At 32.4% G+C, this 72,089-nt stretch overlaps 7 protein-coding genes and 1 long non-coding RNA gene across 8 annotated transcripts in view; 4 read left to right on the top strand and 4 right to left on the bottom strand.

Moving 5' to 3' along the window:
• Nucleotides 1-1,484, bottom strand: part of LOC134695039 (uncharacterized) — a 2,610-nt gene extending 1,126 nt beyond the window's left edge. Inside the window, exon 1 of the long non-coding RNA XR_010102676.1 lies at nt 1,243-1,484. This is a non-coding gene — a long non-coding RNA (uncharacterized LOC134695039). The remainder of the gene's footprint in view (nt 1-1,242) is intronic.
• A 7,215-nt stretch (nt 1,485-8,699) lies between these two features.
• LOC134694241 (tripartite motif-containing protein 2-like) lies at nt 8,700-9,797 on the top strand. The gene has a single exon (XM_063555242.1). It carries the CDS (start codon nt 8,700-8,702, stop codon nt 9,795-9,797), a length of 1,098 nt encoding a protein of 365 aa, XP_063411312.1.
• Nucleotides 9,798-17,119: 7,322 nt separating this feature from the next.
• On the top strand, nt 17,120-18,212 carry LOC134694240 (tripartite motif-containing protein 2-like). The gene has a single exon (XM_063555241.1). It carries the CDS (start codon nt 17,121-17,123, stop codon nt 18,210-18,212), a length of 1,092 nt encoding a protein of 363 aa, XP_063411311.1. The 5' UTR covers nt 17,120.
• A 10,200-nt stretch (nt 18,213-28,412) lies between these two features.
• On the top strand, nt 28,413-29,525 carry LOC134694239 (tripartite motif-containing protein 2-like). Its single transcript, XM_063555240.1, has one exon. The coding sequence runs from the start codon at nt 28,413-28,415 to the stop codon at nt 29,523-29,525; it is 1,113 nt and encodes a 370-aa protein (XP_063411310.1).
• Nucleotides 29,526-34,712: 5,187 nt separating this feature from the next.
• On the top strand, nt 34,713-35,810 carry LOC134694238 (uncharacterized). The gene has a single exon (XM_063555238.1). It carries the CDS (start codon nt 34,713-34,715, stop codon nt 35,808-35,810), a length of 1,098 nt encoding a protein of 365 aa, XP_063411308.1.
• Nucleotides 35,811-37,540: 1,730 nt separating this feature from the next.
• Nucleotides 37,541-43,805, bottom strand: LOC134694237 (lectin ADEL-like). Its single transcript, XM_063555237.1, has 4 exons — nt 43,794-43,805; nt 41,128-41,218; nt 38,312-38,341; nt 37,541-37,890 (listed from the first exon to the last, which is right to left on the bottom strand). The coding sequence occupies exons 1-4, from the start codon at nt 43,803-43,805 to the stop codon at nt 37,673-37,675; spliced, it is 351 nt and encodes a 116-aa protein (XP_063411307.1). The 3' UTR covers nt 37,541-37,672.
• A 2,466-nt stretch (nt 43,806-46,271) lies between these two features.
• Nucleotides 46,272-48,494, bottom strand: LOC134694236 (uncharacterized). The gene has a single exon (XM_063555236.1). It carries the CDS (start codon nt 48,492-48,494, stop codon nt 46,272-46,274), a length of 2,223 nt encoding a protein of 740 aa, XP_063411306.1.
• Nucleotides 48,495-50,738: 2,244 nt separating this feature from the next.
• LOC134693992 (CD63 antigen-like) lies at nt 50,739-66,176 on the bottom strand. Its single transcript, XM_063554974.1, has 7 exons — nt 65,855-66,176; nt 61,889-62,077; nt 60,106-60,180; nt 56,856-56,939; nt 54,787-54,906; nt 54,263-54,346; nt 50,739-53,301 (listed from the first exon to the last, which is right to left on the bottom strand). The coding sequence occupies exons 1-7, from the start codon at nt 65,915-65,917 to the stop codon at nt 53,236-53,238; spliced, it is 681 nt and encodes a 226-aa protein (XP_063411044.1). The 5' UTR covers nt 65,918-66,176; the 3' UTR covers nt 50,739-53,235.
• Nucleotides 66,177-72,089: the final 5,913 nt, after the last annotated feature.

The raw sequence follows: 72,089 nt of genomic DNA, 5'->3' as shown, positions 1-72,089 counted from the left end.
TTAGTAGTGTCAACCCTGTGATTATGACCGTGTATATAGCATATTAATCCTGAATACACCGTTTGGTGGTGAGCCTGTCAGATGCGGAACATACAGATAAGGTAATAGGTAACAGGTGAATATACTATTGGTATCTGTATTGGACTCGAACCGGAACTTCTTAATTATTGGCAATATTAATTACGTCAAAAACAAAAGGGCCTGGAGTGGTGTAATTTTTAATCTACACTTTTGTACTATATAAGTTAAATATAAAGTTGAATTATTTGATTCGTCGTTTTTACGTGATGACGGCTGACAAATTGGACCTCGTAATTTTAGTAGTATAGATTTTACATGCCCATATGCAATATTGAGCAAAAATAATAGTACTGTTGTTCACATAGACAAGGGTCTGGATGGGGTCTTCTGCATTTCTTTATCATTTAATCTTTTAGTTCATTGGTCTCTATTTTTTTTTATATTTTTTGTCCATAATTTTTCTTTCCTCAATATATAAATTAGCACATCAAAAGTTCAAAATGATTATGACCAGACCTTTGGCTTGCTGCTAGGAATATTTTGATTTTTTTCTGGGATGCATAGGAAGGTGTCCCAGAAAAAAAGTAGTCTATGGTCCGCAAATAGTCAAAAAATAACAAGGACCTAAGAGCTACGGTTCCGCAGCTAGCATGTCATTTGCTCTTTTTTTTTTAACTTATTTTATGGTAAATTTTCTCTATTCTTGTTCCTTTAGTAACAATTCTCTAATTCTTTATACGTTTTAATAGTCATAGTTCCCAGTGGCAGATCCAGGGATAGGGTTCCAGGGATTGGAATCTCCCTTTTTTGGGGACGATCAATGCATTTGAATGGGGACATATAGTTGGAAACCCCCTTTATCCTGGGGATAGTTATTTTTTTCCTATATTTTTATTTTGTTTGTTTTTTGTGTTTTTTGTCACACTTTTTGGGTTCAAAAATAAAAACATTAACCTTTTTACTATTCGAGACAACCAAACAAATCAACACATATGCATTACACAACTGTAAAACTTTAATTAAAATTTAAATGCTAACATTGACCTGCCAAAATTGAAGTTTTATTCAAATTGAAGTCTCACGCTGGAAAAGGGGCGTTTATTTACATGTGGTCTACGGAAATTTACTGGATTTAAGAATCGAAAAGATGCAAACATGTAGCCATAACCCGATCAGATCAATAAATCATGTTATGGATAGTATTAATATCTTTCTACTAACCATTAAAAGTAATAATACTAGGATTTCGTGAGCTCAGAAACCTTAATCTGTTGAAAAATGGCGTAGATTTGTGTGCTTCCTTTTCGCAGCCTCAGTTACAATTTGACACGGAGTGATGGGTATTTATGCAAATATTTAGGGACTCCTATCATCATAGATACTATTTTTGGTCATTTTATATTTAAATAGCCAATAGGATGCAAATGTGTCAGTTATTTTCAGAAGGGGAAAACACCCGCCATATTTTTATCCTCAAATTAACAACGTCACTTGCCATTTTCAGATGTTCGTTTCTTGTAAAATAAAATCTTCTAAGAAGAAAAAATAGCATGGTCACCTGTAAAACTTACCTATATAACTAATTGATGATGAAATGACACAAGTTTAATTGTCTTTAATGATAAATTTCTCGAAAAATCACACGTACACGATGTAAACAAATTGCCGCGATGGCGCGATAGTGTCGCCCTCTATGAAAAATCGCGATTGTCGCCCTTGATTTTCTGGCCGTTACGTCATATGGAAGGAGGCGCAGAATCGATCCGTGGCTTTCCCACTGTCATGTGAACAAGATACTTTAGCATTTCATGTGAACACGAACATAGAGCATGTAATGTAAACATGATAATTATAACAGACTTAAAGTCCCAACTATAACAATTAAATGTGCAATTAGAAGTCTTTCCATTAAATACTATTTTTGTGTATCTTTATATGGAACTTTGAATTAAAAATAATTAGTGTGGGAACGTTTCAAAGAATTAAGTATGATTTTTTTTATGTTTACTGTTTTGACAACGACTGTATTTTAAACAATTATCTTTTTAACAATTCATTACAAAAAATACCAGCGAGATAACTTTGAAAAATATACATTTCTTTTGTATTTATTTTAGCTTTATGATTGTATAATTAAAGAAGCAAATTACCACAAGAAATATTTACACAAGAAACGCCAGCGAAATTAGCAATTTTGCTTACCGAGAAGAGTATTCTATACCAATTGACTCCGATATTGGGTGTAGTGTCACGAAGCGCCAGAGATAGAAATTTAACCGATTTTTTAGTTTTTAAAGATAATTAAGTAATCAAATACTAAGTACCGATCTTAGAGTACTCGAAAATACTATAAAAAAAATCAACAGTTTAAGGCAAATTTCAACATTGTTTTTAAACGCGTAAGCACTCAGAAATGGCAGATAACTCAACAATCTGGTGACGGCAAGATCAAAAAGTTCACTATTAGAGTTGTAAACAAAGAAATAAAATAAGCTTATTACATGGTTAAGTGAGCATTAGGATAAAATATGGAATACTAGAGATTTCCAATAAAATGACGTACGTACCTAACTCGACGTACGTACGTAACAGGACCGGTTATTCTGACCAACTAATTTTGTTAAATGCGTCTCTCAAATTTTTCAAAGTATTCCTTAACCATTAAACCCATTCATAATTGATTTTTTTCATATCAAGTGTTTCTAAGATGATTAAACGAAAAAAATCAGGATTTTTATATATCACGTGATTATTGAGATTCCCGCCTAATTTTCACTGTCATAAGACCACGTATATATACGTATCTTTACCTATCATTCGATTCATTTGAGTTGTCCTTCATGCTATTGACCATGACTTTGTTTTTCCGATATATTTTGTAAAAGTTAATGAACCTATAATTATTTAATATTTTTATTGCAGCTGTTTGTCGTTATCTGATTAGTGTCCCTTTCCTTTTTTCGTTTTTTTCAATGTTTTATAATATTTTATTTCTGTGGGTATATATAATAAAATATATGTTTTTTTTTAACCATTTCCAAAAATTTGAACTCAAAGTGCTAAGCATCATTTCAAACGTTCTATTTTTCTGCAGATAATCTCCTTAATTTACAATCTCGGAAAAACACACGACAACGGGATGTGTATATTTAAAAGAACTATTCAACAGGTTTTGTACTTCTAAGAGTTGACATACACTTTTCTTTCATAAGAAAGTCAACGATTATTAAAAGAAAGAATATTGTAATTGATAATAATGTATGTAAATAAATGTGTACACCAATTAATTACTTATATATAGATTGTAATTTGGAAAGTGTACTTGAAGCAACTTATGAATACTATTATGACTAAAACATTGGCCATTGTGGATAGTAAACTATCAGTTTAAAGTACATAGTAATTGTCTTCAATATCCTGTCCTCAAGTATATCTGATTAAATGTGGATTAGAATGCCAATTTACATACTTGTAACATTTTTGAGACACATATAATGTCACTTCAGTCTTTACGGGAATTTTCTTTCACTCTTCCTTAAGCTCTAAGAAGTGGATTCTAAAGCTTCCACATATTGACACTCAGGTCTCTGATAAAACGTCGCATTCATAAGTTGAAAAACTGTGTGAATGATCGACCTAAGTCCATTTTCATGTACAAAGACGCTGTAAAATGTCTATCATCTCTTCAAGATAAGTATGTTGGTGTTCCAGCGGACAAAGCTTCAAATAATATTGTCTTTATATGTAAATCGTATTTATGTTCTGGACCATATGAGTATTTGGACCATACGCGTATGGTCATGACCATATGCGTATAATACTCGTTTAGTTATTAACGGGTTGGACCATATGAGTATTTGGACCATATAGATATTTTTTTTGTAAATTACATTATAAAAGTTTCAATAATAAAAAAACTTTATTTAAAAAAATGATGGAAACATGACAATGTATTATTTTTATAATACAAATACTACGTAAAAATAAAATATTGATTCCATAGTTTGTTTTCATCGTTAATTACATTTTTACATGTAGGCTTGGGTGACATTTACTTCCATACGGTATCATAGTTTTTTATTTTCATTTGCAAGTCTTGGTTGTGCACGATCCATCTGATTTACATCTTTTGTTTGCGAGTGAAAAGCTAGCCTTTTTGTTTCTCTGCGTACAGTGACACCGAGGTCTAGGGCCATTCCGATATGTTTACGTTTTTTTTTAAAGAAGCTCTAGATCTAAAATATCGTACCATGACTGCAATACATCATTTTCACAAACCACTTAAATAAACTATGTTACTTTCCAGTTACTCCTTAATTGTGTAATGTTGTTCAGTTCATTAAAATTTTTTGGAAGTTTTTTTTTTTAATCGAAATACAATGTATTGCCATTCATTCTTAATAACAAATCGATATTGACCATCGGTAATGCTCATCGGTAATGGCCATAAGTATAAAATGTGTTTATCATAGTTTTGACAAGTAAGTAAAATTAACTAGGTGAAACTTCTAATTTTTATTTAGTTTATCTTTTTATTATAATATCAAAATAAAATTACTTAATAGGCTTTATGATAGCGTCTTTTTGTTTAACGGTCATACCATATGAAGAGTTTAGAAGTATGTAAAGTAAACTGTAACAGAGTGTTAATTACCCCGACCATATGAGTATATACCCATATGGTCATGACCATACGCGTATGGTCCAAATACTCATATGGTCCGGAACATTACTACGAGTGTCTTATAAAAGAATTAGGAATAAATGAGCACTCAGGTAATTCCACATACAAAAACATATCATTTGACAAGGATGATATTTTGGCGAATCATAAGTCCTTCATGGCTTCTATGAACATTGCATTGAACAACAAATCGTAGGACTTACCTTGTTTGTATTGGATACCTAAACTTCACAAAATTCCGTACAAACAACGGTACATTGCCGGCTCATCTGCTTGTTCTACTAAAGAATTGTCCATTAGATTGACTAAAATTCTGTCCGCAGTTAAAGAGGGTCTTCAGATATACTGTGAAACTGTTGACTCACGTAGTGGTATTAACCATATGTGGATTCTTAAAAACTCTAAAGAACTTCTGGATCATTCTAAATCTCGGTCTTTTTCTGAAATTAGTTTTATTTAAAGTTTTGATTTTTCAACCTTGTATACAACCATTCCCCATGTGAAATTGAAAAACCGTCTAAAAGAAATAATCCACAATGCTTTTCATCATAAAAATGGTAGCATACGCTATAAATTTATCAGTTTGGGAAATTACTAGTGTAAAACCATTCAAACGGGAAAACCAACCGTCTAATCTATATAAAAAAAACAAGAAACAAGAAAAACGTATAAATTACATAAACAAACGACAACTACTGTACATCAGATTCCTGACTTAGGACAGGTGCAAACATTTGCAGCGGAATTAAACGTTTTAATGGATTTAAACCGTCTCCCTTTTTCTGAAACAATAGCATCACAACATAGAAAAATACACGATAAAATATCAATTGGCAGGCTTAACTCAATAAAAAAACGTATATTAATACACTATGAACGAATAAATTTGATCTGCGATATCTGAATGCAAATGCACAGTTAATAAAATATTAGGGACAAACATTCAAGGCCAAAAAGCAAAGAAACAAGTCCAAACAAAGCCATGGCAAAACACCACTGCGAAATATTTAACCCTTCGAAAATATTCACTACAAATATTCAAAACTGGTATATAGACAAGATCCATATAGGTATAAAATAACAAAAAAGCATTATAAACAGTATCAACAGGTCGAATTAACGAGAAAATACGATTTCAGAGTACTCGCAGTTACTGACAGCTCGTTTTTTATAAAGATTAGACCGTTAGTTTTCCCGTTTGAATGGTTCAACACTAGTAGTTTTGGGGCCCTTTATAGCTTGTTGTTCGGTGTGGGCCAAGGCTCCGTGTTGAAGGCCGTACATTGACCTATATTGGTTAACTTTTTTAAAATTGTTATTTGAATGAACAGTTGTCTCATTGGCACTCACACCACATCTTCCTATATCTATTAATTTGAGAAAATGTTTACTATAAAAGGTGTGTATGTTCAACTACAAAACAATTATCGACGTCATGTCAATTTCATCATCTAAAACATCTCTTGTTTATTAAATTTAGTAGCATGTTTGTTAAAATTTTAAATTAATTGTGTTAAATGTCTGTGATTTAGGTTTCTACAGTTTTAGCTGATGTAACCAAATCATTACCTCATTAACCTATTATGTCTGTTGGTTTATCTCAGTCACTAAATCTTGTCAATATAACGTAACTTTTAACAGGTTACTCTAGAGCTAGCTCAAAGTACGTTGATTTTGTTGAACGAGGAATACTGCTTTTTCAAAATTTGCTAAGACAGGGCGATGAATCAATAAAATTAAGGTCATCACTCAAAAATTTTACGGTCGCCATCATGAGCTGATTGGCCATTATGACAAAAGTGGGTCAGAAATCATATCTGATATTCTTCCTCGGTCATCATAACCTTCCATCATTACTGAACTAAACAAAGAAATACCACGACGGGTGCCGTATACAGTGCAGAAAATGCTTACCCTTCCGAAGCACATATTTTCACTCCCGGTTTTTAGTGGAGTTCGTGTTGTTTCAAACTTTTACGGACGCCATCAAGAGTTGGTTAACAAGAAAACCACGAATTAAAATTTTCAACAAATAACAAAGTATCTGAAGGAATGAATGAAGAGTTTGCCAATATCACGAAATAAAATATCCACGAAATTGCAAGTTTTTCTCAAACCACCAAAATTGGTACCAAGGAAAATAAATGAATTCAAAGTCATAAAATTGAGGATGGAAATCGGAAATGTGTCTGAGGGACAACAACCAGGGAAAAGAGCAGAAAACAGCCAAAGGCCATCAATGGGTCTTCAACTAATCGAAAAAAATAAGCGCCAGATTGGATGCAGCAGCATGAGCAGCAAGAGCAGCATGAGCAGCATGAGCAGCATGACGGATTTTACTAGTGGAGCAGTCTACTTACCCGTCGTGATCACCTGCAACCGACTTAACATATTGGTAGAGTTCGTGTTTTTCAGTCTTTTGTTTTCTATGTTTTGTTTGATGAACTTGTTTGCCTTTCGTCAATTTTTGTTGTTGCATTTTTTTTCTGTTTCGTTGAATATTTCTCATCAAATAATGAGCTTTCTTGCTGTATTGAAAGCCCATTAGTGACACTCTGTTGATTTCTGCTCTTTGGTCGGTTTGTTACATGTATCTCTATGACACATTCCTCAAGTTTGTTGTCAATATTTGATTTTTGTAATAATATATCAGTAAATAAATACTAATTAAAAAAAGCTGGTGACTTTTATAATTACATATACTAACGTAAATCAAATATTCTGATTTGCAAATGTTCAGTGATTATACTTTGATTGACCTTTAATTGACCTTCAAACATTCACATTCTACTTGAAAAAATATCATTGATGGGAAATATTATTAACCGAATAAAACCACTGTTGTTAAATTTCATGTCTATTAATGAAAGAGATATACCCTATTGTGTCTATCGACATAATTAGTATTGTGGGGCCCACAATAAAATAACGGAAATAAAAAAACATCACAATTATGTGTGAACAAAAAATGCATTTCTACATACATTAATATGTTTGAAGGACATCATAAATACTCTATCGAATACTTTATTTTTATTTTGTTATGGTAGTTGTTGTGTGCTTCGTATCGATCTTTAAGAGTTAAGAAAATTGCTACTGATTTTTATAGAATTTTATTTTGTTGTACACTGTTCCTATTTATTTTTGTTATAACTACGAGGTGCAGAATTAGTTAATATAAAATATAGAACATTGATTAAATTGTCTATCTCTAGATTATTGCCAATAATGTACTGTTTAATTGAGAAACATGATGGGAAACGCTTGATGAGCAGAAAATTATTTTCCTTTTGTAGCGCATGGGTTTCACTTCTGTTTTTGGCATATATCGTGTTGCAGAACTATATGTATAGTGTATATGGACATATAGTTCTGCAACACGATATTAGACCGTTGGTTTTCCCGTTTGAATGGTTTTACACTAGTTATTTTGGGGCCCTTTATAGCTTGTTGTTCGGTGTGAGCCAAGGCTCCGTGTTGAAGGCCGTACTTTAACCTATAATGGTTTAATTTTTGAATTGTTGTTTGGATGGAGAGTTGTCTCATTGGCACTCACACCACATCTTCCTATATCTATATGTTGATCAATGTTTTTTCTTATGACCAAAGTATTGTTTGTTTTCCCTCAAAGATTGATTTTATTTATACTCTGTGTCGTCTATCTCTTATTTATTTATCAAAAATACACCCATGACAAAAAAAGTGTTCAGAAAAATAAACATTAACTTTTCTACCGTCACATACAAGCTCTAGCAAACAATGTATAACTTGTTTTTTATTATTAAAAAATCAATATTCACATTAAATGTAATTAAACAGTTTTTGTAAATTGTTTACCGGATATACACACTTTTGACAAATTCCCTCTCTAGAATTCTATCATATTGTTTCGATCTGACTAATTGTGAATTATCTAATTAATATAGGAAGTAAAACATATGATCATCCATTTTGATAAATTGCATATCTAAAATGGCGGCAACTTTTTGTTAACATGGAAAAAGCTCTGAAAATTCAAATTCTTTGTCAATTTTGTGATGGACAAGCAATTCAATGGAAATGTGATGAGTGCGAAAAGTTCATGTGTTTACCATGTAAAGAATTGGTCCATGACAACTTGAAATCTTTACAGCATCATGGAATTTCCAATGTTGTTGATATTGTGAAAGACAATCCTGATAGTGGGAAGGACAATCCTGCTGAAAGGGAGGTTGCATCGGAGGTAATTTCTTCAGTTTTAAATTCATACACAACTACAATACCGGTCATCAATTCCTTAGTTAGCTCTGAAGACGGCTCTGTTTACTTCATGCATCAAAAGACACAAGATAAAAGTATTCTAGTGAAGGGGGAGCTAAAGGAATCGTCCATTAAATTATCGAAATCTTTAAAGAAACGAATATTCGACATTGCAATAAATAGAGATGACGAATTACTGTTTAACGAGATGGTTGACAATAACAATATATGTATGTTGTCTAAGTCCGGGGAGATAAATACTGTCATCGATACCTCACCAATGAGACCATTATCCTTGCACGTTAACAGGGACAATGAACTGATAGTTGGAATAAAAGAACAAGGACCAATCTTTCCTGTACAAAAAGATTCAGTCAGACAAGTCATCATGTTCGGTAGCGACAATCAGAAAAAAGTTACATTGGATACTGACACAAAAGGAAGAAAACTTTTCAATTATCCCGCTCGTATCGAAACAGATTCTGCAAATGTATTGTACGTTGCTGATTGGATGAATAACGATTTGAGCGGGAGAATAGTTGCCGTTGACACGAATGGGAATCTGAAGTTTTCGTACGAAGGTCATCGAGATTTACAACCATTCTTTCCACATGGTATCGCCATTACACCAAGTGATAATATTATACTTTCGGATCAAAGTAACAATGCATTACACGTTTTGGATTGTAAAGGAGAACTCCTTGGACTACATTTATTAGATAGCATATTATATATTAAAGCACCTTTATCGCTGTGTTTTGACCATGAAGGACATTTGCTTATCGGAAGTGGGAAGTTGGACAATAGTAACTCAAAGATATATGTGACAAAAGTTGGGAAAAAATTCATTTAAATAGGACAAGTATAGATTAGGAGGTGGTCATTCAATTTGTCATAATCAAGCTATACTGAAATCTTTACAAATGCCAACGCATTGTAGTTTCAAATATTCCTTTTAAAAACAAAGCTTGTGGAAAAAATATCTATTTTATGGACAGCAAGTGCTTACAAATTATATTCATTATCTTGGATGATCGTGAGTTACGTATCTGACATAAGTCAATAAGTATTGTACTATTTGTAATTCTATATTAACAAAATGTTATTGTAAAGATAGACAGAACGAATATACATTCCAAATATGGTGTGATAAATTCTAACCTTTTTTTCGTCTTTGATAAACGGATTATCTGAAGTATTTTTGCGTGATTCAATTTTCTTTTTATTGTTCAATCCATTGACAATCCCAGGATTTTGTGTTCTCCTTACCTTACCTATCTTATTCATGCCGGTAAATATTTTAGGCCCTTGTACATTTTGTTTCCATTGCACACGGTCTTTTTTTTGCTGGTCTTGCTGTAGCTCGGCTGTTCTATCCGAGTGATGTTCGTTCGGTCTCTACTGTTTGTCCCCATGTGGTTTTTGCACGCCCAACATTCCCTTTACCCTCTTTTTTCATTTCTATAAGCTCATCGTTTAGTTTCAAGATTTTATGTGGAGGTTTTCATTTAATTTAGTATTGATCCTTATATTTTCTGTATCTGTCTCAGACATTTATTTCAGAAGATGTTCAATTTATTTTTGTCTTGTTCAGTTGTTTCTTGGTTTCACAACCATACAGTAGGACTGAAATGACCAAGCTATTATTCAACCTGGCTTTAAATGACAGAACTGAGATCTCTTTATTTTTCTTAACCTGCTTAATTAGCTTTAAGATTTCTTGAACATGTTGTCCATGTCATTGTCGCAGCCACATTTTCTTCTTACTATTCCTCCTTTGTCAGTTAAATTATCGAAATCCTCTATGTTTTACTTGTTTAACTTTCATTTATACATGGTGTTCATCTGCATTACTTTTGTTTTAGATGTGTGATCTTTAGTCGTATTTTGCTGACATTTTCTTGAATATAAAAAGTTTACTTGTGTTCAGCTGTATATGTTAGAATTGCAATGAAGGTAGTGCTAGGTCGTCAGCAAAATCAAGGTCTTCTAGTTTGGTGGTAAATTTTCATCTGATTTATGATTTTTGATCGTTTGCTTCATGACATGGTCAATGGCAAACTGAAATAGAAGCCAGACATCATGCATCCTTGTTTTACTTCTGTTTTTACTTTAAACCATTCCACTTATATTCCTTCGTCAATGACTGTGCACTGAAAGGAATCGTAAAAGAGTTTTATAAATTTGATGAGTTTGTTTGCGATGTGGACCATAACCATGTGGGTGGAATCAAACGCCTTTTCAAAGTCTATAAAGTTGATGTTTTAAGAATCGTTTCATTCAGAAAATTGTTCTATAATGTTTATTTAAAAGAGTGAGGAGTTGTTCGGTAGTGCTTTTCCTCCTTCTGAAGCCAGCTTGTTCTTGTCTTAGCTGTTCGTCTATTCCTTTCTGACTTCTTTGGGTGATGATATTTGTGAATACCTTACTTTGCACATAAAGTTGTGTTTTGCCTCTTAGTCTTCTAGTTTGGAAATATATCTTTTCTGAAGAGGATCTATTACCGGTGTTTGCCTTATTTCTAATTAAAGACCAATAAGATGTAAATCTTAAATGATAAGCATATCTTCAAATACTTAAATGTGATGGGTTCTTATTTCGAATCAAAGGCCAATGAGGTGTAAATCTTATTTATGATTAGTATATCTACAAATACTAGAATGTGATTGGTTCTTTTCCAAATTTTCTCCTTGGTTTTCACTTCGATATACTATGTTGTCGATTCTACTTTCTTCACCTAGGTAATATCTGAGGGTCCGGCTGGGGTTTACAGAAAATAGAATAAAATGCAAAATGGCAAGAAGAGTAAACAAATTACAGAATAGTTAAACATACCAAAAATATTTGGGCGATATAAAGATCGATTTAGATACTTCACACTCGAGAACATTGTACTTACCTGTTTACAACAAAAATGAATTGATAGTTCGGATGCACATAATTTGTAAAATGCTATCATTTACAAAATCTGGTTAACTGCTAGTACCCGAGGATATCATCAGTTTGGAAGTCAGTGCTTCGATACTGACATGATATATACTGTAAACCAACTTATGTTCGCGAGCGATTTATTTTCGCGACTTTCACGAATAGAAAAAAAATGCGAACACAAATCGCCGCAAATTTGAAAAAACTTAGATCTTTCCTTACATCAAGTTTATTAGAAAAACGCGAAATTAAAAAGCCGCGAAGTGGACTACAAAGAATAATACGCGGATAAAGTATCCGCGAAAATAAATTGGTTTACAGTAATCTAACCTACCTCTGCTTACCGAGATATCATATATTTTTGTTTTTGTTTTGATTCGAAAACGGTTTATTCTCTTTTTTCGTTAAGGTTTTTTTCATGATTTTGACGATTTCTTACCGTGTTCTGAGTTTTCATTTGGCATTTTAGAATTTTTCGCATGTTTTCGTTCCCCTAAGATCACACTTCTATAGATTTTAAATATTATTTCGAACCTATCATGCCTTTGGTAACAAAATTCCTAGGAGAAGACAACCGTTGATGGATTTGGTTAGGGAGCTTCCATTTGATTTTTATGGTTGCTAGGATGCAGTTTTGCCTTAAGCTTGCTGTCCTCCCTTTTGTATTTTCACTTTATTCGGTCCATTTGGTGTTATTCATTAGTTTAGTCTGCCTTTTTTTAACATAAATTGTCATCCTGTCTTTATTGTACTCAAATTTTCTGCTTTATCTTTTTTTCAAATTTCTAGTCTCCCCTTTTCAAAATCAAATGGTAACTCCCTGATTGTAATTACTATTCCTTTTGGTTATAAGCTACACCCGTATTCTTTAAGTTATCCAGGTGGTTAGACACCTTGACTTTCACAATTTTGAGTTTGAGCGTCATTTCACATGTAAATAATGTATTTGGTTTCTTCCCGCTGCAGCATATTCGGACAAGAAGTTGAATCGTAGAACAATTCCAACTAGTATCCATAGTGCAATTATTTCAATTACAAAAATTGAAACGTGTATGACTAAGTTCAATTTCAATCTACAATTCTATTTCCTACATTTCTAATGTCAACACTTCAATCTACAAATACATAAAACATAAAAAAGAAATTATATACTATTGTACAATAATTTAATTTTGGATGCAACGCGTCATCTGATTGGCTGACGTTATTTTGTTATGAGCCCATTGACATAATTTAGTCATGTGACCGTGACGTCATCAACGATTTTCATGGTTTTCTACGGTTTAAAATGGAATTTAGTATTGAATTATAAAAATGATTGTAATATTTTTTTCTGTCTCTTCGAAATAACATAAAAAATGTGGTGCACACTGTTAAATAACACTGTTAAAGTCATTTGAATGAATATGGAAAATAAACACGTTACAAGAGATCTGACAAAACTTATATGTCAGTTTGAGAAAACCTCAAGTCTCACTTCTCTGTCGTGTTAACGTAAAGAAGGGGAATAATGGAAATGAGCAGAACAACTTGATATTTGGTTTATTTTGCTTCTTTTTTTTTTTAAATATTTTACGATTTTCCTTATTCACTGAGACTACATGTTTTAAAGTGAAATTATCAGAAAAAGTATGTTGTCTTCCTCAGATGCGTTCGCCGTTTTCACATTAGGTAAAATGTTGGCCGGAATACTATTTTGTAATTTAAGAAGCCCGTAAACAAATAACAAGTGAGACGGACAAACAGGTGTAAAGATGGTAGAAACTATCCCATCTCAAACGGATGTCCGTTGGAAAATAAATTTATAATGTTCTAGTAAATGATTTGTCTTTATTTTTCAACAGTGGACGCCTTTAATTAGAGAAATTAATGATAGATACTATCTTAATCAATTCATTTTAAAACAGCAAATTATGATCGCATATTATTCGATTTTATACCAAAGGTTTCCATCTGGAAATCTATCAAAAAGATTCATGAGTAGAGTACTAAAATAAAAAAAATGAGGTTACAGTCCAACTATAGATAACTTTAAAGATATGTGTCCCATTAAATAAACTATGTTTATTGAATAATGCACATTTTTACCCCAATGGGGTTGAAGGCATATATAAATGAACACACATAAATGAACGCCTCCGGGTGCGGGAATTTCTCGCTACATTGAAGACCTGTTGGTGACCTTCTGCTGTTGTATTTTTTTATTTTGGTCGGGTTGTTGTCTCTTTGACACATTCCCCATTTCCATTCTCAATTTTACAATACATCATACAAAAATAACAACAAAAGAACAAACATTATATACATATAAGAATCTATGATGCAGTTGTTGAGTCCACTCTCCTCAGTGACCATGACTTTTTATACGACCGCAAATTTTGAAAAAATTTTCGTCGTATATTGCTATCACGTTGGCGTCGTCGTCGTCGTCGTCGTCGTCGGCGTCGTCGTCGTCGTCGTCGTCGTCGTCCGAATACTTTTAGTTTTCGCACTCTAACTAGTAAAAGTTAATAGAAATCTATGAAATTTTAACACAAGGTTTATGACCATAAAAGGAAGGCTGGTATTGATTTTGGTAGTTTTGGTCCCAATATTTTAGGAATTAGGGGCCAAAAAGGGCCCAAATAAGCATTTTCTTGGTTTTCGCACTATAACTTTAGTTTAAGTTAATAGAAATCTATGAAATGTTGACACAAGGTTTATGACCACAAAAGAAAGGTTGGGATTGATTTTGGGAGTTTTGGTTTCAACAGTTTAGGAATTAGGGGCCAAAAAAGGGCCCAAATAAGCATTATTCTTGGTTTTCGCACAATAACTTTAGTTAAAGTAAATAGAAATCAATGAAATTTAAACACAATGTTTATGACCACAAAAGGAAGGTTGGTATTGATTTTGGGAGTTTAGGTCCCAACAGTTTAAGAATTAGGGGCCAAAAAGGGACCCAAATAAGCATTTTTCTTGGTTTTCGCACCATAGCGTTAGTATAAGTGAATAGAAGTCTATGAAATTTAAACACACGGTTTATGACTATAAAAGGAAGGTTGGTATTGATTTTGGGAGTTTTGGTCCCAACAGTTAAGGAAAAAGGGGCCCAAAGGGTCCAAAATTAAACTTTGTTTGATTTCATCAAAATTGAATAATTGGGGTTCTTTAATATGCCGAATCTAACTGTGTATGTAGATTCTTAATTTTTGGTCCATTTTCAAATTGGTCTACATTAAGGTCCAAAGGGTCCAAAATTAAACTTAGTTTGATTTTGACAAAAAATTAATCGGTTGGGTTCTTTGATATGCTGAATCTAAAAATGTATTTAGATTCTTGATTATTGGCCCAGTTTTCAAGTTGGTCCAAATCGGGGTCCAAAATTAAACTTTGTTTGATTTCATTAAAAATTGAATAAATGGGGTTCTTTGATATGCCAATTCTAACTGTGTATGTAGATTCTTCATTTTTGGTCCTGTTTTCAAATTGGTCTACATTAAAGTCCAAAGGGTCCAAAATGAAACTTAGTTTGATTTTAACAAAAATTGAAATCTTGGGGTTCTTTGATATGCTGAATCCAAACATGTACTTAGATTATTTATTATGGGCCCAGTTTTCAAGTTGGTCCAAATCAGGATCTAAAATATTATATTAAGTATTGTGCAATAGCAAGTCTTTTCAATTGCACAGTATTGTGCAATGGCAAGAAATATCTAATTGCACAATATTGTGAAATAGCAATATTTTTTTTTTAATAAGAGTTATCTTTCTTTGTCCAGAATAGTAAGCAAGAAATATCTAATTGCACAATATTGTGAAATAGCAATATATTTTTTTAATTGGAGTTATCTTTCTTTGTCCAGAATCAACTCAAATCTTTGTTATATACAATGTATATTCACTTTTACCTACCAACTGATAAATTAAAATAATCTTTACCATTCAGTGATAACAAGCAGTTTTTTTTACATCTTAATATTTTATCATGTATTTAAATGAGTAGTAATTGTTGCAAACTCCATTAGAAATTTAATTGAGATTAATTTGGAATAAGGGAAAGGGGGATGTGATTAAAAAAATGGGTTAAATTTTCTCATTTGAAATGAAATTTCATAAATAAAATGAAAATTTCTTCAAACAATTTTTTGAGAGGATTAATATTCAACAGCATAGTGAATTGCTCTAAGAGAAAACAAAAATTTTAAGTTCATTAGAACACATTCATTCTGTGTCAGAAACCTATGCTGTGTCAACTATTTAATCACAATCCAAATTTAGAGCTGAATCCAGCTTGAATGTTGTGTCCATACTTGCCCCAACCGTTCAGGGTTCAACCTCTGCGGTCGTATAAAGCTACGCCCTGCGGAGCATCTGGTTAACAAATGGAGCCGTATACTGCATAATTGACGGACACGAAAGACATAAAACCAATTTATCCACATTATCCATATTATCTATATCAGAATAGGTATTTCTAACTTTCTGCAAAAATTTAAGTCTCAAATCTTTATTTTTAATACATGTAAATAAAAAATGTTCTTCATCATCTATTTTATTTAGACAACAATGTTGACATAAACGTTCTTCCCTTTTTATATTTTTGTATCTACCCCTTTCAATTTCCAAAATATGGTCGCTTACCCTTAATTTAGTAAATTTTTTCCTTATTTCAAAGTTATTCTCTTTAAGTAAATAAGGCTCAGTTTCGTATTTCTTTTTGATTTGACTATAGATAAATAATTTATTATTTTCTGTTAAAGAATTTAATTTTTTAAAGAACAGCTTTTTATAGTTTTCTTGCATAATATCTTTCATGTGTTTATTCATTTTATATTTTTCTTTTATGAAGTCAATATTTTGTATATCAGATATATTTAAATTATTTTCATGAGTTATATTTTTTACAAAAGTATACCAAGAATAGGTTAAGAACAAGGAAACTCGTGACTCATCTCCGTAAACTAGAAAATGCGACCTACGTGATGCTCTATCTGTACCCATCTTCATAATATCATTGTACTATATAGTTTATGAATTATGCATTAAGTAATTCAATCAAAGTTGAAACAACTTCTTTAGTATCTTAAACATTTCATAAGTTGCAGTAAATGTAGTTAAATGTGAGCAAAAAAAGAAAAATCAATACTTAAAAAGATCAATACATAGAATGTCGTTTACTTTTAAAATTTAAACAAATAACACTCCAACTATAAATAACTTTAAAGATATGTTTAACACGTAACCATAAAACTGTAGGAACTTAAAAATGGCGTCGAAGTCAGCCAGTTTGAGGAAAGCTCAAGCGCCACTGTCTTGTCATTTTTGTAATGAGCAAGCAGTACACTGGAAATGTGAAGAATGTGATGTATTCATGTGTACGTCGTGTAAGGGGAAAATTCATCAGCGACTTAAATCTATTCAGGATCACGAAATTGTCTCCGTGTCCGATATCTGGAAGGACAATCCTCCTCGAAGGGATGTTGCATCGGAAGTAATTTCTTCTGTTTTTAATACATACACAACAACCATACCTGCTATTAACTCTTTGTTGTGCTCTGGCGATGATGTCATATATTATATTTATTCAAGTAAACAAGAAAAATCTCGATTAGTTAAGGGAAAGATGCTTAAATCATCAATAAGGATCTTACAAACATTAGAAAAACGAATATTTGACATAGCTGTAAATAAAGAAGGTGAAATTCTATTCAATGAGATGGCTAATAACGAAGTGAAAATTCTTACTGATACAGGCGAAATAAAGACCGTTTTGGACACGTCTCCGTTGACACTACTGTCCCTGCATGTTAATAAAGATAACGAATTGATAGCTGGACTTAGAGACCAAGGACCATCTATTCCAATAACAGATTTTTCTGTCCGACAAGTGATAATATTGGACGGTGAATACAAAAGAAAAGTAGTATTGGAAACAGACAAAAAAGGACGAAAATTGTTTAGCTATCCCGCCCGTATCAAAACAGATTCCAAAAATGTATTGTATATAGCCGACATTATGGATGAGAATAAAGCCGGAAGAATAGTCGCAGTAAACACTAACGGTCGTCTAAAGTTTACATACAACGGTAGTACGGATGGACAATCATTCTTTCCGCATGGCATCGCCATTACACCGAGTGATAATATTATTATCTCAGACTGGAATAAAAACTCACTGCATATTTTGAACTCAAGAGGAGAACTTCTTGGACTACACTTTGTTGATAAGGAATATAACATTGAATTTCCGAATTCGTTGTGCATAGACAACGAAGGGTATCTATTAATTGGAAGTGGTTTGTTAATAGACAGTGACGCAAGAATTTATGTGACCAAAATAGCAGAGCGTTTCATGTAAGCAATATCAATAAACAAAGAACAACCACATTGAATGTACTTATCAAATTATTTGATTATAAAACATTTCTGTTAACATTGTAATTTGTATCTTCATACTAAGTCTCATCCAAAATATGAGAATACTAGTATTGCTCTGGTAGAGCGAGTCCATGGGTTTCCCGACTTTTTTATATTCAATTACAAAGTAGGATGTCTGGATACGAATTAAATGCATAAATGAAAGGTACGCATGTACTGGAAACTGACTGTTAGTAAAGTATTTTTCGTTTTACAGTTTTATAGCTCAACGCATACACGTGACTTTCAATAGTAAAGTTAATTATAACTATAGATACTAATATTATGAATAAGTTATATCTTACCAAATAGTGTTTCCCTAAACTATTAGGTAAACTAACAAGAGGGATACTAAGTTACAAGCTGTAAACTTGGTAAATTGTAACAGCAAATTTGAAATAAAGATATTTATTACGTTTAAAAAAAAAAAAAGTAAAGTTATTTAAGTTTAACACACTTGCATGACACTTATGCCCTGATCATCCTACTACACATCTGTGGTACAGCCATTGTTATTTTATAGTCAATATCTCATTGTATCGTATGCTTTTAAAGTATAGATACAAACATTGATACAAACCAGAATTAATCCACACATTCCTCGGAGTTACTCCTCTATTCATAACACAAACAGAACACCAAATGGAACATTATTACAACGCAACTAACATTCTCTCTATTTTGAAAATTATATAATCAGAGAAAGTGTTTCTCATTTTTTTTCCATTCCTTGGACACGATTGGTCTAAATAATATCTCAAAATAAGTTTATAAGAATACTAACGTCGACTTGAGAAGTACTAGAATGAACATCTTATGATTTGTTACTACAATACCATGAATAAAGACAACATCTTTACGATCGAGAGTAGTCATAGTGTCAATAACTATGATGAAGATGATGAGCTAGTGTCAAATGCAGAGGAACAACCTGATCTTTCTGCGTTAGGATACAAATAGAAAATGGTATGCGTTCCACCAAATAGTAAAGATAATGAGTCTTTTCTGTGAAGAATGAGTTTTCCTTCTTCATGGAATCGCCATTACTAAACTTGAAACTTTTTATTCCCAATGCATTAGGTTATTTTCGATCTGTGAGTTCGTCCGTCTCGTATCTACGAAACGTTTTTGTTTAAGATAGGTAAACATAGTTATGATTTTGTTAATGCCAATTAGGGGGTTTCAAACAGATGTCACAAGGAAATAAGAAAAGTTAGTTTTTGTTTAAGGTAGTTCATGGTCATGTCAGCTTAAAATTAAGTACACATTTTAACATATTGTTTTAATATATATGCCAAATACGGATTTTGACCCAGGTTAAACAAAGCATGGAAAGTGAAAAGTTCGAATAAACATATGTTTGTCATGTTTTTTTATACGCCCCTCTTCTCATCGAGTTAAGTGTTCCATTTTGTTCGTTAGTTCGTCCGTCCATACCGATTTACGCTTTGATTTAACATGTTTAATGTCCATCAACTTTTCAGAATATATTCCAAATGAGGGTTTTGAACCAGATTTTATGGTTCACTGATATATTTGAATGTGTATTTAAAGCAACAAAGAGCGTTGGTTAAGGGTGCTTTTTGTACAATTTTCCTTTTACAAATTATAATTTGATAACACAATGCTTGTACAATTTAAAATTTGAAATATTTGACTAAGTTCACTTATGATTGTTCAAAGGATATATGATAATTTAAAGTGATAAACATAGTCAATGCATGTTCAACCATTTCAATATCATATATAGTAAATCATTGTACAATATATAAGTGAATTTAGTCTAATTTTGTACATATTGTAATTTTACGAGCCTATTTTTGGACAAATTAAAATTTGTTCTAAGTCAAATTACAAATTATGATTTACGCAAAATGATAACTTGTACACAAAATATACATATCAAATGAGATTTTGAACAGGATTTCACGGCTCATTGGATATGGAAATATGATATGGCGAAAGGGATATGATGTAAAAGAGGATCGAAAGATACCAAAGGGACAGTCAAACTCATAGATTGAAAATTAAGGGACAACGTCATGGCTAAAAAATAAAAGACAACACGAACCCCTCAAACAAGTGGGATTTTGTTTTATCCCTTATTTGTATTTGTTCAATTATGTTCTTTTGGTTTCTTTGATTTCGGATTTTAATGGATATGTAGGGTGTTCAGGTCGGGTATACTATTACCATTTTCATTTAAGAAAATATCAATATATCGAGACGATTGTTGGATATAAAGATTGAAATTCAGACTTTTATAGAAATTCCCGACGACTGTCAGATAAAATTAAGTGTATAGCTATACAATGAGGAAACCAGTACGCATTGCCAGGAAAAAAAATGGATTTTACTAATTTGCAGTTCTAATTTTACAAGTCTGGGTCCTAGTTTTCGAAAGTTTCCCAAGATGTATCTTCGGACAAACCGTATGACTATCTTATGACTATCATATAATAAATCATTTGTCGTAAAAAGCTGTCCTAAGGTTATCATACCTTGATGCCCTTATGACTGTCATAAGTGAACATAATTTATTTTATTTGAAGATAATGATTTAAACAATGTTTTAAACAATGATCAAAATAAGGATGAAAATAAATACCAATTACGATTATCTTTTTTATTGCTTTTTTACGAAATTTTCCTATGATCTAACTGACTGATAATTTCCTTTCTCAACACAGTAAAGCGATATAAAAAATATACAGCTAGTCAATGAAATTAACAACGTCGTCATAGGTAAAAAAGCGATAAACAAATTATCATTTGCCATCTCAACTCAATTGCTTTTCTCACTTCGCCGTACCGGCTCAAGCGAGAAAAATAATCTCGTTGTCATGATCAGCGATTATCTTTAATTTTCCATTAAATGAACATAAAAATGAGTTTTGATAATGTGTTTTAATGTAGTTTCGTTATATTTAATCCAATTCTACAGTTTATCGTTCATGTATTATTTTACATGAAATGTTAATATAATTATGAAAACACTTTTAAGATTGGGTAATTCGAATACCTGCTTAACGAGCAATTCGTGTTAATACGTTAACAAACTACTATGTAAGAAATAGTATGTACATTAACCATCCATAATCATGAGAAAAACGAGTCAATATTTGAAATCTCAATAAGTTCTAATTTAAGTTGAGGCAGCGGAGGAAAATAATTCTTTACTTTGTAGCAGACTGAGCTACAAAAAAAGACAGTAACAACTCAATGGGAGGCTGCATGCCCATCTGCAATGATACATACATTAAGTGAAAGCGATATCCTAACTTTTGTCAAAGGTCAAATTATAGGCTTGTGCGGCATATTATCACCATTTATATACCCTAATCGTCTACCAATTTAAACTTAATCTAAAGTTCTGACTTACGCTTCCCTTCACTTTGGATCGTCCTTAGAATTTAAGGCAGCCCATGTATGTTTATTTATACTTTTTACATTCCCAAGTTACGTCTCTATGAAATGAAACATGAAGATCATACCAGTACCTGAGTACGTAAACAAAACAAAATTCTTCGAATATTACATATCTCCCAAAATGAGGCGCGGTTTGGGAAACAGTTGCATTTAATCCCCTGCTTAATTGATACCTGCCGAATAGGTTTTTGATTTTCTCATTGTTTATGTTGTCTCGTTGCCAATTCTTGCCACACGTCGTTCTATTATTTTATAAATGAATAAATGATGAATTTCAAGCGAATTTTAAAGCTTTGAATTGAGCATGTTTAGATAAATGTAGAAAAAAAAATAAGAAAAGAAATACTGAAACAGATCAATACAAAGAATGTCGGGTACTTTGTAAATAAGCAGATAAGACTCCTTTTATAAATAACTTTATAAACCCGGTACTATAGTTCCACATAAGCAATATATAAATGGCGTCGGCTAATGTTAGTTTGACAAAAGCTCACGTGCCACTGTCTTGTCATTTTTGTAATGAACAAGCAGTAAAATGGAAATGTGAATAATGTGATGTATTTATGTGTACCTCGTGCAAGGAGAAAGTCCATGAGCGACTGAAATCTGCACATGATCATGAAGTCTTCGCAATCTCCGATATTATTAAGGATAATCCTACTCGAAGAAAAGTTGCTTCGTAGGTAATTTCTTCAGTTTTTAAAACATACCTAACCACAGTCCCTGCAATTAATTCTTTGTTGTGCTCTGATGATGATTTGATTTACTTTATCCAGACTAAGTAAGAAGAAAAAGCTAGATTAGTGAAAGGAAAAATGCAAAATTCTTCAATCAGGATATTGCAAACATTTGAAAAACGAATATTTGACATAGCAATAAATAAAGAAGGTGAAATTCTTTAGAGAGATGAATAACAAAACCGATGTGTGTATGTTAATCAGCTCGGGCGAGACAAAAATCGTTTTAGATAATTTTCCATTGATACCGTTGTCTCAACATGTTCACATGGTTAATAAAGACAATGAATTAATTGTAGGATTAAGGGATTAGGGACCACCATTTCCAGTTACAGACTTCTCAATCCGACAAGTTGTCATTTTTGACAACGGATATAAAAGAAAAGTGGCATTGGAAACTGACAAGAAAGGAGGAAAACTGTTGAGTTATCCCAACCGTATCAAAACCGATTCTAAAAATGTCTTGTATATAACCGACCATACATCCCATGATAGCGGGAGAATAGTGGTAGTAGATGTACACGGTCGCCTGGGGTTTACATACGATGGTTCTTCAGATCTAAAAGCATTCTCTCCGAATTGAATCGCTATTACAACTAGTGATAATATCATACCGTCAGACATCAAAAACAACGCTTTACATCTTTTGAATAACAGAGGAGAACTTCTCGCACTGCATTTTTTGATAAAGATCAAAACATTGAGCGATCGTGTTCGTTTTTATAGACAATGACAGCTATTTGTTAATAGGAAATGCTCCGTTCGTAGACAATGATGATAGTAATACAAACATTTATTTAACCAAGATAATTGAGCATTTAATGTGAAGATAATCAATTAACATGATTAAATAAGACTGATTTAAATATCAAATCAGAAGACCCACACTTTTAAATGTAATATTTATTTACCATCGTAGGGAAGTATGCCTTCTTTTTTATCATCTGTTTTTACCATGATTTTTATGTACAAATTTATTAGGCCTATATAACTTATATTTTCGTCATTTTAACTGCGTCTGACAGTTGTCTAATTGGCAATTTTAAGCATGTTAACAAAATCCTTATGGTTATAAAAAAAATATTTAATGAATAAAATTCTGGTTTGAAAATATATAATGCAGTTAGTAATTTAATCAGAGTTGTAAAAGTCCTTTGTATTGAAAACTTTTAATAAGTTGCATTTAATATGGTTAAATGAGGAAAAAAAATAGAAAACATTTACTTTAACAGATCAATACAAAGAATGTCGTTGAATTCAAACAGATAACAGTCAAACTATCAATAACTTTAAAGACAGAAAACCATAAAACTCGATAAATTTAACTTTGGCGTCGAAGTCGTTCAATTTGAACAAAAAAAAAGTTTCTAATAAATACACAACCACAATACCTATTATAAACTATTTTTTGTGCTCGGTGGATGGTGTCATATATCATACTTATTCAAGTAAACTAGAAAATCTCTATTAGTTATAGGAAAGATGCTAATGACTACTGGGCTGGTAATACCCTCGAGGACGGAACGTCCAACAGTCAAGGCAACGACCTAGTGGTGTTTATAGTTATAAAAGGTACCAGGCTTATAATTTAGTACGCCAGCGAGCGTTTCATCTATATGAGACTCATCAGTGACGCTCAGATCAAAATAGTTATAAAGCCAAACAAGTTCAAAGTTGAAGAGCATTGAGGACACAAAATTCCAAAACGTTGTGCCAAATACGGCTAAGATAATCTATGCCTGGGATAAGAATATCCTTAGTATTTTGAAACTTTATTCTTTTGTGAACAGAAAATTTATAAAAATTTCCATATAATTGTTATTCATGTCCACACCGAAGTGTTGACTACTGGGCTGGTAATACCCTCGGGGACGACACGTCCATCAGCAGTTGCATCGACCCAGTGGGGTAAATAGTTATCGTTGGTTAAATGCTTATAATTTATTACACCAGACGCGCGTTTCGTCTACATGAGACTCATCAGTGACTCTCATATCAAAATAGTTATAAATCCAAACAAGTTCAAAGTTGAAGAGCATTACGGACCCAAAATTCCAAATCGTTGTGCTAAATACGGCTAAGGGAATCTATGACTGGGATAGGAATATCCTTAGTATTTTAAAAACTTTATACTTTTGTAAACAGGAAATTTATAAAAATGACCATATAATTGATATTCATGTCAACACCGAAGTGTTGACTACTGGGCTGGTAATACCCTCGAGGACGCCACGTCCACCAGCAGTTGCTTCGACCCAGTGGTGTTAATAGTTATCAAAGGTACCAGGCTTATAATTTAATACGCGTCTACATGAGACTCATCAGTGACGCTCATATCAAAATAGTTATAAAGCCAAACAAGTTCAAAGTTGAAGAGCATTGAAGACTCAAAATTCCAAAACGTTGTGCCAAATACGGCTAAGGTAATCTATGCCTGAGATGAGAATATCTTAAGTATTTTGAAAAATTCCTACTTTTGTAAACAGGAATATAAAAATTACCAAATAACTGATATCCATTTCAACACCGAAGTCCTGACTACTGGGCTAGTGACACCCTCGGGGATTAAACATACAACAGCAGTTGCATCGACCCAGTGGTGTTAATAGTTATCAAAGGAACCAGGCGTTTAATTTAGTACGCCAGAAGCGCGTTTTGTCTACATGAGACTCATCAATGATGCTCAGATAAAAATAGTCATAAATTCAAACAAGTTCAAATTTGAAGAGCACTGAGGACCCAAAATTCCTAAAAGTTGTGCTAGATATGGCTAAGGTAATTAATGTCTGGGATGAGAATAGCCTTAATATTTTGAAAAATTTATACTTTTGTAAACAGAAAAATGACCATATAATTGATATTCATGTCAACACCCAAGTGCTTGTTTTCGGGGCTGGTGATATCCTCGGGGACGAAACATCCACTAGCAGTGACATCGACCCAGTAGTGTAAATAGTTATCATAGGTTCCTTGCTAATAATTTAGTACGCCAGACACGTGTTTCGTCTACATAAGACTCATCAGTGACGCTCAGATCAAAATAGTTATAAAGCCAAAAAAGTTCAAAGTTGAAGAGCATTCATTGAGGACCCAAAATCGAAAATGTTGTGCCAATTACGACTTAGGAAATCTATGCCTGGGATAAGAATATCCTTAGTATTTTGAAAACTTTATACTTTTATGAACAGGAAATTTATGCAAAAAAAGGACATATAATTGATATACATGTCATCACCGAAGTGCTGACGACTGGGATTGTAATACCCTCCGGGACGACATGTCCACAAGCAGTTGCATCGACCCAGTGGTGTTAGTAGTTATCAAAGGTACCAGGCTTATAATCTAGTACGCCAGACGATCGTTTCGTCTATATAAGACTCGAAATTGAGATAAAAATAGTTATAAGTCCAAACAAGTTCAAAGTCGAAGAGTATTGAGGACCCAGCTTAAATGTGAAAAATCTTTTCACATACATTTTGTCAAAAATGAAAGTGGCCGCATCCGTGTTCATCCTCAATCTATATATATATATGTTATGTATTACGATCAAATACAACTTACGTTTCAATATTAAGAATGAACACAAATGCGGCCACTTTCATTTAAGACGGAAACCGTCTAAAATTTAACAAAAATGTTAAAATTGTGAAGATTTCAGTAATTTAGCATGACTTAATGATGATAGTACCCGATATATGTGCATTGTATTGTCAAAAACAGCCCATATGTATGTAGCTGTGGCATTCTACTTTCCAATCAATAACTAAAAGTTTACATTTTTACAATTTTGTAAAACTGCAATATTTTGGGGCCAAAAAGGGGTCTTACTGGACATACTCCTTTATTTAATTTTTACAAATTTGACTGAAAAATGGACTTTATTTATTTTTGACAGTTAACATTTTATATTAAACAGTTTGTGTACCAGGATACATATTTTAATGGGTACACTTAAAGTAAATCACTGTTAAACTTAGATTGATAGAAGATAATTTGAAGTGTTATCCTGTGTTTCATATATACCTGATCTTTCTACACAAACTTTTGTTATAATCACGTTATTAGAAACTAAAAAAAAATTGAGTTAAGCGCTCTCTCTGTTGGCATGCTCATCCACGACCTTTCACATTGTCCAGTTGATTTTCAACAGAGATAATACATATGACAGATGATGTATTATATGATAATTTTAACGTTCAAAACTGGAGTGTTATCCTTGACTGTTCGTCTTCCGTCTGTCCCATTTTCGCTCTGCACTCTTATCTTGAGTTTGCCTCATGCAAGTTTTATGAAACGTATACACATACTCGAGACAGATTTCTATGTTTAGCAGCTAGTATCTTACCATTTTCGAGTTATGCCCTTTACAACTTTGAACATTAAACATATTTTTCGTTTCTACACTCTAAATTAAGTTTTCCGCACAATGCTAAATAAAACCTCAAGAATTTGGACAGTGAGTCATTTACCGTTCAAGAGTTGCCCCTTTATAAGTTAAAAAATTGAAACGCTTTTGAAAGTGTTGCACGATGGACGTCAAAAGGTATTTATGATATTTCCAGTGGCAGTCAATTAACCGACCTTAAACTGTGTCTCCATACTTTGCAGAAAATATTTGCCAGGTCCAAAAAGACAATAAGGATTTATTATAAATACTATCGAAGACGGAAAAAATTCTATCAGTTACAACAGTGATGGTGCAATACTAATAAATTCTAAAAGGTTATTCTTTTCAAATTTTCATGAGAAAGAATGGTGTATGCAAGGGTTTTTTTGGTTTTTTTTTTTTTTTTTATAGTTTTTCATCTTGATTTTGGTCGCGATTTCCTTCTCTTATTTTTTTTTTAATAGACATGTCATAATATATGTTTTGTTTTTGTTTGATATTTTAGTATTAGACATTATCATCTACCTTGATAACAAGCTTGAAGTAAATCCTCCAAAAAACTAATTTGTTTTATTATTTTTACATGTCCATCAGGTAATTCGTCATGTCATTAGTGTAGCACTTCCATAGAGGCTTTTGAAATACCTTTAGATCAGAAGTCGATATTTACGTTTTGCAGGTTAACAATTTTGTCCTTGATAGATTTGAAATTTGGCTCACATTATATATTGCAGGTAAACGACCCTGAAAGCCCCTTCAAAATATAAACCCGATCTGCTGTCCATTTAACAGCTCGTGTCATTTAATTACTTGTCTGAGCCAAACCTAAGACACCGATCTCAACATATTACGATAATTAACAGCAACAGTGGATGACATAAAATATTTCAAGCCAATCTAAATCAACAATTAGAAAACAACTAATTGTTCCATTAAAAAAAACAATCTTCATCAATGAAATAACAAAGTCTATTTTGTCAATCAAAATGATATATTAATTCCTTTACCAAAGCCAATAGGTTCCTATGAAGACTTATTGAACACTCATGAAACAAAACGACTGAAGTCGCCTTTGTGATATACGTTAAGGTTATTGTGACTAAAATAAGGACATAAAGGTAAAATTACAGGACATAGCATTTAAATTGGAACAATTTTGAAGTTTAGCCTTCATAATATGATGCCACTTGAATTCCTGAGAAAAATGGCATTGTGACCTAAGGGATATCCTACTTGAACACATCTTCATAATATCATAGTACTCTAATTTTATATATCATTTGGTTTTTTTTAATTATTAAAAGCTGTACTGTTACCTATAGATAAATAGTAGCTTTAATTATATCTTCGTCATTTGAACTGTGTCGGAAGTTGTAACAACTTCTTAAGTATCTAAAAACTTTTAATTAGTTGCGTTTATTTTATAGTTAAATGTGAGCAAAAAATAGAAAATTATAACTTAACCAGATCTATACAAAGAATGTGTTTACTTTTAAATTCAAACAGATAACAATCAAATTATAGATAACTTTCAGTATGCGTCACATTAAATGAACGAGGAAGTAATATACACCCTTAAACTAAACAAATGGCGTCGAAGTCGGCCAGTTTAAGAAAAGCACAAGTGCCTCTGTCTTGTCATTTTTGTAATGAACAAGCAGTACAATGGAAATGTGAAGAATGTGATGTATTCATGTGTACGTCGTGTAAGGAGAAAATCCACCAACGACTAAAATCTGCTCAGGATCATGAAATCGTCTCTATTTCCGATATTTCGAAGGAGAATTTTTCTCAAAGGGATGTTGCATCGGAGGTAATTTCTTCAGTTTTTAATACATACACAACGGCAGTACCTGTTATTAATTCTCTATCGTGCTCTGGTGATGAGGATGTATACTTCACCTGTAATAAACTACAAGAGAGGTCTCGATTGGTTAAGGGGAGGATGCTAAAATCATCCATCAGGACATTGGAAACATTAGAAAAAAAAATATTTGACATAGCTGTAAATAAAGACGGTGAAACTTTTTTCAATGAAATAGGTTATAAAGAAGTTTGTATTTTAACTCATGCAGGCGAGATTAAAACCGTTGTGGATACATCACCAATGATACCCCTGTCTCTGCATGTGAATAAAGACAATGAACTTATAGTTGGACTAAGAGAACATGGACCACCATTTCCAACAACTGACTTTTCTATTAGACAAGTTATGATATTTGGTAAAGACTATAAAAGGAAAGTATCATTAGAAACCGACACAAAAGGAAAAAAAATGTTCAGCTATCCCGCACGTGTCAAAACAGATTCAAAAAATGTATTGTATGTTTCTGATTGGTTTAATGTAGATCTCAGCAGCGGTAGGGTAGTGGCAGTAGAGGCAAACGGTCGTCAGAAGTTTACATACTATGGTAATCAAACCTGCAAAACATTTTGTCCTTACGGAATTGCTATTACACCAAGTGATAACATTATACTTTCAGACAAAAATAGCAACGCATTGCATGTTTTAAATACCAAAGGAGAACTTCTTGGTCTGCATTTTATTGATAAAGAGTATGAAATTAAACGACCGCTCTCGTTGTGTATAGACAATGAAGGATATTTATTAATAGGAAATGCTGCGATACAAGACAAAAAAGACAGTCATGCAAACATTTATGTGACAAAGATAATAGAGCATTTTATGTCAACAAGATGATATAGTATTTAATGTGAATGTAATAGACTGATAGTCATAAAACAATTTATATTTCAACAAGAAGTATCTCGCCATTAAATGCTTGTTGTGTAATTAATTACAAAAAAATCTATCTTTCATTTTTTTACTTTAATTTGATTGTAAAACAATGAAAGCAAATTATCATTAGAAATATCTGTAATTGATTGATTATCGTCAAAATATGAATTTAAAGTCATATTACAATGCTGTTTAACTGAAGACTGCTGTGCTATTGTACTCGACATTTAGATTTTGATATCTAATTGTAGAACACGAGTATATATAATGTGTCATTTGCCTCAGGTTCTAAATGTCATTGGGTTAAACTTCTTTTTCATTGCCATAAAAACACATTTGATATTTATTACATTACATAATTGTATTTAAAAATAGTGTCATGTATCCTTAACAAACACACACACACAAACATTCTAACAGTAACATTGGTCTATGAAATTTTTGCAAAATTTGCTATTGCTTTTTAATAACGCAATACCATTAAAAAACATGGTTTAGTAAGCCACACTTGGTGAAGGCAAATGAGGTGTTTGTTTAAACAGTTTCATTTTCATATTTACCACTCCATTTGACTTTCTAGCTCATGTTTGGTAAATTTAAACAAAGAACTAACAACAGTATAGCAACCAAAGTATGACTGCAGATTCAAAATGTGTTTGCTTTTTCTTAAAATGTCCGTTACCAAGTCAGGAAAATTGCCATTGTTATATTATAGTTCGTTTCTGTTTGTGTTACATTTTTATGTTGTATTTCTGTTGTGTCGTTTTTCTCCTCTTATATTTAATGCATTTCCCTCAGTTTTAGTTTGTAACCCGGATTTGTTTGGGTTTTTTTCTCTATCGATTTATGAGTTTCGAACAGTGGTATACTTCTGTTGCCTTTATTTAGCATCATTTCAGCAGGAATAAAGTTGAATAGATATTCCTGAGCTTGTTTTCTGACTTTTACTTAGGTGCGATTGGGACACGTTTTTATCGTGTTCTTTTCCATTTTGTTTACCCTATATATATATTTTACAGATCTAACATTGATAGGTTGATATTTAGACGAGCTGTATATTTTACCTAAAATAGATATAGGAAGATGTGGTGTGAGTGCCAATGAGACAACTCTCCATCCAAATAATAATTTTAAAAAAGTTAACCATTATAGGTCAATGTACGGCCTTCAACACGGAGCCTCGGCCCATACCGAACAACAAGCTACAAAGGGCCCCAAAATTACTAGTGTAAAACTATTCAAACGGGAAAATCAATAAAAAAAAACGAGAAACGAGAAAAACGTATAAATTACATAAACAAACGACAACTATTGTACATCAGATGCCTGACTTAGGACAGGTGCAAACATTTGCAGCGGGATTAAACGTTTTAATGGATCCAAACCTTCTCCCTTTTTCTGAAACAATAGCATAACATCACAACATAGAAAAACACACGATAAAATATCAATTGGCAGGCTTAACTCAATCAAATAAAACGTATATTAATACACTATGAACGAATAAATTTGATATGCGATATCTGAATGCAAATGCACAGTTAATAAAATATAAGAGATAAAAATTCAAGGCCAAAAAGCAAAGAAACAAGTCCAAACAAAGCCATGGCAAGACACCACTGCGAAATATTTAACCCTTCGAAAATAATCACTTTAGAAAAAAGAAACGGTTTTCATAATACAGGTAAATTTTGAAGTTTATAAAAATGTAGTAAGCAGAAGTGAAAATTAGAAGATATTCCAAATAATCAAAGCTGGTATATAGACAAGATCCATATAAGTATAAAATAAAATAAAACACATTATAAACAGTAATATAACAGGTCGAATTAACAAGAAAATACTATTTCAGAGTACTCGCAGTTACTAACAGCTCGTTTTTTTATATAGATTAGACCGTCAGTTTTCCCGTTTGAATGGTTCTACACTATTAATTATGGGGCCCTTTATAGCTTGTTGTTCGGATTGGGCCAAGGCTCCGTGTTGAAGGCCGTACATTGACCTATATTGGTTAACTTTTTTTAAATTGTTATTTGGATGAAGAGTTGTCTCATTGCCACTCACACCACATCTTCCTATATCTATCAATTTGAGAAAGTGTTTACTATAAAAGGTGTGTATGTTCAACTACAAAAAAATCATCGACGTCATGTCAATTTCAACATCTAAAAAATCTCTTGTTTATTAAATTTAGTAGCATGTTTGTTAAGTTTTAAATCAATTGTGTTAAATGTCTGTGATTTAGGTTTCTACAGTTTTAGCTGATGGAACCAAATTATTACCTCATTGACCTATTATGCCTGTTGGTTTGTGTCAGTCACTCAATCTTGTCAATATAACGGAACTTTTAACAGCTGTTACTCTAGAGCTAGCTCAAAGTACGTTGATTTTGTTGAACGAGGAATACTGCTTTTTTCAAAAGTTGCTCAGACAGGGCTATGAATCAATAAAATTAAGGTCATCACTCAAGAAATTTTACGGTCGCCATCATGAGCTGATTGGCCATTATGACAAAAGTGTGTCAGAAATCATATCTGATATTCTTCCTCAGTCATAATAACCTTCCATCATTACCGAACTGAACAAAGAAATAACACGACGGATGACGTATACAGTGCAGAAAATGCTTACCCTTCCGAAGCACCTATTTTCACTCCCGGTTTTTAGTGGAGTTCGTTTTGTTTATTATTTATTATTTATAACTGTTGATGTAAATGTTCTTTGGTTTAATGAGTTTTTGTTCACTCCTTGGTTTTGATTGTTATTGTCTGTCTTATACATGAGAAGGAAAATACCTATATATACAACTAGGATTTAAACGTCCCATTTTCTTCGGAAAACGCCATAGTACCGAGTCAGGAATATTACAGTTGTTTGCCTCGTTCTGTTGGTTGATAACGTTTGATTCTGTCGGTTGATGTGGGATTCTCCTGTTTGAATTTACCATGGAGTTAAGTAATTTCTTCTGCGATTCATAACAATATTGACTTTTTCGGTTTACAAGAAAACCAAGAGTTCCAAGTGAATTATTTTAAAGGCATCCTTCAAACTTTTACGGACGCCATCAAGAGTTGGTTAACAAATAACACAATTAAAATTTTCAACAAATTATCTGAAGGAAAAATGAAAATCACGAAATTGCAAGTTTTCCTCAAACCACCATAATTGGTACCAAGGAAAATAAATGAATCCACAGTTATAAAATTGAGGATGGAAATCGGGAATGTGTCGGAGGGACAACAACCGGACAAAAGAACAGAAAACAGCCAAAGGCCATCAATTGGTCTTCAACTAATCGAGAAAATCTTGCGCCAGATGGGATGCAGCAGCATGAGCAGCATGACGGATGACATTAGTGGAGTTCGTGTTGTTCAGTCTTTTGTTTTCTATGTAATGTTTGATTAACAGGTTTGCCTTTCTTAATTTTTTGTAGTTGCTTTTTTTTGTTTCGTTGAATATTTCTCATCGAATAATGAGCTTTCTCGCTGTATTGAAGGCCTGTTAGTGACCCTCTGTTGATTTCTGCTCTTTGGTCGGGTTGTTACATGTATCTCTATGACACATTCCTCAAGTTTGTTGTCAATATTTGAGTTTTGTAATAACATACCAGTAAATAAATACTTATTAAAAAGGCTGGAGACTTTTATAATTACATATACTAACGTTAATCAAATATTCTGATTTGCAAATGTTCCGTGATTATACTTTGATTGACCTTAATTGACCTTCAAACATTCACATTCTACTTGAAAAAAAATCATCGATGGGAAATATTGTTAACCGGATAAAACCACAATTGTTAAATTCATGTCTATCAATGAAAGAGATATACCCTATTGTGTCTATCGACATAATTAATATTGTGTGGCCCACAATAAAATAACGGAAATAAAAAAACATCACAATTATGTGTGAACAACAAATGCATTTCTATATACTTGGATTAATATGTTTGAAGGACATCATCTATCGAATACATTATTTTTATTTTGTTATGGTAGTTGTTGTGTGCTTCGTATCGATCTTTAAGAGTTAAGAAATTGCTACTGATATTTACAGTGTGTTATTTTGTTGCACACTGTTCCTATTTATTTTTGTTATAACTACGAGGTGCAGAATTAGTTAATAGAAAATATAGAACATTGATTAAATTGTCTATCTGTAGATTATTGCCAATAATGTATTAATTGAGAAACATGACGGGAAACGCTTGGTGAGCAGAAAATTATTTTCCTTTTGTAGCGCATGAGTTCAACTTCTGTTTTTGGCATATATCGTGTTGCAGAATTATATGTAAAGTGTATATGAACTTCTCCAACTCTATGGAAATTTATCCCTTTCCGAACCCATTGTATAAAAAAATTTAATCAACGTGTGGTTGCTGGTGATCTCAAAAGATCATTGGATGATTTAGAGGGTCATGACCTTTTTAGCTAACTCAATGAATCAAAATACGATAACAGGTGTTAATGAAATTGACAACTTCGTGCAATGTGAAAGGCATTCGAAGGGGATTATCGCTTAACAAAAAAAGAAAATGTCTTTTTAATCAGTAGAGAAACAGATTCTTACATAGTTACTCGTAGATTATCGGATTTATCCAATCTCGATAGTTAAATTATAAATTTTAAAGTCCTCGCCGAGGCGGCTCGGACTTTAAAATTGATAATTTAACTATCTCGATTGGATAAATCCGATAATCCACTGGTATCAATGTAAGAATCTAAATATATGTTGATCAATGTTTTTTCTTATGACCAAAGTATTGTTTGTTTTCCCTCAAAGATTGATTTTATTTATACTCTGTGTCGTCTATCTCTTATTTATTTATCAAAAATATACCCATGACAAAAAAAGGATCAGAAAAATATACATTAACTTTTCTGCCGTCACATACAAGCTCTAGCAAACAATGTATAACTTGATTTTTAATTATAAAAAAATCAATATTCACATTAAATGTAATTAAACAGTTTTAGTAAATTGTTTACCGGATATACACACTTTTGACAATTTCCTTCTCTAGAATTCTATCATATTGTTTCGATCTGACTAATTGTGAATTAACTTATTAATATAGGAAGTAAAACATATGATCATCCATTTTGATAAATTGCATATCTAAAATGGCGGCAACTTTTTGTTAACATGGAAAAAGCTCTGAAAATTCAAATTCTTTGTCAATTTTGTGATGGACAAGCAATTCAATGGAAATGTGATGAGTGCGAAAAGTTCATGTGTTTACCTTGTAAAGAATTAGTCCATGACAACTTGAAATCTTTACAGCATCATGGAATTTCCAACGTTGTTGATATTGTGAAAGACAATCCTGATAGTGGGAAGCACAATCCTGCTCAAAGGGAGGTTGCATCGGAGGTCATTTCTTCAGTTTTAAATTCATACACAACTACAATACCGATCATCAATTCCTTAGATTGCTCTAAAGACGGCTTTGTTTACTTTATGCACCAAAAGATAGCGGAGAAAAGCATTCTAGTGAAGGGGGAGCTAAAGGAATCGTCCATTAAATTATCGAAATCTTTAAAGAAACGGATATTCGACATTGCAATAAATAGAGATGACGAATTACTGTTTAACGAGATGGTTGACAATAACAGTGTGTGTATGTTGTCTCAGTCAGGGGAGATAAATATTGTCTTCGATACCTCACCAATGAGGCCATTGTCTTTACACGTTAACAAGGACAACGCATTGATAGTTGGAATAAAAGAACAAGGACCAATCTTTCCTGTACAAAAAGATTCAGTCAGACAAGTCATCATTTTCGGCAGCGACTATAAAAAAAATGTTACATTAGAAACCGACACAAAAGAAAGAAAACTTTTCAGTTATCCCGCTCGTATCGAAACAGATTCTAAAAATGTATTGTACGTAGCTGATTGGATGGATACCGATTTGAGCGGGAGAGTAGTTGCTGTTGACACGAATGGTTATCTAAAGTTTGCGTACGCAGGTCATCAAGATTTACAACCATTCTTTCCTCATGGTATCGCCATTACACCAAGTGATAATATCATACTCTCGGATCAAAGTAACAATGCATTACACGTTTTGAATTCCAAAGGAGAACTCCTCGGACTACATCTATTAGATAGCATATTACATATTAAAGCACCTTTATCGCTGTGTTTTGACCATGAAGGACATTTGCTAATTGGAAGTGGGAAGTTGGACAACAGTAACGCAATGATATATATGACAAAAGTGGCGAAAAAGTTCATTTAAATAGGACAAGTATAGACTATGAGGTGATTAATTTATCATAATCCGGCTATACTGATATCTTTACAAATGCCAAGGCATTGTAGTTTCGAATATTCCTTACAAAAACAAAGCTTGTGAAAAAATATCCATTTTATGGACAGCAATTGCTTAACGATTATATTCATTATCTTAAACGATCTTTGATTACGTATCTGACATAATCCAATAAGTTTTGTACTATTTGTAATTCTATGTAAACACAATGTTATTGTATAGATAGACAGAACGAATATAGATGATTTTGAATATAGAAATTTTGCTGGCAATTTCTTGAAGTTTACTTGTGCATGTTTACCAGTACAAATGAGAATTTTGATGATAGAAGTGCTAGGTCGCCGGCAAAAAACAATGTCTTCTAATTTGGGGGTAAATTGCCATCTGATTTATGATTTTTAGTCGTTTGCTTCATGACATGGTCAATGGCAGATTAAGAAGCCTGACTTCATGCATCCTTTTTTTACTCATGTGTTTACATTTGATCATTCCGATTGTATTCCTTCATCAATGACTGTGCACTCAAATGAATCGTAAAAGAATTTTATAAATTTAATGAGTTTGTCTGTAATGTGGTAAATTTTTATGATTGATCATAAGATTTTACATGTGGGTGGAATCAAACGCCTTTTCAAAGTTTACAAAGTTTGATGTATTAAGAAGCATTCCATTCTGAACATTGTTCTATGATTTTTCTTTTAAAAATTGCAGAGTTGTTCTGTAGTGTTTTACTCCTTCTGAGTGTTTGTCTTTGCCCTGCTTGTTCTTGTCTTAGCTCTTCATCCATTCCTTTCTGGACTCTTTCGGTGATCATTTGTGTGAGTACCTTACTTGGCACAGCAAGTTGTGATATACCTCTTAGTCTTTTAGTTTTGGAAAATACTTTTTTTCTGCGGAGGATCTATCATTTGCCTTATTTCTAATCAAAGACCTATGTGAATCTTATATGATTAGCATATCTACAAATACTTGAATGTGATTGGTTCTTTTCAAAATTTTCTCCTTGGTTTTCACTTCAATTTACTATGCTGTCGATTCTATTTTCTTCACCTAGGTAATATCGGAGGTTCCGGCTTAGGTTTACATAAAATTGAATAAAGGGCAAAGTGTGTATAATAAAGAGTAAACAAATTAAAGAATAGATAAAAAAATATTCCAAAAATGTTCGGGCAAGATAAAGTTCGTTTTAGATACTTCACCCTCGAGAACATTGTACTTGTTTGTTAACAACCACAACGAAATTATAGTTCGAACGCACAAATTTGGAAAATGCTATCACTTTCAAGATTTTTTTTTTTTTTTTCTTTGTAGTTATAATCTCTGTCCTGCCTTTTTATTTTTCACTCTATTCAGTCCTGTCGGTTTGTTTTTTCTTAAAAATTTCCTTCTAAAAATCAAATAGTAGCTCCCATATTCCTTATTATACTCATTATGGTCATAAGCTACAACCGTATTCAACTAGGTATTCAGGAGGTATTTACCTGGCTTTCAAAATTGTTTGAGTTCGAGCGACATTTCACATGTGAAATAACCCTTTGTCTAAATTTTAACTCTTCTGATCACGTAGCAGACGTTATCATGAAATTCAAGACCGACCGGATGGCAAAAATAATTCATTGCATGTCCTTCCTTATATATTTATATTTAATGTTATAAAATCAATAACTATTGAAAAAAAAAAAATATTATGACACGAATCAATGTTCGGTCACTCGTTGCATATTTCCCGCTGCTCGAATTATTTGGTATGTTAGTCATATAAGGCAGACGACATGCTTATAAACAGTTTAGTAGACGACATGTTAATAAACAGTGTAGCAGACGTCATGTTAATAAACAGTGTAGCAGACGTCAAACGTAGCTCTACATCCGTTATTTACATATATCATATTCCTTTTCCATCCATAGTAAACCTTGTCCAATCCGAAGTTGCAATAATACCTTTGACTGATTATTGTCATTGAAACTACGCGACCAGCTCCCAAGTTATCAACCGGACACTCCTGATACTTCCAACCCCAACTTTCACAACTTATTGAAGTACATCCTGTAAAATAGCAAAATTCTTAAATATACAAAAAAAAAAGTCATAACAATTTTGTCGCAACGTAATATGTTAACATTTAGAAGGGTAGGAAATCCTACAAATGCCAATGCGTGCTGTCCAGTAAAGGGTCAAGAGTTTAAAAATACAGGTCAAAGAAGTGGAATACACGTGCATTTAAAAATCTGTTGTCAAAATTTGGCGCCAATATCTATTATTCTTTTTCTCAAATGAATGGCCTATAAAAGACAATATGTAAAACGCTAAGTATATATTTCTTGTTTGATATTCGGTAATAAAAATGAAAACTGTAGATATATATAGAAATATTTTCCTTCTCTTGTCTGTTCGTGAAACAAATTCCTGGTCTTTAACTAACAAATCATAATCTTACACAATTGAATTATATAAGTTAAAAACTTACCATTAGGTTTTGAACTAAAACCAAAGGAATCTACAACAAAAAAGTTCTCATTTTCAGTTATTTGTTCAGTTCCACAAAATGATCAATGATGGGCTTTAAAGCAATATGATTGAACTAAAATCCAGTGTGTACACTTATATCCTTGTGTTAACTTCATATGTTTCTGTGTGTGCGTTAAAATGAAAAGTTATAAAAACTCGTGCACTCCCAGACAATCAAGCTCGTGCAATTTTAGTACTCCTAGGCAATCAAGATCTTCCAATCGTAGTACTCCTAAACTATCAAGCTCATGCAATCGTAATACTCTCAGACAATCAAACTCATACAATTGTAGTAGTCACAGTCAATTAAGCTCGTGTAACTGTAGTACTTACAGACAATCAAGCTCTTGCAATCGTTGAACTCAACAGACAATCAAGCTCATATTATCGTAGTAATCACAGACAATCAAGCTCGTACAATTCAGAGTCACAGTGTGCCTTCAATATGAAATAACAAAATTTCTCGTATAACTTCACGTTTTGCTTCCAAACAGTACATTAAACTATACTACAAAAGGGGGTTGACAACGTGAACATTGACAAAGAGCAATCACTAAACGGCTCGTTATGTTCTTCGTCCCAAAGTCTACATAAAATATATGTCATGTCGATTGTCAGTCATACTTTGAAGTTTCATTATAATGTGTTTAAGGCGGTATTAATTTATCTATTGAGAGTGTAATATAAGTGTCAATATCCAAAAGGGAAGTCGGAAATTCCGTATGAAAGAAGGAAGTAATGAAGCGATTTTTTAAAATCCATTAAGTGCTATTTTCATTTATTTTGTCTTTACCTTTCATGTACATAAATATATTATATAGTTTTCATTATGTTTGTTTTGTCTATGTATTTGCCATAACCAAACTTGTTTTTTGTTTGTTTTGCAAATGAAGGTTATTATTATATATTTGACTGTGCCACTTTATTTTGTCACTTAAGGCTTTCATTTTTTTCATTAGAATTGTTGTGTTGTAAACCAAAATTACTTGTTTAAGTTATTTGTATTTCCTACCAAGTTCAAATGAAAAAAGTAAAAACACAAAAATACTGAAATCCGAGGAAAATTCATAAAGGAAAGTCCAAAGTCAAATGGCAAAATCAAAAGTCCAAACACATCAAACGAATGGATAACAACTGTCATATTCCTGACTTGGTACAGGCTTTTTCTTATGTAGAAAATGGTGGATTGAACCTGGTTTTACAGCTAGCTAAACCTCTCATTTGTATTACAGTCGCATCAAATTCCATTACTTCGTCAACGATGCGTGAACAAAACAAACATACTCAATAAGTAAAAATGTCAAAAATAGGGGTACAGCAGTCAAGAGTTTTATCATCTTAATCACTATAAAAACATCAAATGTAACGAAGAAGCACAAAAAGACATACATCAAATTGAACATCCTCATTTTGCTTATCTTATACGATTTTATTTATCTATGTAAAATCTACCCGTAAAGGATGGAAGGTTTTCAGTACTGGTGTAAAATTGCGCGTTTGGAATTCACACAGGTAGACATAAATTAATTTTGTCGTTCAAAGTATGACGGGATACATAAGTACAGAGTCACGTCAAATGTATATCATAAAAAACAGACTAAACAGAAAAAGAAATAATTTTGTCATTCAAAGTATGACAAGATACATACAAGTTATCAAACATGCTGATGTGCTACATGGTTTTATAAATGTTGTTGCTTCCCCCTCCTTTGTATATATAGTGCGATCGTTGGGGAATATGTGACAGTTATTTTTCAGATTTCTTTATCAGATATAACTTGCTGATATTACTACTACAACTATGTTCCTGAAAGCACATATTTAGCGTTGTCGATGCACTTCAGTAACTGCGAGTACTTTCGGATATGTACATACTGTCATTGTGCTGTGGAGATGTATAAGTACCCTCCCACGTCCACCATACAGTGTGTTTTTGTTAGCTGATAGTTTGCTTTTTATCGATCTGATAAGTTAAGCTCTTTTCAACTGATTTTTATAGTTTGCTCTTATGTATGCCGTTTTATCACCGTCTCAAGTTAGGAGAGTATTGACGCGCCTTCAAACTACTTTATTCTCGCCAAATTCTGTACGTGCCTGTTTTAAGTCAGGAGCCTGTAATTCAGTGTTTTTGTTACTTGCTATATGTGATATACGTTCATTAATTTATACAAAATAGTTTTCAAAGGTACCAGGATTATAATTTAGTACGCCAGACGCGCGTTTTGTCTACATAAGACTCATCAGTGACGCTCTAAATATTTATAAAGCTAAACAAGTACAAAGTTGAAGAGCATATATTAAGCTGCTAGTTTTCTTGTTTGATTTTTTTTTAATTTTTCATTTCGGGTCCTTTCATATTTGAATATTATGCGGTATGTGTTTTACTTACTATAGATGAAGGCCATACGGTAACCTATAGATATTAGTTTCTTTTTCCATGTGGTTTTTGGTTGAGAGTTGTCACGTTGTCAATTATACTAAACCTTCTTATTTTAACACTTTAGATAATTTATAACTTGCAGTAAGGTGCTTTTTGTTGAAGGGTTCGTTATAGTTTTCAAATAAATATAACCATCAATGAAATCAATGTGATAGTGTGATATAATTGATTAACCATTTCTATTTTCTTGTTAATTACCCACATGCTCGTATTTATGTATCTTTCCAAATTGAAAAGTAAAGGGAACTGAAAATCGAAGAGTTATATGAACATTATAACTAAATTGTGTTTTGTTAATTTGTATAAAAACATTTGTATTTATTTCAGTAAGTTACCTAAAGGATAGCAGGTATGACTTGCATTTTCCCTGCCAACACAAAGCTCGTTGCTTTGGCAACCGGAATTTTGACATCCATCTCCATAATCCTGTAACAAAAAGAAATTGAATATGATTATCATATTGATTGATAGTGAAAACTGAACTATGTTCGAATTTTTCTTGTTGATAATAAAGTAAAAATAGATTTCGGTGATTTCATGGAAGCTACTCATATGATTATTCTTATTTTACCTCCTCATAAATAAACTATAGTGTTACACGTTTTTTTTTTTATATAGATTAAACTGTTGGTTTTCCCGTTTGAATGGTTTTACACTGATATTTTTGGGGGGTCCTTTATAGCTTGTTGTTCGGTTTGATCAAATACTCGGTGCTGAACATCCTTACTTTGATCTATAATGGTTTACTTTTACAAATCGTGACTTGGATGGAGAGTTATCTCATTGGCACTGGTACCACATCTTTTTATAAAATTGGGAAAGGAAATTCAAAATAGCGTATAAATAAATTCATTTCTACTTTTTTTTACACAGGACCAAGGATTTGTATAGTTAGACTTACTATACAAATCCTTGACAGGACTAAAGTAAAAATTTCAAGATCTCAAAATGTTTAATATAGAAAAGAAGATGTGGTATGATTGCCAATGATACAACTATCCACAAAAGACCAAAATGACACAGACATTAACAACTATAGGTTAAGTTCGGTTTTCAAGCAAAGTCGAAATATTGAGATTTCAAATGTCGAAATATCAAGTATGATCGAACGTTCCCATTCGTCTCAACTCGGCCGATTCCGTACCCTCACAGGAGAGAAGTGGATTCTCACCGAGGATTGCCGAATGCGAACGTTCCATGCTTATCTAATTTTCACTTAGTCCACTATTCTTTTCCACATAACCACGACTAGACTGATTAATTGTTTTTCTTTTCTGTATGAGAATAGTCAGTGGTACATGCCTTAAGTAAGAAGCTTGATTTTTTTTATATTATTCGTGTTCATATTTTGGCTGTATGAAATCTACTTCGATGTACAACAACTGATATGAGATTTCTATGTCAGGAGATCAAGAACATTGGGGTCTATCAGGAAGTGTATGCATTTTGAAATTTTATTCAAGATATTTTCGATGCTGAAAAAAATAGTTTTCTAAATTTTCTGTATGAAATTTTTGTGTACATTTTGAACTTCAATCGATGTTTTATTTGTTTAACGCTCAGGGGAAATGTTTCATGCACTTCGGGTTGATTGATTGATTGCTATTTTTTAACGTCTGATTGCTAATATATGTCGAGCATTTCAACTGGGTGGAGATTAACTTAGCAATAATGCAAATATTTTTGGAAAGAGTGCATCTTGGATTTGGGCAGAAATTTGCAAATGCAATCTTTATTCCTCTAAAAGAGTTATAATAAAAAAAAAGAAAAATGTACAGAGTGTAGCATTACTAGTATCTCTTCTTCAATATTTAACTTTCACATTCCAAACGGACGTGGCTACAGACACATGTATTAAAAAGCGTATACAGTCAAACGGACGCTCTCGTAGCACTGGATTTTATGTACCGCGTGGATTACTCTTTCCCTAAGCCTACCGTTAAAATTTTAATTGATTCTCACTATTGAAAACCATGACACTTGATTGATGTCAGATACTAGACAAATAATTAAAAATTATGATTACATAATTTTATTACACATTGACTCAGCAGCTAGTATTTCTTATTTCCGTGTAATATAGAAATATTTTGAAAAATTTTCTTTTATAGTGGCCATGCCATATACAGTATACTAATAAAATTCCATCATCATGCTATTATGTAACTAAATGGTCACAATGAAACAAAGGCTGCACTTTTCAGATCTCGTTTCTATCATTGGTTAAGAAAACAATATCTGTGCTGCTTCGTAATGGCTGAAGACTGTGTAAAACAGACAGGATAAGAACAAGCACTATAATATCTAACTCGCGGAAAGTCAATTTCAAAATTGTTAATGCGAGATTATGTGTGATTATAATGTTCGTAATTATTCAAGAGTTTCAAGGTGAAATAGATAAAGGAATAAAATTGGTAGATGGTAGAGAAAAATTAAAACACAAACACCATGTTTATGTTTGTAAATACCCGACCCTGTCATTAGAGATTCCTTGTTTTGATGTCTCTCTTAAGAGGAACATCAGTTCTCCATTTGCAATGGAGAGCTAGCATAAAGAGCAACTGTGGGCGGGGATGTCGCCTATAAGACGACACCTAGAACGACTCAAGAAAAAACACAAGGCATTGCAAAGGCAAGAAAACCTTCAACAATGATAGACATATGTATCATTATGTCAAGCTCTAAATATTCCGGAGTTTAAAAGTGGTGACAATATTTCAACATATATATCATTCCAAAGACCTGACATTAAGGACATATTCTGAAATGCATGAACAAAAAAAAAAAAAAAAACAATGACTGGGTACCTGCCTCGGGATTAGCACATGTTTATATGTCTAAGATGTGTTTTGGTGAGGTAAATTTGGAGACAGGGGATACAATAATACATCATACAATAAAGGGAAAGTGTGTCTAAATCCGTGACACAAAATAAACAAAAGCACAATGGAAATTTTCCAAAGCGATTATAATAATATTGTTGTCCTTCATAGTATCTCACCATCTTCGTCATGATCAGTTGATGAACCTCCGATGGGGTTTAATATTTTTATGCGTGATTTTTAACATAACTAACCTGGTGTATGTCGTTTGCGTCAATGTAAATAAATCCATTTAAAGAAGTCAAAATTGTATGAATTCCGTCTGCCTTTTTATTATTTATATGACAAATTTTCTCATTTGGGAAATAATTGATTGATTTGCATGCCAACATTTGCTTACAAAATTGTATACAATGCAGTTTGTGGTCAAACTTCTGCTGGAAGGCCACGTGACCCATCAGAGCGTGATTGTTCGTCTGCTTGACAGGTATATTTATTGTTATTACGTCCATCACCAATGCAAAAAACACAGCAAAATATTTCATTCTGAAAACAAAATGTGTAGATGATAAAAAAAAAAAACCGGAAACGCCATTGCAAAGAACATCGCAAAATGTTTCATTCGGTAACAAAATTTATCAATAATAAAAAAACGAATAACCAATGCCAGAGACATAGACATATATATATATGTCTCTGCCAATGCAAAGAAAACAGCAAAATGTTTCATTCGGAAACAAAAATTGATTAAAAAACTGAATCACCATTGCAAAGAACACAGGAAAATGTTTCATTCGGAAAACAAGATGTATCAATAATTAAAAAAGTTAAAGTAAATAAACATACGGTGATATAGAGCAGTTGATATCCATGCATGTAAGTTTGGACTCCGGTTTGCTGCTGTCTCCTAAATTGGCAATTATACCACATCTCTTTAAAACTAAACTCATTGTGCGTAACGTTCCATGATATGGGACACAAAGTTAAAATCTCTTTCCAAATCTATTTGCATTACATCGAAGTTCTATCTCTATTGTTATAAATATAATATGCATTATTAATTTTCATACTCAATATGTGTAATGGTATGGAAAATTGCTTATTTTCGCATTGGTAAAGTTATAATTTTCATTTTCTCGTCCCTTTGCCAATTGGAAAAATACCTCACTGTTAAAAAAAACTAAGTTAGTACCAAAAATTAAAAGACTCTTTTTTCATCAATTATGAACGACTTACTTTTTCATTCGTTTTATCCAATTCCTGGAGAGCTATTGAAACACAGCACCACTCATGATCAGTGCATTAATTAGAATACAAAACTCCAAGACAATGTATGCGTTGTAATGTCCAAGGACTCAGGTCAATATTGTAAAGATTTTACAAGTGTAATTGCTCCTTAGGAAATATTTGTTCTTTGAATAATTAAAACTAATAAAAGCTACATTTCAAATACTGGACAAATAAAAATCATTATTGTTCAAACTTAATTTTTTTGTTTGGTTTAAATGGTCGATTATGTCTAAATATCGTTTTCTTAGCTTATGTTAATAATGTAAGCATGTCGTTTTCCCACCCAGTGACTTATCTTTTAAGTGGACATCCGAGTATATTATCAGAATAGGCCTAGCGATAGCGCGAAAAGACGATAAGTTACGTTTTAGTACATTTTGTCCTTTCAGCATTGCAAGCATTAACAACAAAATATTATTTCCATGTATGATGATGGAAGTGTTTAACGACCTTGACTAGCTATACAGGCCTCGCATGGTCGGTATCTGGACCATTTTAGGGAGTTATCATTTGATTTTTAATAGGGGTTCTAGGAACAAATTTGAAAAAAATAGACAAAACAGGAGTTTAAAATAAAACAGGCAGGATGACCTTTTAAGTTAACAAAAAGTAAGGATAACCTATATATAACGAAAAGAAAGGACCGTTTAGAGTTTAGAAGGATTAAAATTTTGTATGTTAGACTATGTATACAAATCTTGATTTTACATTGTAGGGAGCTCTTTGCATATGCAAATTAATCAATCAGTACAAATTCTGTTTCTAATAACTTAATACCCAAGTCCACATGTAATTGCTATATCTAGTTGTTTACAAACAGGGTTTTACATCCTAGCAAGGTCTTGATTTTCTCAAACTTCTAATGACGTCAAACTGATTGATCATTAATTAAAAGTCTGGAAAAATATAATTTACTTATAGCAGGAACATATATATTAACTAATTATACTGTTCCCAGCTTATAGTCGGAATTGGGTTTTCAAACAAGCTCCAATGGGTAAGTACGATTGCCCCTACCTCATGTTGAATAATCTAAGTAAATCATGCGTTGTGTTTTCTATACGTTTAATCGTTGTGATAGCTAATGCATATAATATAACGTCACACAGTATAGCGTTATGGTAACAACGTTACAATAACGTAATGTTAGTACTTCGCGTATTTTCCGACATTCTGGGGGCCGACAAAAGTGAAATATGTAACGACAATTAAACAAATGTAAAATTCACAATACAGATAAATAATTTAAAATTAATGTCCATCTCAAATAAAATAATCTAGTTCCTTAACCTTGACTGAACACAATTACAGTTTATCTTTTAGTCCATTCATGGATGTTCCTTCTAGCACACACGGTAATTTCAGGCTCAGCTGTAAATTTCTTTCATTATAAGTTTCTGTCCTGTATCTATGTGGCTTCTTGACTCCACAAGTTGAGGGTGTGTTCGTTCGGGCGGTCTTGGTAGATAGTCACTTCCTTGGATGTTTTCCTCAAAGGGTCTTCTTTTACCTGAAGGTACATCATCTTGATGGTTATGTTTCTGAGACAACCCTTCTGTGTAATTGCCTTTCTCGTTATCAATAGTTGTGTTCTTGTGTGCGATGACGTTTACAAGAACTGTTGATGGCTGGTTGATGTTTCTATTGATCGGTCCTGATAATAGATATCCGATCTTTGACTGAACAGCGGTGGGTCCGTTTCCTCTAATTACTTTGTCCTCGAGAATGTCCCAATAGTGGTCGGCGCCTATGAGAAAGTCAATTACGAAACGGTCTGTACTTTGCATAGAATGTGCAAGTTTAAGTTCTCTTAAGTGTGGCAAGCTCCTTGTAGTCAGGGAAATATTGTTCTTAATTGGGACGGCAATTTCTGGAACAATGAGTGTATTAATATGCACCTTTTCTCCTGTGTCGGTCTGTAGTTGTATTGTTGCAGTGTCTAAGTTACGAACTTTCTGAGATAAATCTCCGAACGCAGACAGTTGAATGCTTACTTTTTCTGTGGGTTTTATTTCTAATTGATCAGCTAGTTTCTGAGTTATAAAAGAACACTGTGCTCCCTCGTCAAATAAGATGTTACATTCTACTTCTTGGTCGTTATATACAACTGGTGCAATTGCTGTTTTCAGGAGAATGTTGTGATTCTGTTGTGATGAATACATTACTCTTGTCTCGTTTGGTGTTTCAACTTTGTTTACTGATGACTGTTGTGTTGTATGCTCCGGTGTCGTACCTGGAATTACCTCTTTACCTCTACATATGCTAGTATGATGCATTCCGTTACACTTTTTACATCGTTTAGTAGACTTGCATGCCGCCACTCGGTGTGACCCTAAACAGTTAAAGCATAACTGTTTCTGTTTTACGATTTGATTTCTAGCGTTTGCGTCTGTTACTTCAGAGCACTCCGTCGGATAGTGCTCACCTGAACAGAAAATACATGTACGTGTATTTGTCTTCTGATGTGTGTCTGTGAATTTGCTCTTGTATGAATGTGATTGCGTACCCTTGAAAAATGCAGTAGCGTACAATCTGTCTGAATCTGTGACTCCTTCTCCAGCTTCGAGTATGTCGATCTCTTTAGTTATAGATTTGCGTAAATTATCTAATATCAAATTATCTCTTCCGTGTTCTCTTGCAATATTCTTTCTTATGTCAATCGGTAACTTGTCCAAAACTACAGGTACCAAAAGTGAACCATACATCTCTGGTGTTTGACCAAGTGACTTTAATCCTCGTACGTATGATTCTAATCTGTCTCCGTAAGACCTCAAACTAAAAGCATCATTTGTCGGTGCGGGTGAATTCATGAGTGCTTTCATGTAAGCATGTTTCAGTTTGCTAGGCTGTCCGAACCGATCTCTGAGAAGGTTGACTGCGGTTTCGTAGTTACCATTTGTCAAAGCGAATCCCTCTACTGTTTGCGCGGCGCTTCCCTCTAGCTGGGCTTTCAGATAATTAAACTTTTGGATTGGCATTAATGTGTCATTGAAGTGTATGGATGACTCGAAACAATCCCAAAATGTCTGCCACTTGAGAATATCTCCATTAAAATAGGGTAAGTCTAACTTTGGAAGCCTATGGTAATTAGATTTTGAAGATCTCGGTTCTGACGGGACTTGAAACATGACATTCTCTGACGGACGGGTATGAACTGCAGGGGCGTGCATTGAATACTGCTGGTTGATAGAATCTATTGCACATGTGTTCATATCAACTCTAGCTTCGGGTGTGAAATTATATGCGTCTGGGTTAAGTCTTCTCGTTGAAGGACCAACAGTATCATGCGAAATTATATTTGTTTCAAAGGACTTAATGAATTTCCGAATTTGTCTAATTTTGCAATCAAGTTCGTACATATACTCATCTGAGTCGGTGATTTCCTGCTCCAGATTTTCCTCCGATGTCTGTTCCAAAAGTCTGTTATTCAGGTCAATCAATGTTTTCTGTTTCTGCGTGACAGCATCATCAAGGGCTTTCACTTTGTCAACTTCTGTGTCTGTTTTTGACTTTAACTCGTCGAATTTCACCAGTAGCTTCGTGACGGCTCCTTTGTGTCCAGCTCGAACTGACTTCAGCTTTGAATCCATATATATCCAAAGGTTACGGCACCATTAAATGTTGAATAATCTAAGTAAATCATGCGTTGTGTTTTCTATACGTTTAATCGTTGTGATAGCTAATGCATATAATATAACGTCACACAGTATAGCGTTATGGTAACAACGTTACAATAACGTAATGTTAGTACTTCGCGTATTTTCCGACACCTCATATAAAAAAGATGTGGTATAATTGCCAATGAGACAAATCTCCACAAAAGACCAAAATGACACAGACATTAACAGGTCATCGTACGGCCTTCAGCAATGATCAAAGTCTCAGTTCCTTTTGGCATGTCCACATGACAGACGGGTTTGACTCCAATCTTAATTACTAGTTTTCCTACCGAAGGTCTACTATTTTCTACAGACATTGCGGCTTCCTGATCTAATACAAATTGGCCGTCAGTAAAGTTGCCGCCAATAATGCTCAAAATGACTTTAACCAAAAACATCAACCAACCAACTAATGTCTTGTTAAGCAATCAACATTATTTTTATTTGAATATCTATGTTAATAATATTGGTGGATGCTTTGTCTACTGGGTTAACAACATACTAGTGTAATGAAGAGAGGATGAAGAATTTCCAACTTCAACCTTCTTTTGTTTAAAATGCTTAACCGGCAAGTTTTGGAATATTAAAATAAAATGCTCCGCATGGCGCAGTTTGTTACGACAGCATAAGTCAAACCCTATAACAGTTTCGTCAAGTATTTACACAACATTCAAGCTTGATACAGCCTAGGTTTCTGACACAGAACGAAAATATATAGTCTAAGGATTAAGAAATTTGACATTGAACTTTCTACATTTTGGGTAGTTCTTAAAAATTAGTACAAAAGGTGTTTGCTTTCACATAAAAAAAACCCTTGAAAACATGGAGCATTTAACAAGCTTATATATATACCCGTCTTGGTTCCAATGATCATCCGATATTTATAGTGAATCTCTTATAACCCATGTGGCAGTATTAAACCAAAATTGACACCAAGAGTTCATGTCACTGAACTTTGACTCATCAGGACCATTTCAAAGGTCATTTAAATAGTTTATATAATGCCGATTTTGCTGTTGGTTTTCCTGTTTCAATGGTCACTAGTCATTTTTGGACCCATAAAAGCTTGCAGGTCCTTATGAGCCAAAGGCAATCTAGTTGGTTTCAATCATAGAACAAGTTCTTTCAACTTTTCTGCACAAATTTCTGACTGCTAGTTTCGCAGAATCGTTTCCAGTACCTTTATTTGATTTATTGTTGACTGCTGGTGTATGATGCCTGTTTCAAACTCTTGGATATATTATGGTGGCAGGTTTTAAATGGTACTAGGAACCATCTTCCTTCAGCAGTAATAGTTTCCAGCAATTAAATTTGGAATTAAGAACACCTGTTACCAGTGTGGTTTGAACATTCAAACTTAAGTGTTGACGGGTTAGTCATCTTGGTACATATGACAATGGAAGATCCGGGACCCCTTTTATGGTAGATCAATGCTTTTGAATGTGATAAGATCAAATATTAAAGTATGAATCAAATTTGAAGCTGGTCTCTCCAGTTTTGATTAAGACACTCTTTTACTATGATTGATTTCAAAATCAACAAAACTATTTTACTATGAACTATCACAAAAGTATCCTCATTAATGTAAATTTACATTATTTTGGGGCATTTTAATATGGGTACCGGTACACATATTCCTAGATACTTGAATTTTTGGTTTTCTCTAAGTCTGCATACTACCTTTTATCATTTAATACTTATTTGAACATTCAAATTTAAGTGTCCATTTAGCAATCTATACAGTTAGGATTTTGCTCATTGTTGAAGGTTGAAGTTGCCTATAATTGCATACATCCACCTCATCTGAAGCTTGTGGGATAGCGGTCTCATTGACAATACCACATCACATTATTTTTATATAATACCCACCAAAGTAGGCATACCTTAAATTAAATAGAATTCTTCAGTAACTTTCAATTAATAAGTATTTCATCAAAAAATTGAATGATTAGGAAAGGGCTATAACTCAAGAAAAGCTAAAATGTAGAAAATTGAACTAGATCTTCATTTAGTCACAGGAAACAACACAAATTTTTTTAAAACTATTTTCAGGTTAATGAAAGGACACTGTTAAACAGTCGCCTGAGCCAGCCTGCTGTACATTCCCAAATTAAAAACATATTTTTTTCCCTCTGAAAATCTGGTTAAAAATTGGCACAAAGATAAAAAGAAATATTTCAAGGATATTTTTTTTATTCTACAGATTAACATTATTAAGATGAATAAACCACTTGCACCATAATAGCAGTTTTCTAATATTTTTTTTGCTACTTACAATAATTGAGCCAAGCAAATACAAATGGTATCCAGTAAATGAAAAATTCCCCACATTTTCATTTAAAAATATCTGAAGCAGTCAATTTCAAGTAATAATGAGAAAATCAAACGAAAAATGGTGTTTCTAGTTCAATTTTTTTTAAAATAAAAATTGATTTTCTGAAAATATTTGTGTTGTGTCAGATTCTGTTCAAGACCTAATAGAAATTCACATTCTTGAAATAAGAGAGAAAAAAATGTTGCGGATTACAAATAAGTTTTCAATTGGGTGAGGAGAGATTTCTTACCTATGGACTAAATTTTGACTTTAAAAATAAATTGTAATTATATTCTTTAATCAATTCAATGCAGTTGTCAAAAATAATAAGCTCCACAAGCAATGTTTAAAGAAGCAATTTACTGGAAACAAGTCCCACCTGGCCATTTAACAGTACTTATACATTGGATATAATTAATTACCGTGTAATCTTGGAAGAAAAAAAAACCTGCGTGCAAATGCATAATATCTATTTTTAAACAACGTAATGAGGTCATGACCCTTTTTTAGAATTTTGACGAACAATGCAATCCTTCACCTGTGTTTGATTTCAAACTTTACAATACAGAAATGATACCTGATTAATGAAAGTGATAAAAAGTAATAAACAAACAAAAATATTTCCATGACAACAGACAACATGTCAAAAATATTGGATAGCAAAGTCAGGATTAATGAGATGTACATGCATTACAGTGGGCAGCAACCAGACACTGCCTGATCTAAAAAGAGTTTATGGTCTTTAAATGATAATGATCCCATGAGAAATCAATCTGGCTAGAACATGTCGACAAATTACTTGTGTACTCTTTCTTAGGAAACTATAAAGGCAAAAAAATTCAGCTGCATATCTTGGTCTTATCAAAGAATGAATGTCAATGGTATTTATAAACACTCTGTAAGACTGTACATGTCAATATTCTAACATTTGTTATCAAGGCAAATCATTCAAAATTTACACATTCAACAATTACACAAAAATACTAAAGAAAATAAAATTGACAGAACTGCATTCAAAAAGGCAGCTTACTTAGAAATACACAATATAGATTTGGTCCTGCGAGTACAAAAATATTCATATATCTAAAAAAATTCTTGAACTTTCAAAAGCTTTTCCTTCTTGCATCCAGCGACAGCTAAGAAACACATAAATAACAATACGCTTGTTGAAAACATATGTATTGCTGATGAACATGTTGTTTCAAATAAGTAGGATTTTAATATATTCAAATCCATATACTTTAAAATGGGACAAGTTTTTTATAACAATCTGCATGCCTAAAGGCCTGATTTATTTTGCATTTAGAATTGACAAAAGTTAAATAATAATCCTGATCTTGCCATTATCTCTCACATTTTATTAAGCATATTAGCCTGCATACAACATCATCACTGAGTTTCTTTGATTGAGAAAGTTCAAGATTTTGATTAATAGAAAAAATACTGAACAACATCTTACAATAGAAAATATTTTACAGGTTATTCTTATTATACAGTAAATAAACAAATATTTCTACTTTTCTTTTTAGAAATAACAAATGTTTAAAAATATAATATTGATCAGAAAAAAAGTTATAAAAAGATTTCCCTATATCTTGAAAAATAAATTATCATAAACTTAACCTTGTCCATGGTTCAAATACTTATTAGTTGGTGCAAGATTTATATCTAAATTGTTTCAAATTCACCAGGAATTTGGAAATAAATAACTACCAATATTTGTTACAATATTTTCTTAATTAACCAAAATAATAATTAAAAATTTCCCTATAAAGTTTACATTTATTTTCTCGCTGTCTTCAGCTGGGATGCTCACCGTGTATTTAAAGGTCAATGGAAGAACTAATGGTATTATTATAGAAAATAAGCCAATTCAGAATCTAAAGAACTGTGGGTAATTTTATTTTTTACGAACTTCAAAACGAAAATAATGTCCCTTCATTGGTTAATTTTCCATTGTGTAGCATATTTTTAACCAATCACAATGTTTTGGTGAATGCTTGTGAAAAATTACCCAGATAGCATTAGATTCTTATTTGGCAAATAGATCAAACTGTCAGATTTTAGAAATAATTTATTGTCCATATTTTAATCTACACCAGTCCTTTTTTATCAACATCTTAATATAAGTCCCAAATGGGATCTACTTTTTTCATAAATATTTCAATTTAGAGAAATCCAGAAGATGAACTTTCTGTTTTTAAGCTACCATCATACCAAATAAATATAATATTTCTTTTCTACGTTTATTAACAAAAGTTCTGACATAACACCCAGAAAACAATCGTCCCTCCCCCTTTTTTCCATGTGCTCTGTGTCACAAACACAGTAGGAAAAATTCTTTGTTTATCTATCACTTTACACGACTTCATATTCTTTCTTTACTGCACGTCCAAGACAGCAGGCAAACAGGATTCCAATGATCTAGAAAATTAAATAATATGGATTATCTCCCTTTGTCCATATTACTTTTCAGACAACTGGTAATTTGTCAGCTCAGTAGTTTTAAGTTTTAAAAATAATTATATTTTTTGGAAAAATCGCTATGATCTTATGAATGTTGGCTAGATTAGAATCTTAAAATAAAAGGTAATTCCCAGCTTGGTCCGTGGTTTCATTTTTAATTGGTATAAAGATACTTCTTTTCTTATAATGCAGAAGCAATTAAATGTTTTAAGTCATGATGAGTCAAAATAGCATGTTAAAGTTGACAAGTGATCAATGACCAAAATTTGACTCAAGATGGCTGTGTAGTACAAAAGAGACAAATTAATTAAGAAATTCACAAGTCATCATGCCTACAAATAGGTTCAACCCTCCACATTTTATAGGAGCCTGTAATTTAGTTGTTGTTTCTATGTCACTTTAATTTTGTTTGTTTGATTCATAAATCAGGCCATTGGTATCTATTGAATTGTTTCTAATTTGATCATGTCTGGACCATTTATAATTAACTATACGGTACAAGCTTTGCTCATTGTTGAAGTCGGTACAGTGACCAACAGTTGCAACAATCCTCTTCACTTTGACTTGGTCTCATGAAGACCACATCCTTCTCTAAGGTGGATTTAACCTGGTATCGACCCTACTTAAGGTGGTACCCAACACTTAAACTAAAATTAATTTGGCTCGTTTAATTTTCATGAAATTTTGACAAAGTATTTACTTTGACCCTTTGACAAAAATATAAAAATTTCAAAAAATTTGAACCTATCACAAAAAATACACTGGTTATATAGCAGTTCGACAAATGCTTATTTTGATCACTGAGAAGCTTAATATTTCCTTTACAACACGACGTAATTAAAACGTTTAGCTGATATACAGAGTAATCTCCCTGTAGTGTTAGGTACCGCCTTAAAGCCTATAATTGCATAATATTTACCTGGATGACAGCAAATCCAACACCAATACCTCCAATTACGACGATCTTGTCTTTAACAAAATCCTTCAACTCTGTGTAGCATCCCTAGAAAAGAAAATATTACTTTCAAAATACTGTGGATTTATTTATATTCGTGGGTTTCAATTTTTGTGGATTAAGGAAAAAATTACATGTTCATTGATATTTAATTTCGTGGCTGTACTGAAGTCTGCTTTCAAGCCAAAAGAAATTTTGTTATTTGTTGAACATTTTATTTTGTGGTTCACCTGTACCCACGAAACTCTTAAAAATTGGTATCCAACGAATAATAATGAATCCCATAGTAGGTGAATATTCTCTTAACTGTTTATTTTTACTGTGCTTTATGTCTAGTGGCAAAAATTTCATGCATGTTAAGGACAAGAACATATTAACTTTGAAATTGAGATGAAGAACAGCAATAAACTGAAGTTTCTTCGTTTTATATGTTTTATTTTTGCTTTGAATGAACTGTGTGTTTTTCCAATCAAGTGGACCTTACTTACCACATCATATGGGGTGCAGGAAGTAGCTGTACCACCATTACTACAACATGAATCTGGAAATGCCTCAGTTCCATTTGGAAATTTCCAGTCACTGGAACTGTTCACTCCACAACAATGGAACTGAAAACATTAAGTGAAATTTTACAATTTATAATGAGACATGAATAAACTATCTTTAATCTTTTAGTAATGCATAATGTATCTTAAATTTGCATACTGTATCTTAAATTTAATGTTTGATGCACATATATCATGTATATTAGAAATTCGATTTTAAAGTCATAAGAAATGAATGAATGAGTGACCGGTGAAAAATAATGTTATTCCAATTCTTGAACCAATGCATACAAACATCATAAACTTAGTCTTCTGTGCACAAATTTATCATTTTTTCCCATAAATTTCGTCAATTTTTTTTTCAATCGGCAGGTAATTAAATGTTGTTTTTTGAAGCCAAAGTTTAACAATTGTCACCTGTAAGTCAACAATCAACAACCAGATGCTCAGCAGGGTGCAGCTATATACGACTGCAGAGGTTGAACCATGAATAGTTGGGGCAAGTATGGGCACAACATTTAAGCTTGATACAGCTCTGAATTTGGATTGTGATAAAATAGGTGACACAACATAGGTTTTTGACACAGAATGAATGTTGTCTAAGAACTTAAACTTTACCAGATGCTTCGCAGGGTGCAGCTTTATACGACCACAGAGGTTGAATCCTGAATGTTTTGGGCAAGTATGGACATAACATTCAAGCTGGATTCAGCTCTAAAGTTGGATTGTGATTAAATAGTGACAGCATAGGTTTCTGACATAAAATGAATGTGGTCTAATATAATGAACTTAAAATTTATTTTTGCCTTTGAGCAATTCACTATGCTGTTGAATATTAATCCTTTAAAAAAATGTTTGAAGAAATTTTCTTTTTATTTATGAAATCTGAAATTAAAAAAAATTGAACCCCTCCCCCCCCCCCCCAATTTTTTTTTCACATCCCCCTTTCTCTTATTCAAAAACTAATCTCAATTCAAATTTCTAGTGCGTATAAAAAGCATGGATATTGAGCAAGTGTTTAACATGTTAAATCCTATTATAGTTTATTCTAAGGACATCCATGCGTATTGCGATTACCATATTTTTATGAAATGGGTTACACTGAGGTCACATTGCATACGGAAAATATGTTGGGGGAATTGCTTCCTTGAAGGAAGCAATAAAAATAAAGTAAACTTCTTTTAAATATGAACAAATTAAAAAAAAATCTTCAGAAAAAAAGTATGCGTACATAAGTTTTATAATGAAAACTATCCATTGAGTAATAAAAAATATATGCATTATTTTTTTTTAAATTTGAGGTTTCTTATGACTTTAAACATGGTGGTGTATTATTTTCACAGAGTTCCAATTTTGTGACATCTGTGGACAAATTAATTACAGCAAAATAATTTTAATACCAATATTCAAAACTCATTAATGATGGTACAAACCACAGCAACAGTTTGTTTATGTAATATTTACGTGTTTCTAGTTTCTCTTTTTTTTTTTTAATAGATTAGACCGTTGGTTTTCCCGTTTGAATGGTTTTACACTGGTAATTTTGGGGCCCTTAATAGCTTGTTGACCTTTAATATGGTTTACTTTTTTTTAAATTGTTATTTGGATGGAGCGTTGTCTCATTGGCACTCACACCACATCTTCCTATATCTATCTAAAGAATACCATCCTGACTGAAATTGCAGGGTCAAATAAACTCCACAAAAATGAGAAAAGCCAATGCATATAAAACTGCATAACATAAATACAATTGACTTATTATAAGAGGTTCTCTTTGATCTAACCTAAACACACATACCTACCTAACCCTACAAGGTATGGTGACTTATAGCTGTTAATTTCTGTGTCATTTTGGTCTCTTGTGGAGTGTTGTTGTCTCATTGGCAATCATACCACATATTCTTTTTTTATATAATGGGTAGGCAACAGTAAACAAAGCATTTTTAATGAGAGGCAAAATACACACTGCTATGTAATTATAGACAGAAAATTCAAACTAAATGTAGTTATACCTCTTTTTGAACTTTGTCCCAATCTTCTAATGCTTTACGGTCTGTGATTGTCTCTTTCATCAAATCGGAAATCTGGGTGTCAACCTGGAAATAAAATAAAATATTTTTTATTATGTTCATTAATCATGATGTTAATAGATGCCTGTAAAAATCACAGTATAAATTGGCAACTGAATTACTTAAAAGTCCAGAGTTGGGGTAATTGTAATTGTAATCAGCTGTAATTGATTACAATTTTTCAAGTAATCATTGTAATCATTAATCAGCCAAAAATCTGATTACATGTAATTTTTATTTAATTTAATCAATTACTTTTCAAAATACCCTGTAATCCTGATTACTTTATGATTACATTCTGATTACAATGAACAAATGATGAAAAAAATCTTAACTGTGTTTATGGTCAATAAAGGAAACGTTTTGTTATTCTCATTCAATTTATATTGAAAATGTTTAATAAGATAGTTTGTATTACTTTTTTTTTTTATAAAACATGACAACTGGTTTGTATACATGTACTTCAGTAAAAATAAACTGTTGCAGTATTGAAAAGTCATCAATAGCCGAAGAAGAGACATATAATACAATTATATGTTTCTGTTTTAAAGTTAAAACAAAGAGTTTTTAAATTTCATTGGCAGTATGTCTTCTCAGCTTGTGCCCATGTGTAAAAGACATGGATTGATAAGTCTCTGAATTGGGATAATTTCTCGAAAAGAAGCATTTTCTGCGGAAAAAGAAAAAAATTTAGGAAGTACAAAATACTACATCCATATGTCACATCACAAATATTTCTGACTTTGTATGGTTTTAGAGGAGCTGTTGCTCAATGGAATTGGTCTCTTTCTTTAGTAGTTTAGGTGTTCATTTGTATAGATTTGATCGATTGATTTTTTTACATGTCAACTATAGAAATTAAAAAAATTGTAATTCTAGAACATTAAATTCCTGATTTTGCCACCAACGAAATCCTTGAAAATTGGTTTCTCACCAAATGATCAACATTGAAAAGTTTTGGTGTTGTGAAATAATGTTCAAATTAATTTTCATTTCTGTATTGTTTTTTGTCCATTACCATTATACACCTTTCAAATATCTACTGATAAGCCCGCCCCCCTTAGCAACACATGGCAACCAAGCATCAGGTCAAGCTAATCAACAAAATGGCGGTTATTATGAACATTGGATAACAACAAAGTAAAGAAAATGTTATAAAAAATATAAAGAAGACCAATATATATATGTTTTTGTGTTGAAATATGATAAAATAGTTACTCCTCAAGAGTTGAGAGATGGATTTAAGAAATTCTGACCATTTAAACTAAATTAAAAGAAACAAATAGAATATTGAAATTTGAAGCTTATACTAGATTACTTCATTCACAAAAATGTAGTTTTAACAACAAGATATAGAATATGATATGATTGATAATTATAGATTATCGTTGATTATCTCAACGAGATTAATTTTCTCGCTTGAGCTGGTACAGCGAAAGTGAGAAAAGCAATCGAGTTGAGATGACCAATGATAATCTGTTTATCGCTATTTTACCTATGACGACATTGTCAATTTCAATGTCAATCTCCTTAGTTTCTAGCGATAATTTTTCCATCTCAAGCGAGAAGCATGATATGAAAATTATCACAAAAAAAGATCAAAGGAAAAATGCACAAAATAGCGATAAGATAAATTATGATGATAAATTACAAGTTTAATTAAGCATGGCTAATGAATGTTAATAAGCAGTGGGTCAACTTGTTAAACAAGCATCATTGCTCCAGTACCTATTATTTGTTTATTGAATAATATTTAACCAATTTTCTTCTTTTTATATGCATATCAAAATTACACATTATTTTACTTATGAAGCATCTATTGAAATATATCATGTTATTGTTATTATTCCAGCTTCTCCTACCTTTTAACAAAGTCTAAGAATGACAGTACAAACATAAATACTTTTATTTCTATATTCAATTCTTTAATTGAGAGCCGTGGTGTAGTGGTTAGTGCATCGGACTACTAACACAAAGGTTCCTGGTTCGATTCCTGTTTGGGATGAAAATTTCAGGAACTCAATTTTCGGCTCTCCCTTGACACCATTTGCGAGTATGGTCTTGAGGAAATGATGATAGTCCGTCGGAAGGTGAAAATAAATGGCTGACCCGTGTTAAGAGAGAGCCATATTTCTTGCACGTTAAAGACACCCTTGTAGATTTCAAAAAAGAGCAGACTAATGCCGCTACAAGGCAGCACTTGCACCCGCAAAGGTGGAAAGGGATTAATATAAGTTGCAAAACTTGTTTCCCAACCCACTATGAATAAATATGTTTAAACTAATTCTTTAATTGCTGAATCTTTACATTATGATACATGTATAATGTAATTTAAAAAAATAACAAATTCTAACTTGAATGTTTTATAGTATAATAAATTCTCAAATAAATGAAAAAAATATCAATTTGAATTCTAATTCAATTTGTAAACCAATCGAAATCTTCTTGTTCAAAATATATATTTTTTCATCATTTTTAAAAAAATACTATTTAAGCATGTAAACAATATTTTTAAATCAATAAGCACTGTCATCCTATTCCTTTTTAATTGATTCATTAATTAGTTTCATTCATTGAAATAACCTTTTTTTTGTTGGAAATTGACAACTTGACCTTCCTCTACCCTCTTACTTTGATTACTTTCCCTAAAATAATATTATAATTAATGATTTAATTGCGAAAATTTCAAAAAAAATCTATCAAATTAACTGTTCATATAAGAAAGCTTGACCAAGGTTATGTCCGACAACACATGCTGCTATCAAATGTTTACACATGTGGTAAATTAACCACATGTGATTGGTCAATTAACTGATGATTGGCAGGAGAATGGATAGGTGTATTATGCCTTATTCTTTGTATTAAAGAACCCCAATATTCCCTCTAATATTTCTCCAATCTTTTTTCCCTTAGCCCTTTAATCTCTACTGTACATATGTTTGCCCATTGTTTTCTATTCTGAAAACCCCATCTCAACTCTCATACATGTATAGGATTACAAAACTGATGTAGTCCTCAACCTTGTAACGAAAGGGAGGGAAACCAGTTTACAAGTTTTCTTTTGCCATAATGTTCATGCATTATTCTGCAAACCCCTCTGTCTTATATCTGTTGAGAGCAAACAGATAAAAGAATGGAATTAGAAACAGGTTTATTTTTTTCGTTATTTTCATATTATTTATTGTGTACTTACTTTGTCTTTATAAATGAATCCGGCAATACCAGCAGCCATTTCACAGATGAAGATGATTACAAGAATACCAGCAAACTGTAAAAGAAAGTGAAATTCATCTTCCACAACAAAATTCAATTTAAAATCAATTAATCTATCAATGATCTACATTTTGTATGTGATAAAAGTACATGTACAGGTAATTTCTAAAATGAATTAACTACAGGAACAGTTAGCAGAGTTCTATAATTCTCATCCGTTCTATCTAATTTGGCTACGGTTACCCAAAAATTCATTTGCATAAAAGAATATAAGATAAATGTAGAATGGGCACAGCAGCATTATATATATGACTCAATGTGAAGATGATACAATTCAGAAATTTAATGATTTATACAGTCCGCCAAAAGTTAAGCACCACCTATTTTTATTGCATAGATTTTTTTTCAAATTCAAAAAATCATTTTTTCCACGAAAAAAAAACAACAATCATATAGCAATTTTGCTAATGTATACCATAAACAAACCAGAAATGTAATTTTAGTCACTTATGAAGGTTCTATGCATGTAGGTTTCCCGTTCATAGAAATAGTGTAAATTACACTATTCAGAAACAGAATTTAAGTTTCACTGTGATTTTATTTTTTTACAACAATTGATCACCCAATATTATTAAAATTTTCTACACATAAGCTTTGGTATGTTCGGCAAATTTAATGTCAATATTTGAGTCAATAGCATGTGTAACAACCTCACTTCCGGTACAGTTTCATTACACGACGTATCATTCTCGGTGCAAGCCTTCAAGCTTTAGTTTAGTAAAATCTGTTGCATTAAACAACAAATACCACTTTTAAATCGACAAAATATTGTATAGGTGGATCTCTGTGATTGAAATTTACGCCAATGGCATCTCAGACATGTTTGATAGGGTTTATGTATGGGGACATGGAAGGCTGAAAAAAATGTAAATGGCTTGTTGCTCTTTGGACTCGGTTAAAATCCTTGCCCTGTACGCTCTAGTGTTGTCGTCCATGTACAAGGGTTTTGGCAATGTAGACGGAAGTGGGGGATTATTAAAATGAGGTATTACAATGTTAAACGGCACCAAATCTCTATAAGTCTGTTCTTTTATGTTACCCTGCCGAATATGCATACCCAGCTTATAACGGCATAAGAAGCAACCCCGTACTGGAACACCACCAGCACTGAATGCAGTCCTTGTGCAAACATTGTTTTTGGTCATAGGCCGTTTTGTTTCCCCGCGAAATTCGTATTATGCCGTCTACTGGCAGTAAAAGAATCAGACTACCATCTGAACAATGAGTGTTTTGTCAGCTTCTTATGTTCAAGCATAGATAGTCATTATCCCATTAAAACCTGACGGTAGTGTGCCTACTTGTAAGTACTAGTCCTAATAGACCAAGACTTGCTCTTCGGTTGCCTTTGAGAAGTCGACTGACCAATGTACGAACACTAACACGACCACCTGGAGAAACAGTGTATTTGTAAATGCGCAGATGACCTTTGATAAGAGTTTGCTTAACTGCCTTATCGGAGTTCAATCTTTTTGGTCTTAATGGATTTTCTTAGTGTATGTTGAAGGTAATTCATAACACCAAACATTAATATTCTTTTCGCAATAGTTATAAAAATATTGCCAGTTATATTTCGGTGGTGCTTAACTTTTGGCGGACTGTATAGATAATTTGATGTTTAGCACCCATTATCAGCACTAAATGAATTAAATGGACTTTTTTTTTAGATTATTGGGGGCAACTTTTTTTCTCAATTAGTGACTTACGGTCATAATACAACAATAGTTTTCTTTGTATGCTCCACAACATCCGAAAGCTGCAATCATAAATATGAATACACCAAGTATTATTAAAAACACGGCTGCCGCACTAAATTGCCCGCCTATTATTTCTGAATATCCTTTTAAGTTGATCTGTACATAGGCTCCTCCTGCTATCAAACCAATACCAATCAACTGAAAAAGAAATAAGGATAAAACTTTATTACATTGATGATGATACTGGTGGCTTTTTAATGTCCAGCAGACTATTAAATGCATATTTCTGAAACGAAAATGTTAATGTAATATGAATAGATGTAATATGAATAGTAACTTTGCTTTGTTCTAAACCAAACCCAGAGTTGAATTTTTGACCTACTAGTTCATGAGGTAATGTAAGTCTGCAAGAAGAATATTGACATGACAGTTTTTGCTCTTACTCTTTAAATCTAATGCTCCATGCTTAGCAGAGAAGCAGCAAATACTACCATTTAACCAGTCAGGGTTGGCACCCACAATCCTCCTGAACTCAAGGCCAGCATGCTACCACACATACAAGACCACTGAGGCTGCTTATTACATTGAAACTTACTATTATACTCAACAAGAAAATGTAAACATGGTAAACAGAATATTTTGCAGGCTTGAATTTTATCAATTTTTATTTTTCATTTTTGCATCTTCTTTCTTTTTTAATAGGAAAGATGTCATGACAGACATGTGTATGTAAAATTAAAATGTAGTGTCTCCAAAAATGGAAACGAAGGGGGAAACAAATCAACAAAAATGGGAGAAAAATCCTGCAATATACGACTACATTGCAGTAAATCAAAGCAAATAATGCTTCCCACAACCTCTCCTATATTTTATAGCTTTTTTGTGTAATACATGTAAATATACATGAACCATGTCAAGCCCTTGGTTTTGCAATATTTCACATTAATAAGTTAATGGTCAGAAATACCATGTACATTTCATAAACAACCTTGAGTTACATGTTATGATGTACCAATACAAACAAATCTGTCATTTAATATTAGTATATATATTTATGTGATAACAAATCTAGATAATTGCAACATGTTTAAATTTGTTTTCCTGAAGATTCAAATCAGGAATTTCCCGCTGCATTGAAGACCTGTTGGTGACATTCTGCTGTTGTCTGTTCTATGGTGGGATTGTCGTCTCTTTGACACATTCCCAATTCCATTCTTAATTTTATTGAATCTAAAGCTTCTTTTTAAGCCCTATAATTTTGAATTTAATGTATGCCTGCAAACAGCTTTATACATTTTAAACAAATTATAATTAACATCTATCAATTAATACATTAATATCTCTTTTTTTATTTTTGTTTTTAATCTTATAAATTCAGGATTAGATTTTTCTTCTGGTCAACAAAAAATATTACATGAAATGTCAATAACTAAGAACAATAATTAGCTGTGCTATATTTTCACCTGTTTCAAAATCTCTAAAAATTTCACATGATCTAAAATGTCAGTTGACAAAAGGTATTATATATTATAATATTTAAAATAAATAACAGACAATTGCAAGGTATGTTATTTGCTAAACAACAAAATAGATTTAAATCTAAACAACCAATACAGGTTATGGTACCCTTATTGCACCCCTTTTTGCCTTGGCAAATGTATTATTAAATAAATGGAGTAAAAAACTTGTCTATAATTTCTTAGAAAAGTGTGCATTGTTGATCAGGTACATTGTTGTACATGCTTGTGCATATATAGTCAACAGTCATGGCAGTATCTGTTGTTGGACGTTGTAAGATTTTTTTCTCCTAGTAATTATTGCTTAATATCAAACTGCAACAATAAAAATGTCTTGTCTGTCACAGTTTTAACTACATCCTGAAGTTAAACATAATTCAAACCTCATATTATTAATCTGAAAAAAACCCAAAAGATTGTCATAAATTGAAAGACACGTTTTTCAATGTAAAACAAATATGGATATATAATTTTTCAAGTTTCCAAGAAGAGTTCTCTTTTTTTTCCCACATCAAAAGCTTGGAATTTATATGTTCTTGAGCCTCCATTCTATTCATACATGTTATTGTTTATGCGGTAAGCATGATCTAATTACCTGGATAATTACAAATGTACATTTCAAGTTATGTTTATACAACCGTGAATCATAAACATTCTAAAATCTCAGTGTTAACCCAACAAATTTCATTTAACATCCTGGTACTAAGGGAATTTTGAAATGGCATCTTTTTTCAAGGATTGGTAAAGGTACAACATGTAGCATCACATTTATTAGTTTATAACATAATTAATACATGAAGAATTTATTAACATATGACTTCAGATAGATTAGCATTCTAATTTTGTTAGAAAACTGGGGAGAACTGGAGTCTCACAGCCAAATAAGTTAGGAGAGTTAATAAAATATGCGAAGATCAAAGAACACAGGATCTTTTAATGTTTTAATACTCTGATTGAATGAGAGAAGACTGTTTAACATCAGACAGCAAAATATTAATTGCTCATTCAGAAAAATAACCTGTTAATGCACAAGGCCATGCAAAATAATTGTTCCCTACATACATGACATATGAATCTGCTTTATCCTTCCAAGGCCATTATCAAGATTTTTAAACAGATTGATTAATGCGAGATGCATTGTTTATTTTTAAAGACAATTATCCCTTTAATAAAACTGTTTCAACATTGCTCTTTTATCATTCTTAATAGTTTCAACTTGCTTGATATTGCTGTTCAAATGGCTGGTTATGTTTTTTAACTTTCGAAGTTGCTTGGTATGATATTTTAGTTTTAAATTGCTGGTAGCAGTCATTAAAGTGACAGAATTTCTTCATTAATCGTGTTAATTGTCAAAAGGTTTTTTCTTCAAGTGGGATATTAGAGGGGGATAGGACCTTTATCAGGACTCCGGGATTGGCTTTTTTTAAGCTCTGGATTTTGGGATTGACCCTCTCGGGATCCAGGAATTCTTTATTAGAATTTCGGGACCCTGGGTTTTCGTTATTTTAAGCCTGGGATTTCCGGATTTCGTGTTTTTAAGCTGGGATTTGGGGATCAGGACCCCCTATCCCCCCTCATATTACACAAGTGTCAACACAGACTGTGCCTCAAGATTAAATTTTTCTGTTGGACTTTAACAGTCATGACAGTGCTTATCAAAAACGAGAAAAATCTGTCAGATATGTCAGACCACGGACAAATAGCAAACTTTAGCTGGTGTATTTCTATTTTTTTTTTAGAAATAACAAATGAATAACCTAATTTGTAGATAATATGGTGGAAAACATGATAAAACTAAATTATACAAACAGAATAATGTTAATTGACATGATTTATAAGGGTTACTAGATTTTGCCAATCATTTTCACCCACTCCTTCAGAAGGTGTGAAAGTATACCAAGTTGAGTTCAATTTTGAGTTTGTTTACTATAAATTTGATGTAGGAGAGAAAAACATCCCAATAAAATACAAATAAAAAGTTAAAGTTCATCGAAATCCATAAAATACCATAAAATATCGATCAGACTGAAACATTTATAATACAATTAAAACTTTTCCATCTACAATGAACAGTCTGTACTTGGGAGTAGTTTTTGAGTTGTAAGCACAGTGTTTAATGTCTCATTGTCATTAGTACCCTTCATATTTCATTAGTGTAATTTGTTTTAATAAAATCTTAACACAATGCATAGACCGAATATTATCAAGTGCACCTTTTTGGGTTATTTCCCTTCTACGCATGGGGAATTCATTAAATTTTATAAAAACTAACTGCAGACGTGTCAGTTTCCTTTCGAATTCATGATTAAAACACATTATTTGATAACAAGAGTTTTAAATAGCTCAATATTCTGTACTCTCAATTGTGTGTGACGAAAATATTTAAATTTATGAATTATCGTGAGAACTACTTTCGTTTTTAAAAGATGAAGTACAAATCCATTAATTGTATACTTACTGTAAATAAAACATTAAATGCAAATAACAATACACGAATACATTTCATTCCACCTTCAACCATCTTGACGAATTATGTCTTTCCTTCACAAAAAATGAGTTTATTCACCACACCCGACCGATAGCAGATTTCTCCGGGAACCTGTTAACGTAGGAATTCCAATTAAATTACTTCCGTTTCAATAAATCGCCCAGAAAAAAATGTCACTAAGCTTCTAATTGGTATTTAATATGAAAATAACAAAATATATGAGATTCAATAATGTGTGTCTTGTTCACAAATGCGATATACTGAATTTTGTTAATTGAAACGAACTATTTATTATGTGTAATCACATTTGGAGATTGTTCAACGTCATGTGATTGTTTTCAGTGTCACGTCATAGGTGAGGGTCACCAAAGGAACCCAAGGCTATTGCGCTTTGTTTTCAAGATATTCATTTCATTGGTTATGCTTTTTTTTCACTATCATCAATTGACAGTTTTTGTAATTAATTTATACAAACGTGTAGATCTATTTTTTCTTAGCTATTGATTTTAAAAGGCAAAATTAAAAAACTTTATGTTTATAGAACAGAACAGAATGTTTATATTAAACATGTATATAATCTACACATGTGATTTTATCGGTCATCCATTCAGACCGCGAAGTATGACGTCAGGTATTTATTTGAAGGAAGAAATCTAAAGTTTATCAATCATACTCTGGGTGACTAATTTACTTATGTGTGTCTGTCGATACGATATATGTATTTCACAACCATAGAACTTGAGGACAGAAAATTGAACGCATTAAAATGACTCTCAGTCCTTCACCTTTGTTACATTAATTACTTATATAGATTTTACCTATATCACTATATAGTTTGATATTTATACCTAAGCCTAGAAACAGTGTTCTTCTTTTCAGTATGTTCTATTTTGAACTGGCGCAATTGTGTAAGCCTCACTGTGACTTTGAGATGAAGAACATCAATAAAAGCGCTGTGCGTAATTTTGAGTCAGTGATGGATACAGGGGCGGATCCAACCATTTTAAAAAGGGGTTCATAACCTAGGACAAGGGGGGTCCAATTACATGTCCCCATTCAAATGCATTGATCGTCCAAAAAAAGGGGGGTTCTAACCCCTAAACCCCCCCTTTTGGATCCTTGCCTGGGATACCCCATATCCTTTTATTTTTCTATTGAATGATTCTACTATATCTGTGATTTTAGTCTCCAACATTTACTGTGAAACTGGTCATAATTTGCCTTATCATTTTTTTATTATAAAAAATATATAACAACTTCAAATTACAAAAACTGATAAGGAGGACAAAATCTACAAGCCAAAGTTTGCCGATGTAGTTAGTATAAAAAAGAAGATGTGGTATGATTGCCAATGAGACAACTATCCACAAAAGAGTAGACTGTCACTGTCTAGAGCGTTTCCCTAAAGGAAGAACTTGTTTAACCCTCTTTTATGTTTTGAGCAAAAACTAAAGAAGATAGAGAGAAACTGACCGCTAAGTAATCAACAATACAAGTTCAATAAAACACATTTTTGCCGTGGATTCTGTTTTCGTCTACTTTATTGGAGATTGTCCTTTGTCTATTAAGCGACACATACTCTTTATGGCCTCTAGTCCAGGGTTGTGTGTTAGTTTTCTCTTTCTCCTTTTTAATGTTCAAATTGACTTTTAATTGAGGTGGGGAAATGTATACAAAGTCACCTAAATGAACGCCACACTAAACTCTGAAACTTACAAACTATAGTCTTTAAAAAAAAGAAAAAAAAGAGCCATTTGAACATTAAAAAAAAGTCTAGATGTGCATGACTTGGAACAGGTTAGAAGACGTGGAGGGGTTAAAAATATAGTACAGAGTAACAAATAAACAAAAAAAAACCCAGCAGAACGCACACTTACAAGTTAACTTAATATAAAGAAGTCCGAATCCATTGTTAGAATAAGCAACAGAAGAAAATTAACAGAATGCAATACAGCCAGCCCAATATTACTTTTCAGATAACGTAGCAACTATAGTCATTAAGTGGCGGATCCAGCCATTTAAAAAAAAGGTGGGTTCTCAACCCAGAGTAAAAAGGGGGGGTGTGTAGTTCCAACCATATGCTCCCATTCAAATACATTGATTGTCCAAAAGAAGGGACCCCCCTTTCTTTGATCCGTCGATGAATGCAGTAGTTTGTTATCTTAATAGGGTTTAAAGAATCATGCGAAAGGGGGGGTGCATGTAGAATAGAGGAAAATGTCGTTAACATTAAAGATTACAGACATGAGGACACTTTTATCAAGACCCTCATGAACATAGTCTTGGACCAGTTCTTGAAGTCACTTTGAGATATATCAATGTCATAGCCGAATCATGATTTCAATGTTTATGAAGATGATTATGTTTCAATCGTTGTTGTTCTCATTGTGGTATGACTGCAGATCAGTCACGTGATCATCAAACGAATTATTAATTCACCGTGACGAAAAGTGAAAATAATCAAATTAAAGATATGATAAAAAAAATATTTCCAAATGACATAATCAGCTGAGACACGTCTCACGTGAATAGAAATTAGACTACATAATCAACGAAATATCAAACCACGATAACTTCTACGTATACATGTATCACAGTTTAATGAACAACATATAAGACAGTGCACGAGAAATTAGACTTCTATATGGGTTATACTAGTACTTAAGGAGTACTTCGAAAATATATTACATATTTTCGGATTTATACCAATCATATATTTTTACGCTGTAACATCATCCGCTGTATACATTTATAAGTAGATTTCATATACAGAAAAAACATGCATGACCTTATGCAATGAGTACATATTTGGTAATTACGGATGTCACACAGTCATTGGATGTGTTGGTCACTAATATTTACACAGTGCGGACGTTGTCAAAGTTCATTGGCCCATTTGGCCGTTCGAAATTTGACCTTTCCTTATGTATTTGATATAATTATCCTTAATCATATACTCCATCACAATTAAACGGGAAAAAAAGATTAAGTTATAAGATAGTCTTATAGATGGAAGTAGTGTGTTGACATTTTTAATAAAAAATTTTTTTAAAGGAAAGTGGAAACGGGGCTGGATTGTGCCACAGTTTTGCTGCAGGGCTACAATACCTTTGTTTTATGTATAGCCGGTACCAACAGCCGAAGATTTTCCCTAAAACATTTTTGGTCGGAGAGATTCATATGCGAGTCAGTATGTGTACCAAATTTTGGATGATGGGAATATAACACTTCATTTAACTCCTTAACAAATCCAACTTCATTGTAACAACAAATTCAACTACACATTCGACTACATAGTAGCACATTTAACTACATAGTATCACATTTAACTACATAGTTACTAGTACACATCAGACTACAATGAATCAAATACAACTACAATGTAACAAATACAACTACAATGTAGCTTTCTATTCTAATATTGAAATTGAAAATGGACAGCCTACGTTTTATTTCATAAATACATTACGGCTTTTTTTTTTATCTATTGTTTGATTGGAATAGGGCTTTCCTTTAGCGATAACCCGCAAGGGTTTGGTACAGGTCGTATGTTGCTGTATATAAATGCAGCTAGTGCATTTCACATATTTCTCTTTTCCAATGGAATACAAATGAAATATTTGTCACTGGACGTTAATATAACAAACACCATGCAAATAAACATCTATCATGCAGTTGCGATGAATCGATAACGATTGATATATTTGGATGATTTTGTACCAAAAAAATTGTGTACTTTTATCAAATATTCATTAAGTCAGCCATGGCCGTTCGTTTTTTTAAATATATTTAAAACATATATAATTCTAGAATTTAAATAGTATAATTGTTTCAATATGATCAATATTGCCTATACAGACACATACATTTCAGGATTTCAACATCTCATTCTATTGATTAAAATGACATTTATACGGGAAATTGAAATTTAGATTGTCTAGTAATACAATTGTGCATATACGAGGGTGTGGAAGAGGGTCTGTCCGATGTCTGTCTGTATCTTTTAGATTTTAGCCCGTTTTTTTCTCGAAAACCAAAAAAAATACTTTTTGCCCATTATTCTCTATACCTTATATTGTTACGGCACCTCATTCATCTCTATCCTTATTTTTTCACATTTATTTTTTCTTTTCTTCATATTTTTTATCCATCATTCTCAATTCTGTAACCCACAACCACACCCTCATAAAAATGTATACATTTCATACAATGTGTATCACTTTTATGGAGATGCAAAAACATGGGTTAACAATAGACACATGTTTATTGTTTAGATAGGCAACAAATGGATAAAATGATCAATGTATTTGTTTTTAATTAAATGATTTATGTGAATATATTGATTCTCGTAAAATAAGTAATATAAGTCGGTATTTATTCATATTACTAGTGAAATTTTTTAGCGACTGCATTGAACCATCATCAATGTAAATATAACGGAATTTAATGCGACTGTCATACAAGTGAGAGGGTTAGCGCTATAAAACCAGGTTTAATCCACCATTTTCTACATTTGAAAATGCCTGTACCAAGTCAGGAATATATCAGTTCTTGTCCATTCGTTTTTGAATCGTTTTGTTATTTGATTTTGCCATGTGATTATGGACTTTCCGAATTGATTTTTCTCCAAGTTCAGTATTTTTGTGGTTTTACTTTTTGCTACTTTCTGCATGTAACAACGAACATGTTTTTGTACTGGGTGTTGGAACAAAAATCACAAAAGTACAGTTAAAAACTATCTCTGCCGAATACGGAACTTCTTTAAATTCGGTAAACGAATCTGATTTCAATGTGCTGGATTTCTAAGGTTAAACTGCGCCGCCATACCCTGCATCTGTCTGATTGCTTCTAACGCACAGTGGAAAATATTACATGCATATTCTGGACGATATACATTTTCAGTGACACACTGTTACTCTTGCTTCTCTTGTCCAATAAAAAATTAAGAGTGAGCATACAACATTGATATCTTGATATGATATTTCGTCCGGCGTGGCAGTCTACATACAGAAATTTCTGATAAATGGGAAGACTAATTTTTCTGTTGTTCGTTTCCTTTTTTGGTATTGTTCTGTTGATACTTCTCACAGAGTATAATACATAGCTGTTTTAGAACATGTTGGAAAGTTGAGCGAACAAAATAAACTGGATAACCTCTGAAAAATACGTTTGCCATTTTGGTTTTGAAACTGGGAAATTAAATTTTTCGGTTGAAATTCCTTCGAAAATGTATTCTAGAAAGAAAACTGTTTCAAGTTGGTGATTTTGAGTTAAAACAAGAACTATCTTTAAAAAAAGATATCCGACGTATTTAAATTTGAGTATATTTTTGAAACTATCATTTCGATAACCTTATGAAGCACAATGACTTAATGATGCAGAACATCTTTAATAAAATCTCCTTCTGAATGTAACTACAAGAAATTCTTTACTAAGTCTGGTTATAATGTGATGACACCTAAAAAAATTATTTGTCAAAAAATCTAGTGCAAATAAAAAGAAACAAATATACATTTACTACTGTTTACATTAAACTTAATTGATGGTTAACAAAGCTAGAAACTATTGATAGTATAAGTAGTATGTTTCTGTTTACATTCACCAATACCCCCGTGGAAATCTCACATGCGCAGTAGGTGCGTTCTAAAAGTCATGTACGTTCGTACAACAAAGTTAACATTAAAATTATATAATTGTCCCGAATAAACAGCTGTCATCATACTCATGGAAGCAAGAGCTATTGGAGAAACAATTATTTTAATAAAAATATAAATCTTTGTAAGATCTAGTTCAAATATTTATAGTTTTTCACTTGCTTTCCATCACGATATAATTTTCGAGACGTTTTTTCAAACACAACCAAATCACCCACCATGACAGCATTTTGTTCAATCACAGAAAGGATTTTCGAGCATCCGTAGTTTGTTGCCATAGTGAAGCGTCCATAAGTTCAAAGTGCACAAACCGAAACTATACCGACTACGTCGGAAAAAAAGATTGCAACTCTCGCATCAAATTTGAAATGCTTAGGTGCTTAGTACTTAATTGTATTTTTATTTTGTGCTTTCGAAACTATTTGTTTGGAGTTTGCATGTTATTGGTATCGTGTTTTTTTATTTCAAGTTTATTTTTGTATTTCACCTGCTACGACAGCTATATAGTTTATTAGCCATAGGGAGTACTATCCTGCGACGATGGCGTGGTA

Source organism: Mytilus trossulus, chromosome 13 (assembly GCF_036588685.1).
Source record: "Mytilus trossulus isolate FHL-02 chromosome 13, PNRI_Mtr1.1.1.hap1, whole genome shotgun sequence".
Lineage (NCBI taxonomy): Eukaryota > Metazoa > Mollusca > Bivalvia > Mytilida > Mytilidae > Mytilus > Mytilus trossulus.
The sequence above is the reverse complement of the archived record's forward strand: the minus strand, read 5'-3'. Positions and strand labels throughout refer to the sequence as shown.

Bases quoted from the DNA above. Each gene is read 5' to 3' on its own strand.
- LOC134694241 (XM_063555242.1), top strand. From the start codon at position 8,700: ATGGAAAAAGCTCTGAAAATTCAAATTCTTTGTCAATTTTGTGATGGA.
- LOC134694240 (XM_063555241.1), top strand. From the start codon at position 17,121: ATGGCGTCGAAGTCAGCCAGTTTGAGGAAAGCTCAAGCGCCACTGTCT.
- LOC134694239 (XM_063555240.1), top strand. From the start codon at position 28,413: ATGGCGTCGAAGTCGGCCAGTTTAAGAAAAGCACAAGTGCCTCTGTCT.
- LOC134694238 (XM_063555238.1), top strand. From the start codon at position 34,713: ATGGAAAAAGCTCTGAAAATTCAAATTCTTTGTCAATTTTGTGATGGA.
- LOC134694237 (XM_063555237.1), bottom strand. The intron at 38,342-41,127 runs GTAACTTACTGA...TTTTTGTTGTAG, and splicing joins TCATACCTGCTATCCTTTAG to ATTCCTTTGGTTTTAGTTCA. The intron at 37,891-38,311 runs GTAAGTTTTTAA...GCTATTTTACAG, and splicing joins TTTTAGTTCAAAACCTAATG to GATGTACTTCAATAAGTTGT.
- LOC134694236 (XM_063555236.1), bottom strand. From the start codon at position 48,494: ATGGATTCAAAGCTGAAGTCAGTTCGAGCTGGACACAAAGGAGCCGTC.
- LOC134693992 (XM_063554974.1), bottom strand. From the start codon at position 65,917: ATGGTTGAAGGTGGAATGAAATGTATTCGTGTATTGTTATTTGCATTT. The intron at 54,347-54,786 runs GTAAGTAAGGTC...TTTCTTTTCTAG, and splicing joins CCTGCACCCCATATGATGTG to GGATGCTACACAGAGTTGAA. The intron at 53,302-54,262 runs GTAAATATTATG...TTAATTTTCTAG, and splicing joins TTGGATTTGCTGTCATCCAG to ATCATTGGAATCCTGTTTGC.